This window comes from Lissotriton helveticus, chromosome 3_2, assembly GCF_964261635.1.
Source record: "Lissotriton helveticus chromosome 3_2, aLisHel1.1, whole genome shotgun sequence".
NCBI classification, from domain to species: domain Eukaryota; kingdom Metazoa; phylum Chordata; class Amphibia; order Caudata; family Salamandridae; genus Lissotriton; species Lissotriton helveticus.
This window is the reverse complement of record NC_136062.1, coordinates 266,976,138-267,048,226: the sequence shown is the minus strand read 5'-3', so window position 1 is coordinate 267,048,226 and position 72,089 is coordinate 266,976,138.

The following is a 72,089-nucleotide window of genomic DNA, read 5'->3' as shown; positions in this document are numbered from 1 at the left end:
CACTTTTTCTACCTCTGTGGAGAAACACTAGTGAGTGACAGGGGGATCTTCCCCTAGGTCCTGACGAAGAGGCCCCGCGCCTCGAAACATGTTGACCCACATAGGAGAGAGAGCTCATTAATCTGCTCCATCTCTCCGCTTCACTTTTCTTTTAATAATACCAGCCAGTGTTTAATAAAATTTCTTTTTTCCACTAGGCCAGGTATTTTTTAACGACTCACACTTATATCACTCCTGACCCCACTGACACTCACTCCCAACACATAGCACCTCCACCTAAAGGTGCTCCGGCGTATCCGCTTGTCGCAGCACTGCCCCGCCCCGCAACGGGACGGGAAGACCCCGATGATGAAGCATGACACCAAGGGCCCTTTTGGTGTGTGAGGGGTATTTTAACAAAGAAGGTGTATTCCAATGACATCCGGATATACACCCACCCAATGTGAGGTGGCCCTTTTTGATTAACCTGAATCCCTGATAAGAGGAGGACGTGCCCACCTCGGTGCCCATCGGCATCACCTCTTCACTCCCCCTTTTTGATTTCCTTAGTCTTTAGATAGCGTGCAGCTGTTGGAGTCTTTTTCTCTCGAGCATATCGAGACACCAGTAGTTCTGGACCTACACATAGCACCCCATTAGGCTGCCTTGTGTTTATTTATTTATTCTTCACGCACATCACAGCTAACACTCACACATAGTCACCACACACTCGTTCTAAGTAGCCATCCATCATGGAGGATGCAGGAGGCCTCACCTTTGACTATGAGGAAGTCGATAGAATCCTAGCCAGGCTTCGCCCTTTTGAAGGACTAAGTAACACCGAACCATGCATGAATGATAGTGACTGGGATGAATTGGCTGTGCTAAGGAGAACACAGATCAAAACGGCCCTACACGGTCTATTCATGTCGGAATATCTGAAATCCAAGACATCCCCGTCTGGGTTAATAGTTAAAAATGAACCTTTCATCTTTACCCACGACCTCGAATTTAAAAGAGACTGGTCCCTGATTAGCTGGCGATGCACCAGGGATTGGTTGGTTCTCATTGTAAAGACAGCGACAAAGTTAACCCAAGAACTCAAAATCGAAATTTCAAAATTGGAAGTAAAAATCAAGAGTTACCTATCCCCTACTGCCCTGAAAAAACGACTCGAGGAACTGAACCAAGAAATGACCGAGTTCGAACTCACTCTGAAAAAAAGTAAATCTAAAAAACATAAAAAAGATACAGAGGAGTTCGCACATGAGCGGATTTACCCGTATATCAAGAAAGACTATGTGTCAAAAAGTCAAAATAGCGATCAAGACACCAACTTTTCTGATACCAGCTCGAATAGCTCTAACTCGAGCAGAAATAGCAATCAAGGTGCAAACAGAGGGAAACCCTCCTTTAGAGGGCAATTCACAAGGAGTGGAAGAGGGTGGATACCATACCAGGCACCCCCAGGGTACATGCAATACCAACCGGCACCACCCTTTATGGGTCACCCCTTCCAACCTTGGGACCCACAGGTTCCCCAGTTTAACTATTATGGGCAGCAGCCTTTTTTAGGCCAGCGCCGAGGCCCCAGAAGGGGAAGAAATCGAAAAGGAACCCAGGTTCATTGGAACCAACCACCGGAGACCGCACCAGGTGTATCAACCCGGAGCCAAACAGCCTCCACCAGTCGGGGCACCTAGTAGTGAACTTGTCGGATCAAGAGTTAACGGAGGCCCAAGAGAACGTTCTGTCTAAAGGTCTAGGCTTTGTCCCTACGAACAAAATGGACAAATTTAAAATCTGTCAGGAGATGAAAGAGTTCATGCGGAAACTCAAACTCCGAGCGTTCTTTCAGGACTCTACCAAGGAGGGCACCGAGCAGTCAGATACAGGGTTAAAGAAAAAGTCGACTTTCACCCTGTTAGACTCCACCATTCCTGTAGAACTGTTGACCTTCGAGAAAGCAGTGATGGAAGATCTTGAGAAGTTACCCATCGGTGACAAGATCTCCTTTCGGAATACTTCTAGGCAGGAACAGGCTGCACTGCAGGAACTTGCGAATAACCAGACTATCGTGATCAAACCAGCCGACAAGGGTGGGGCCACAGTTATACAGGCCTACAGTAACTATGACAGGGAATGCAGGAAACTGTTGAATGATGGACGTAATTATCAGGTGCTAAGAGAAGATCCAACTGAGGAAGTGAGGATCTCGATCCTGATAATGATCGAGGAAGCCAGAGCTCATGATTGGCTGACTAGAAAAGAGAGTGAATTTCTAATCCAAGACAAACCGAAAGTACCGTACTTCTACACTATACCCAAGATTCACAAGGACGCCCCTTACCCACCTGGGCGTCCTATAGTGTCTGGCATAAACTCAATCTTGGAACCACTATCTAAGTTTGCTGACGCATTCCTCCGGTCAATTGTTCAAACCACGGATACCTATCTTAGGGACACCAAGGCAGTCCTCCAAGTGATCAAAGAAGTTTCCTTTGACCCGGAACATGATCTCCTTGTGGGTCTTGACGTGGAGAGCCTTTATACAAGTCTTCGACATAGAGAAACCTTGGAAATAATAGAGGAAGTACTATTCTCCACACCATGGGATTACCACACCCCCAGACAAGTGGTCCTTGAATGCATCTCTCTGTCTCTCACGAAAAACTTCTTTCAATATGAGGACACTTACTACCTCCAAAGACACGGAACCAGCATGGGGAGCACTTGTGCCCCCAGTCTGGCAGGTCTATACGTGCACCACCTGGAATCCACAAAAATTCTGGATCAGAGCAATCCCTACAGGCATCATGTACTTACATGGAAAAGGTACATAGATGACATATTTGTCATCTGGAGGGGCGACCGAGACTCCGTTACCCGGTTCATGAACTGGCTGAACCAACAGGATCAGTTCCTAAAATTCACTCACACGGCTTCCAACGAAAATCTGGTGTTTCTAGATCTAAACATCTACCCCAAAGAAGGTAAACTTGCAACATGCACTCACTTTAAACCCACAGCCAAGAACAGTCTGCTCCTGTACAGTAGCTTCCACCCACGCCATTTACGTGAGAACCTTCCATATGGACAGTTTCTCCGCCTACGGCGTAATTGTAGCAACATTGATGACTTTAAGACACAAGCGGCGGATTTGGAGTGCAAACTCCTGAACAGGCAGTACCCTACGAACATTGTTCGTAAAGGCCTCAAACGTGCACATAACAACAACAGGGAAGCGCTTTTGGAGGACACCGAAGCGAAGGAACCTGATCCACGCCCCATCTGCGTAACAACTTACAACACAAACTCCAACCAGATTACTAAGATCGTGAACAAACATTGGAGAGTGTTATCCTGTGGCAAACTTAATTTTCCTAAACCTATGTTTTCACATAGAAGAGGAATGAACCTGAAGGATCTTGAGGATAATGATATTTTGCCTGACCAAATAATGTCCACTACATATACCCTATGTTACATTCATGTGCATGTCACCCATGCATATTTCTCGTAGTGGCCTGAATCACTAGGCCTCTGCAAACATGTCCTGCAAGTCAAGTCATCAAAGTCTCCCAAACGTTAAGCTAAAATAAAGGCCCATGTATTTTGCATTCTGCATTGTGCATTTTTAAATAAATATCGCACTGAGCCCTTTATTTTATTGTGGTTGAACCACTTTCTGAACGTCTGCCAAGACAGTGTTATGAATAACAGTTATCTGTTTTGCTGTACAGAGTGGCATCCCTGCCCGGTGAGGAAATGTAAACAGAACCCGTTCGCGACAGATAAGGCCTAGCTCTCTGTCTCAGCCCCCATGCAATGAACGGAGAAATATATGCTTTTCTGATTCTTAGTGGTGAACAACCTTTTGCTTCAGACAATACATCCCCTATCATATCAGATTGTACAAGATGTGCTTTTCGCCCTGACACAAGAGATGTCTCTGCTAGGCCGAAAGTCAGCTCTCCTCCCAGTTACACGTCAATTGCACGCCATGCTCAAAGTTGCACAATTAGGTCAGAGTTCCAGCTGGTCATGCAAACTCCTCCCCTAAGTACCCACCCACCTATGACATCTACCTATCATCTACCTATGACTTATCAAGTGTACGCCCACATGCTCTTATCTCTTTCTTTCTTGCTCTGCCTGGAGCGCTCCTCCCTATGTACAAGGAGTAAAATGTATATATGCTGTTCATTGTTATTAAATGTTAGATTACTCTTCCTGAACCTCAGTGGTGATGGAACATATTCTCCCTTTGACTCGAGTTATTGGAATAAAGCCCAATTTAACTTGGACACCACGGATCCTGTCTCTCATTTGATGCATGATATTTTGTTAATGCCTAGAAATTCTGCCAGGGTAATATTTTATTTACCACATTAATTGGCGCCCGAACAGGAACATGTCCCTTTCCCCACTCGCCAGAGTTTGTAGGTCTAGTCTTTGCCCCCTTCCACAGCCGTGACGGACTTTAAAGTGTACACGCCATTGGGATTACCCGCTATTCCCTCAGGCCCAGGAGGAGGACGGACTGCGACCAGGCATCCATGTGAGGCGGTGAGGAAAGCAGATCGTCTCAACCCAGAGCCCAGCCCATGAGAGAGCAAGGTCCGAGGTCTCCAGAGGTCCACCTGTTCCAAGGCGCATGCGTAGAAGTCCGAGGCCTTCAAGTTTCAAGATTCTGCTTCCCGGTGAGTACCACTATGGGGAATGCATCAAGATTAAAGACGTGTCCATGGTAAACGTGGGTGCGGTAAAGACGTGTCTCATTCACGTGAGACCGGTAAAGTACGGGCCCACGGTTAAACGTGGGAACGGTCAAGACGTGTCTCATTTCTGAGACCGGTATGGTTGTACTGTATTTCAGTGCATAAAGTTTTTCAAGTACATGTTTAGCTCTCTGTATCAGTTTAGGTTGTAACTGTTTTAGTGTTTAATATTTGTTTGTGTGTGAATGATTGTTGATTGTTTCAGTCTATTTTTGTGAATATTGGTTTCAAACATGCCACTGTTTTCAAAGTTACGTCAGATAGGGACCAGAAAAGGTATACTAGAAGAACCAGTTAACATCCCGCCTAGAGACACACCTGGTCATTATATGTATAATAAGCATGGATTAGACGCCATTTTGTTTTTAGATTTATGGGTAGACTACACCAAGGACCTGGAGGAAAAGTATAGATGGCCAATCTCGGGTACATGGGATCCTGAATGTATTATGAGGGTGGAGGAAGCGCTATGGAAAAAGAAGTCAAGACCCTCTCAGAAAGATGCCATCGAATTGTGGCGCAAAGAGTCACATAGGAGAACAGAGAAAGAATTGAATAAAGCAGATAGAACTAGACAAGCTGGGGAAAAAGCCAGAGAAAAGGAACTGCGGGAGGAGGGGGAACGTGTCAAAACAGAACAGACTGATAGGGAAAGAAACGCCGTTATTAATGGTATTTATCCCGTTCTGTCAGAAGAACTAGCTAAAGTGACCACCTCAGAAAGATCCAGTAGGTCTCGAACGCCACCATCTGTACCATATAGAGTACATAGAATAAAGCCGACAGCATCTGAAGCATTCATTTCCTCGTATCTAGACGATTCCCTCCCGGACTACGTTAATGCAGGTTTTCCTCCACCCCCAGCAGCAGATCAGCTCCAGCAACTTCAGCAGCAGCTAGCAAAAGATGACGTAGGTCCCGGGGCAGTGGGAGGGGTGCCTACTGTAGATGCAGCCATTCCATTTTGTGTATATGATACAGAACCAGGAAAGGGTTCAATGGTCGTGATTTCACGTAGACTAAGACAAGCTGTTGCATATCTAGAGACATTACCAGACATGAAAGATCACCTAGATAGCATGTATCGTTTTATTAGAACGGGGGAGGGACCAGATAGTATAGCACAAGCCATGGCACAGAGAAAAGTAGGGGTTAAGAACCATGTCTTACGTTTTATTATTAACTGCCTGATCAGGGAACAGGACGAAGGGGACGGAGATGTAAAAGCAGGATTGATAGAATGGAGTGATCACATAGATGCCGGTAGACATGAGAAACAGGGACAGATAGATGCCATGTACAAGAAAATACGAAAGGAAATAATAGAAAGGCACAGAAAAGAGTCTGAGGAGAATGGTGAGTTATCAACAGAAGAAGTAGATGAGCCAAAAGACAAAATGAATTATGTAGGAAAAGCGCGACAGTTTGACAGACCCAAGTGCCTTGATTACCGTAAACAAGGGCCAGCTATAAAAGAAAGGTATTCCCTTGAAGCATTATTCCAGGCTACTGAGAAAGCACTGAAACAATGGATAGGGAGTGAGAGACCTCCCACACAACACGAAATAGAGTTGGCCCGGTCAGCCACCCAGTGGGTGTTCAATGCCAATATATATAGCAGTGATATAGTGGCTCAGACTTTCTTAAGCCTTCCACCGAACGAACAGCGTTTGGCTGGTATTTACATGGTTCAACACTTGATAACGATGTATAAAAGTCAGCATTCTGATCCTGGTCACTTGGTTGCCCAGACGGTACCGGCGACTTCAGACAAACAGACAGCATTCACATGCCTTCCAACACTGCGTTACTACAGTATGTGGACGATATCCTGATTACAGCACGTTCAGAAAAAGAATGTGAAAATGCGTCACTGACAGTCTTACATTTTCTGGCTGACAAGGGGCAGAAGGTGTCCCCTTCGAAGTTGCAATTCTGTGAAAAGCAAGTAGTGTACCTAGGACACTTGCTTTCCAAAGAGGGGAGACAGCTAACACAAGCACATATACAGCTCATTGCTAACCTTTCACAGCCCAAGACACAAAAGGAAGTACGTGCCTTTATTGGCCTCACTTCATACTGTAGGCAATGGATTCCCCAGTATGCCTTTCTAGCCAAACCACTCATACAGTTAACTACACAGGAGGCAGGGGGGACTGTCCTCCCTTGGACACAAGAACACACCTTGGCATTCGAGGAATTAAAAAGAGCTTTATGTCAAGCGCCAGTGTTAGCGACTCCATGTTACAGCAAACCTTTTATGCTTTTTGTAACTGAAAGAGAAGGAACAGCGTTATCTGTCCTCACACAAGATCAAGCAGGAAAACACAAGCCTTGTGCTTATTTTTCTAGCACGCTAGACCCAGTGGCCCAGGCTCTGCCTGCATGCCTGAAATCAGTTGCAGCAACAGCCCTAGCCATAAGACAAAGTGATTCAATAGTATTGGGCCACCCTCTGACAGTACAGGTTCCACATGCAGTGGAGGTTCTCTTAAACAGAACTCAGACACAACACTTGACTGTAGCAAGACTGACAGGATATGAACTGACATTATTTCAACCACACATAGAGATCAGACGTTGTAATATTCTGAATCCTGCAACACTTTTGCCCTCAAGTACAGTAAATGCACCATCACATGACTGTGTGGAACTAATGAATATAGTGACGAAACCAAGACAAGACCTGACAGATATTGCACTTTCAGACCCAGACTTAACGCTCTATGTAGATGGATCATGCATGAGAACGAGTGCAGGAGAGTTAGTAGCGGCCTATGCTGTGACCACTGATAAAGAAGTCATAGAGACACAGAAAATAGACACATTGTCAGCACAAGCAGCAGAGCTCATCGCTCTGACACAAGCCTGCATAAGAGCTAAGCACTTGAAAGTAAACATTTATACTGATTCGCAATATGCCTTTGGCGTTGTTCATGATTTCGGGGTCTTATGGAGGGAGAGAGGTTTCCTGACCTCCCATGGGACCAAGATTCAGCATGGCCAGCTTATTCAAGCCCTGTTAGAAGCCATACATTTACCTACAGCCATTTCTATCCTGAAGTGCAAAGCTCACACCAAAGTTACAGACACCATTTCCCAGGGTAATGACCTGGCAGATCGAACAGCTAGACTTACAGCCCAGACACCAACAGACACGACAAGGACAGAGGTACCATTACTGACAACATGTATGACAGTCAGGGATCCCACTCAAGACGTGCTCGACATACAGACACATGCCACTGCAGATGAGATAAAGAAATGGACTGAACAAGGAGGGGTCCAGACTGACCAAGGTTGGATGACTAAGGGAAAAGGCACATGGTTTCTACCAGATTCTATGGTACAAGTAATCATCAACACAGCACACAGTCCAGTACACTTGGGAGAAAAAGCAATGTTAGACAGCTTACAGAACATCTGGTTTAACAAGCACATGCGTGCCGCAGCGAAGCAGAAAGTACGAACATGTATGATCTGTTGTCAGTTCAATCCAGGTAAAGGCATCCCGGTGGAACAAGGCGGATTTCATCCTCCTGACCACCCTTTTGAGGTTCTCCAGATGGATTATATCCAAATGGACAGATGTAGAGGTTACAAGTATGTCTTGGTGGTAGTGTGTGCACTATCTAGATGGACAGAAGCTTATCCAGTTCCAGATTATACTGCTGTAACAACAGCCAGACAGTTAGTGCGCGAGTATTTCCCCAGGTATGGATTACCTCGGGTGATCTATTCAGATAACGGCCAGCCATTCTCCTCTGAATTAATGAAACAAGTGTCCCTTCTGTTAGGTTACACATGGAAGTTCCATTGTGTCAGACACCCAGAAGCAGCAGGCCTTGTAGAGAGACATAATCAAACCCTCAAGACAAAATTAGCAAAGGTCTGTGCAGAGAAAGGCGTGGATTGGATGGTAGCCTTGCCGGTTGCCCTTTTTTACATGCGTATGGTAGCACATTCCAGAACAGGCCTATCTCCGTATGAAGTGGTCTTCGGTAGACCGCCAAATATGTGGGGTACGCCTATGCCCAGAAAGATAACTGATGTTGACAGTAACATGCTGACAGATTACCTGGCTTCCTTGATGTCTGCACTACTCTCTTGTCGTTCACAGGTTGCTGCCGCCTTCCCTGACAACACCCAGGTCAAGGAACACGCCATAGTCCCAGGGGACTATGTGTGCATCCGGAATTTTGATCGTTCCAGCCCCCTCGAGCCGCGCTGGAAGACCCCGAAGTTGGTGCTTCTTACCACGAGGACCGCACTGAAAGTGGAGGGACGCAAGGGCTGGATCCTTGCCCATCACGTTAAGCGCTATTTTGGACAATGTGGAACATTCGAAAAGAACATAGACTTTAATGACACAACAGACTTTGTGCCGCCTTTGCTTGAAAAGACCCCTCAGCAAGAGTATAGGTCTAAACTTAGATCTAGTAAGTCAGACGTAGTTTAATTGTTTAAGCCCACCCGGTGGTGAATCGGTTAGACCAGTTTCTGACATGTATAAGATCACATATGAGAATAGCAAGATGAGAGATAGAAAGGAATAATACTGCAAGACATTACGCAGCAGATGGATTGTTACCTTGATCATTATTTTATTCTGTGCATTGTTATAATCGGTGTTAGTTTATTGCTACATGTTTTCTTTTTCATTTCCTCACATATACATTCATCCAGTATGCATACGTGACCAGCCAGACCAGCAATGCAACTGAGTGCTTGGTATGTGGCCAACTACCCCCTTATCAGAAAACAAAGGGAGTTCTGCCGAAATAGATTTAGGAAAACACGCCCATTGGATAACATGGCAAATCGCGCCTCCGCACAAGACATGCTTTTTCCTCCACTTCCACAGCTCAGAATCTTTTCAAATGTGGCATCACAGTAGTCCAAGCGATGCCCTACATCCTCACCAAAAAGCAGCCGAATCCCTCCACTGGAACGGGTACGAATTTCCGCTCAAAAACATGCCCCCCCCGAAAACGCCAAACAACGCCAAAATCCCTCAACACCTTGTTAAGCAGCATGTTAAAACAAAACATCTTCAAAACGTTTTCTCCAAGCACTTGAAAGAGATCCAGCTCTCTCCTGCCTAACGTAATGACAACATACTCTGCACAAACCATGACCACATGGCGCTATTCACAAGCCATATTTACAAGAAACTCAGCAAGTTATAATAATGACATGCTCTTTGTAGGGGCTAGCTATCGCTGCGGAGCAATAAATGTAAGGGACACTGACACAACTATGAACTTGGTTGGACAGGAAGTCCCGAGCGACTTCCTCCCGTTTATTTATACCCTTCCGGTCACGCCTGACCTGAAGGTGTTACAATGTGTGCAAGTGGTTCCGGGGCTCAGCCGAGACCCTCGGACCACTAGAACGCTACATCCCTTCCCAAGTTAGTCCTTGTTTGCTGTGTTCATACATTGTTCACGAGTAGCACATATATTCTGCTAGTCTCTGACTGGGCTTAGGGTTAGGTCGGAGATGGTACATCTGTCTTCCTCTCGCTGGCGTTGCTGTTCGCACAGGCAAGTGCACTGGTGATACTGGTGCCGGTAGATTCGGTTCCCCTTCATGTGATGTTGTCCTGGGTTGTTCTTCACACCGTCCCGCTGGCTGGTCATCATTGTGGCTTTCAACGTTTTCTTCAGCCTCTGCTGATTCCGCTGGGATGCGTTTAAACCAGGATATATTGCGGGTCACCTCCTCTCCATCTCTGTGTGCGGTAACTGCAGTGCCTTTGGTGTCCTTGATGACCCATGGTTCGGGCTCGTATGGTGTCCTGAACTTGCCCCCGGGTCTTCGTGTCCGCAGTAGCACCGTATCTCCCGGTGCTAGGTCTCTACTCTGTGCTCTCCTCCTTTTGTCGATCCGTTCATTGTTCAGTCTTCTCCTCCGCTGAGTCTCACTGGACTTGTACGGTTCTGGTGCCCAGCCTTCTGTCATCGGGAGACTGTCTTGCCGATTCCCTGCAAACATCAACGACCACGGTGTTCTCTGTGTTGTGCTGTGTGGCGTGCTTCGATATTCTCCTAGGAACTGTTGTAGTGCTGATTCTGGGTTGATTTCCTCAATATTTGCTATCCTTAATGCTTTGTTGATGGTTCGCATGAACCTTTCGGCCTCACCGTTGGCTTGCGGCCACTGTGGTGTTATGCGGTGATGTCTGATCCCTAGTGTACTCATAAAGTCACGGAATTCACTCCCCTGGAAAGGAGGCCCATTGTCCGTCTTAAGGATCTGGGGACGACCAAACATGGCGAATATTTTGCTCAATATAGGCTGAACATTTCTGAAACTGGTGGATTCAGCTAACTCCACGATGGGATGTTTGGAAAATGAGTCTATGAGAACAACCGTTGTTCTCCCATCTGGGAAACTCCCAAAATCCATGCTAACCCAAGACCAGGGTGTAGGGGCATGTTCCTCTGTGATGACAGGCGCTGGGTTTTCAGGAGTGCTGGTGAGTTGGCACAGTCTGCAGTTCTTTACTAGGGTGTCAATGCTGTCCTCCATCCCTGGGAACCACACTTTCTCTCTCATTCGGCTCTTCATCCGCCGCGTTCCTTGGTGTCCTGCATGCGCTAACATGGTGGCTTGTTCTTGCAAGCTGAGTGGTAGTACTATGCGGCATCCCCTGAGAATCAGTCCGTTCTTTGCCATGCTTAGTTCGTTGTGAACTTTCCATATTTGGCCTATCCTAGAACGCTCATTCTCTGACCAGTCATTGTTGTCCCTTAAGAATCCATTCCATGTTCCTGTTCGTATGGTGTTTGCCACCTTTTGTAACACTTTGTCTTGAAGATAATGTTCAATTATCACTGGAATGGACATGGCCTGCGGGCATGCGCTCTGAGCCAGGAGATTGATTTCTTCTTCAAACAGGGTCTCTTGTTCTTCAGGGACCATTCCATCTGCAGCTGGGTGACGGGACAGAAAATCAGCTGGTTTTTTTTTCACCAGGCCTGTAGATTAGGTCCATTTGATACTGTTGTATTTGAATTGCCCACCTCTCTATCCTAGGTGGTGGATGTGGAGCGGTTCCTCTGAACAGTGGAATCAGTGGCTGGTGGTCAGTGACTAATCGAAATGGACATCCTGCCACATATAAATGAAAATGGTTGCAGGCCCATTTCACTGCCAGCGCTTCTCTTTCAATTTGTGAGTACCGGGACTCTGTGGCTGTTAGCGCTTTGCTGGCAAACGCCAACGGGGTCCACACACCTGGCTCTGCTTCCTGCGTCAATAATGCTCCTAGCCCCACCGGGCTAGCGTCGACTAGGATCTCCGTTTTTCTGGAGGTGTCAAAATATGCAAGCGTTGTTGTGTCTAACAGAGCTGCCTTAATTTTTGTGAATGCGTTCTCTTCTTCTGTACTCCATTTCCAAAGTGCATCCTTCTTCGTCAGGTTCCGAAGCGGCTCTGCTATGGTGGCTAGGCCAGGGATGAACCGGGCACAATACTGCGCCATCCCTAGAAAACTCCTCACCTCTGACGCTGTGGATGGGGCTGGTGCATGTTTTATAGCGTGCGACTTGCGGGGATCCACTTTTACTCTGTTGTTGTCGAATACGTATCCAAAGAATTCCACTGATTTTTGGAAAAACTTGCACTTTTCCTGATGGAGTGTGACACCGTGCTCCGATAGTCGTTTGAGTGTTGCGCGTAGTCGCTGGTGGTGTTCCTCACTTGTTTTTGAGTGGATGAGAATATCATCGCTGACGTTCAATACGCCTTGCAATCCCGATAAGATCTCTTTAACAGTGTTTTGAAAAATCTCGGCAGCTGACGAGATGCCAAAATTCAGGCGTTTGTAGCGTCGCAGGCCCAGGTGCGTGGAAAATGTTGTGATATAACGGCTTTCCTCCGCTAGCCGGAGCTGATGATATCCGGCATTGAGATCGAGCTTAGAAAACCATTGTTCTCCGTTGAGGTCAGCTAGAATGCCATCGACTGTCGGTGTAATATGCCTCTCTCGTTTGATGGCCTTGTTCGGCATGCGCATGTCTATGCATATGCGTATCTTCCCAGGCTGACGAGGTTTTTCGGCGATCACCATTGGCGAAACCCATGGGGTTGGACCAGTGACTTTTTCTATTACGTCTTGTTTTTCTAGGTTTTCTAGCTCCTTTTCTACTGCTGCTCTGAGATGGAAGGGTATTCTTCTATGCCTGAGGGCGATGGGTTGTATTGTTTTATCGATATGTAACTTTATTGGCGGTCTTTTGATCATGCCCAACCCTTTGAACAGCGATGGAAATTGCTGTAGTAACTCGTCAACTTGGATGCTTTTGACGGCATTCGCGAATGCAATTAGGTGTAGGTCTTCGGCCGTGTGGCTTCCAACTAGGAGGTCGGCTTCTTTGTCCACCACGTGGAATGTTGTGGTGACTTCGTGTTCTTCCGCTTTTACCTGTACTACCATCTTGCCTCGCAACGGGAGTGGCTCTTTCCCGCCGTATGTGAATATTCGGACCTTGGATGGAACCAGTTTTGGTTTAGGATCTAAAGCTTTATAGTGCTGGATGCCCATGACATTCACTGTAGCGCCTGTGTCTATCACCCCGGTTGTCGGGGACCCATCTATGAGTATGTTGCACTTGGGTTGCGGCCGTCGTCTTTGTTTCAGCTCATTTGTGAATGAAACGAAGTAGCACTCACCATCTTCATCTTCCGAGGAATCATCAAGCCTGTCACACCTTTGGTATGTCGATTTCACGCTTCGTGGTGATTGTTCAATTTCCAGCTGGCGGATCGCCCCAGATAGTGACTTCCTCCTGAACGATCCTCTTCCTCGGCCTCTTCCTCGGCATACGCTGGAGAAATGATTCGGGATCCCGCAGTTTGAGCAGGTCTTCCCGCGTGCTGGGCAACTCCCTGCCTCATGTGCTTCACGCCCACAGTAGCCACATTGTGGTTGTCTCTGCGTTCTGGTTGGCCATCTGCCTCTTCCACCTCGGCTGGATTTGCTAATTGCATCAACCCTTTCTTCCTGGATTCTCGATCCATTGTTCGCGTTGGCGTTCAAGACTGCTTCCATTGCTGAAGAGCGTACATCCGACAACTCATACGATCTTGCTAGTAGGAGGATTTCCTCTAAGGTGATCTTTGGTTGGCGGAGGATCAGCGTCCTTAGGGGTTTGTTTCTGCACCCTTGTATGAGCTGGGCTGTGACTTCTTTATTCGAATCATCCTCGGCGCACGTGCTGACCAGTTCACGTAAACGGGCGTGAAATGCATCCATGCTTTCTCCTTCCCTTTGCCTGGACTGCCTAAACTTGAATCTCTCATAATGTGGGTTAAGTTGAGGATCAAAGTGTGCATTTAGAGCTTGCACTGCGGCATCGTAGTTGTTCGATTCTCCAGTGTTCGGGAGGTGTGCAAATACTTTATATATTTCTTCACCACCAAAATGAAGCAGTAGTGAACGCTTCACTTCTTCATCTTTTTCCCTGGTGGCTATAAAATAGTTATTTAGTCTCCCTAGCCCACCTAGGTGCCGCCGTCGACGGGTCTGCCAGTCCACTGAATGGTGGTAATGCTTGCACTTGCGCATGCGATGAGTGTTGGGTTGGTATCGGCGCTGGTACGTGTTGTTGGGGTGGAGGCTGCACTGCTGCATTTTGTGGAAGAACAGCATTACCTGCATTACCAGAAGGGCCTCCTCTCACATTTTCCTCTGGTAGGTCAGACATTGTGGGTGCCGATGGTCCCTTTTAGCTTTAGTGTGATGCCTTTCAAATGATTGTTGATGCTTTGCCAATGCTTGTTGGATTGTTTGTAGGTTTTGCTAGTGCCTGTTGGCATTAATGTGTCCCTCTGTTGTGTTTTTTTTTTTCCAAAATATGGCTGCCAACAGTCTGTTTTGCTTCTCACTTTATTGTTTTTGCCAATGCTTTTTTTTTTTTTTTTTAAAGTTTAATTTTTTTTTTTCTCCTCTAGTAATGTGCTTTGGGCAGCTGGGGTTTCTTTACACTTAAAATCGGCTTCGCCGATGCTTTTCCCCGATTGCTGTTGAAAGCGCTGCTCTGCGCTCGTGTTCCTGTCAGTTTCTGCGTACTTGGGGTCTAGTCAGGCGCCGGACCTTGCTTCTGCGCATGCGCGTGCTCTGCGCGGCTCCTGAGGCGTTTCTGAGCCTCACCCTCGTTTTCTCCTCCGCCCGGTGCCTAACGCAGCTCCTGCTCACGCTGCTTACCGGGATGTCTTCCTCTCGCTGCCTTCTTCCTTCGTGGGCTGAGGAGCGCCACACAGTCTCGGGTGGGGACAGGTTCGACGCCCTCAGGGAGGACTTCGCGGGCCACTCGTCGTTCCGGACTCACCACAGACGTCGCCTGCAGGTAGGGATATGTACGATCCCGCCCTCGTCCGCCAAAATGTAGGGGCTAGCTATCGCTGCGGAGCAATAAATGTAAGGGACACTGACACAACTATGAACTTGGTTGGACAGGAAGTCCCGAGCGACTTCCTCCCGTTTATTTATACCCTTCCGGTCACGCCTGACCTGAAGGTGTTACAATGTGTGCAAGTGGTTCCGGGGCTCAGCCGAGACCCTCGGACCACTAGAACGCTACACTCTTCATAAACCATATTTACAAGGAGCTATTTACAGGGAACTTCACTCTCAGAAGGACTTTCTTCTTTCAAAACGTTACGCCATACCTATTTCATTTGCGGTCAGACAGCTTATGTACATCTGCCCTTAGACTAGGGTGGAACTTGTTATATAGCAGACAGAAACAGCATGGGAGCAATATACAGATTTCAACAAAGGTTTCTTTTTCTTTGTTGGCCCCGCCCAAAATAGTAAACTGATACGCAAATTAACAAGAACCCTTGAAGCAGTAGTGAATGTGACTGCATCTGCCCTGGCGACTTGATCCAGGAGCAGTTTGCCATGATACTATCACTGTCTGCAGTGTGGCCTGGCGATTTGCAGCCTTTGTGCCACTGCTTGCGTTCCCCATCCATATGTACAAAGGATAAAGATGAAGAAATGATTCTGTATGATCAGCTATACGGTCTCATGAATATAGATGTATCCTGGAGGGTTATGTAGGTGACAAGGAGGGAATGAGGATAATGATATTTGCCTGACCAAATAATGTCCACTACATATACCCTATGTTACATTCATGTGCATGTCACCCATGCATATTTCTCGTAGTGGCCTGAATCACTAGGCCTCTGCAAACATGTCCTGCAAGTCAAGTCATCAAAGTCTCCCAAACGTTAAGCTAAAATAAAGGCCCATGTATTTTGCATTCTGCATTGTGCATTTTTAAATAAATATCGTACTGAGCCCTTTATTTTATTGTGGTTGAACCACTTTCTGAACTTCTGCCAAGACAGTGTTATGAATAACAGTTATCTGTTTTGCTGTACAGAGTGGCATCCCTGCCCGGTGAGGAAATGTAAACAGAACCCGTTCGCGACAGATAAGGCCTAGCTCTCTGTCTCAGCCCCCATGCAATGAACGGAGAAATATATGCTTTTCTGATTCTTAGTGGTGAACAACCTTTTGCTTCAGACAATACATCCCCTATCATATCAGATTGTACAAGATGTGCTTTTCGCCCTGACACAAGAGATGTCTCTGCTAGGCTGAAAGTCAGCTCTCCTCCCAGTTACACGTCAATTGCACGCCATGCTCAAAGTTGCACAATTAGGGCAGAGTTCCAGCTGGTCATGCAAACTCCTCCCCTAAGTACCCACCCACCTATGACATCTACCTATCATCTACCTATGACTCATCAAGTGTACGCACACATGCTCTTATCTCTTTCTTTCTTGCTCTGCCTGGAGCGCTCCTCCCTATGTACAAGGAGTAAAATGTATATATGCTGTTCATTGTTATAAAATGTTAGATTACTCTTCCTGAACCTCAGTGGTGATGGAACATATTCTCCCTTTGACTCGAGTTATTGGAATAAAGCCCATTTTAACTTGGACACCACGGATCCTGTCTCTCAGTTGATGCATGATATTTTGTTAATGCCTAGAAATTCTGCCAGGGTAATATTTTATTTACCACAATCTTCTGGTCCATACCAGACCAAAAACAACTGGTGTAATTGAACCCTCTAGAGTCATAGGGGTCAGTGGACACCACCCATGTGGTACTTGTGTATCTTGCCAATACACGCAGAAGAGCAGAAGTATCACATTTTCCAACCAGTCTACATGGGAACAGCGAGCCTTCACTAATTGCAATAGCCGCAATGTGGTGTACCTAATCACATGTCCCTGCAACAAGGAGTATGTGGGCATGACCAGCAGACCCGTGAAGATTCGAATGGGTGAACATCGCAGCAATGTACGCTGCAATAGGACAACAACAAAAATGTCAGCACACTTCGCCACCGTAGGACACAATGTCCACGACCTGAAATGGACAGTCATCGAGGCTTTTTCCAACGATAGAGACCTTCTATCGAAAGAACAACGCTGGGTGTACCGCTTGGGGACACACCGCACAGGCCTGAATGATGACATTCCGTGGGCCCAACTGAATACCTAGGGCCTGCTGGGTGAGATACAGCTACTGACACCTGTGTTTTCAAAATAATGTTTTTTGAAAATAATGTTTTTCAGTATAATGCTTTTCAGTATAATTCTCCCTAGGTCCTACCTCTTCCAGTCCTCCCTGAACTGGAATGTATATTTATGTGAAAACAACAGCAAGCAATTGGCTCCTGTGTCTCATTATCAAATTCTTCCTAGGTTCTACCTCTCCCAGGCCTCCAATAACTGACAATGTATATTTATATAAATAACAACAGTATGGATGTGGCTCAGCAATCAGCAACCTGTACCGACTATCCTAATATTATTCCGGCCATAATATGACTTTACTTGGTAGTATTGCCGGTTCCCAAGTCCTCAGTCGCGTGTCTCCCTTGAACACTACCACCGGGGAAGATGTGCGCATGCGCGCCGGCCACAGCGTCGGTTCTACTCGCATGCGCGCAGAACGAGCAATCCGGCGCATGCGCCGTGCAACAGAAGAATGCACTGTGCATCACTGCGCGGTTGCGGGCAGATTTAATCCGTCCCTTAGTCTACCAAGCAAGGAGCTGCAAGGGACTTAAGTGATAAGTCTAAGCCTGTGAGGATCCGGGCACCCGATCTAATAACCTAAGACCGGAACTGCATCAAAGGGAGCGGGGGGTGGGTCTACCTACCACTCAAATATGGCCGCCCGCTTTACTATCCTTTTGGGCCTTTGTTAATTCGGCGGGCTTTCCGCACTTAATTGAACAATTATCCAATTACTCTACTATATAAAACTCGCCGCCCTCAGCCTCCCTCACATCCACGGAAGCCGCAGACGAAGGAGGAAGCACGAGCGTGCGAGGGGCTCAGTAAGTACGGCACAGCCGTTTTCAATAGGATGAACCTTGTATCCCAGCCATATCCTTACCTGGTGATACTTGGAATACAACTGATGGGACAGAATTACAATTTACCCCCTCTTCTTCCCCTCTGCAGTTGGGACCCCACCATACCCTTCTGTCTTAAGCTGGCTCATGAGGCATTGACTCCTCCATTGATAAGTATCCATTTGAATACCTCCACCCCTGGCTATTCACATCCCCTATGTGTTACATATTCTGTGTGTGACTGTGTGTTTTCTGAGGATATGCTTCAATATCCTTCACTGCTTACGCATGATCCCATACTCCAAACTGGTATATATGTGTGTGTGTCTCTTTTTCCCTTACAGGTGGCTTAGAGTTAAGCGCACTTTGGGATCGGCACAATTTTAATTCGTTTTTCTTATCTTGCAGGCATACTACATTATTAGTGTGGTAGCATAAATGTGTTGTAATTATTAATTGTAGTTACACACATAGTCAATTCTTTTTTTCACTTTTTTGTATATACACTTTTTCTACCTCTGTGGAGAAACACTAGTGAGTGACAGGGGGATCTTCCCCTAGGTCCTGACGAAGAGGCCCCGCGCCTCGAAACATGTTGACCCACATAGGAGAGAGAGCTCATTAATCTGCTCCATCTCTCCGCTTCACTTTTCTTTTAATAATACCAGCCAGTGTTTAATAAAATTTATTTTTTCCACTAGGCCAGGTATTTTTTAACGACTCACACTTATATCACTCCTGACCCCACTGACACTCACTCCCAACACATAGCACCTCCACCTAAAGGTGCTCCGGCGTATCCGCTTGTCGCAGCACTGCCCCGCCCCGCAGCGGGACGGGAAGACCCCGATGATGAAGCATGACACCAAGGGCCCTTTTGTTGTGTGAGGGGTATTTTAACAAAGAAGGTGTATTCCAATGACATCCGGATATACACCCACCCAATGTGAGGTGGCCCTTTTTGATTAACCTGAATCCCTGATAAGAGGAGGACGTGCCCACCTCGGTGCCCATCGGCATCACCTCTTCACTCCCCCTTTTTGATTTCCTTAGTCTTTAGACAGCGTGCAGCTGTGGGAGTCTTTTTCTTTCGAGCATATCGAGACACCAGTAGTTCTGGACCTACACATAGCACCCCATTAGGCTGCCTTGTGTTTATTTATTTATTCTTCACGCACAACACAGCTAACACTCACACATAGTCACCACACACTCGTTCTAAGTAGCCATCCATCATGGAGGATGCAGGAGGCCTCACCTTTGACGATGAGGAAGTCGATAGAATCCTAGCCACGCTTCGCCCTTTTGAAGGACTAAGTAACACCGAACCATGCATGAATGATAGTGACTGGGATGAATTGGCTGTGCTAAGGAGAACACAGATCAAAACGGCCCTACACGGTCTATTCATGTCGGAATATCTGAAATCCAAGACAGCCCCGTCTGGGTTAATAGTTAAAAATGAACCTTTCATCTTTACCCACGACCTCGAATTTAAAAGAGACTGGTCCCTGATTAGCTGGCGATGCACCAGGGATTGGTTGGTTCTCATTGTAAAGACAGCGACAAAGTTAACCCAAGAACTCAAAATCGAAATTTCAAAATTGGAAGTAAAAATCAAGAGTTACCTATCCCCTACTGCCCTGAAAAAACGACTCGAGGAACTGAACCAAGAAATGACCGAGTTCGAACTCACTCTGAAAAAAAGTAAATCTAAAAAACATAAAAAAGATACAGAGGAGTTCACACATGAGCGGATTTACCCGTATATCAAGAAAGACTATGTGTCAAAAATTCAAAATAGCGATCAAGACACCAACTTTTCTGATACCAGCTCGAATAGCTCTAACTCGAGCAGAAATAGCAATCAAGGTGCAAACAGAGGGAAACCCTCCTTTAGAGGGCAATTCCCAAGGAGTGGAAGAGGGTGGATACCATACCAGGCACCCCCAGGGTACATGCAATACCAACCGGCACCACCCTTTATGGGTCACCCCTTCCAACCTTGGGACCCACAGGTTCCCCAGTTTAACTATTATGGGCAGCAGCCTTTTTTAGGCCAGCGCCGAGGCCCCAGAAGGGGAAGAAATCGAAAAGGAACCCAGGTTCATTGGAACCAACCACCGGAGACCGCACCAGGTGTATCAACCCGGAGCCAAACAGCCTCCACCAGTCGGGGCACCTAGTAGTGAACTTGTCGGATCAAGAGTTAACGGAGGCCCAAGAGAACGTTCTGTCTAAAGGTCTAGGCTTTGTCCCTACGAACAAAATGGACAAATTTAAAATCTGTCAGGAGATGAAAGAGTTCATGCGGAAACTCAAACTCCGAGCATTCTTTCAGGACTCTACCAAGGAGGGCACCGAGCAGTCAGATACAGGGTTAAAAAAAAAGTCGACTTTCACCCCGTTAGACTCCACCATTCCTGTAGAACTGTTGACCTTCGAGAAAGCAGTGATGGAAGATCTTGAGAAGTTACCCATCGGTGACAAGATCTCCTTTCGGAATACTTCTAGGCAGGAACAGGCTGCACTGCAGGAACTTGCGAATAACCAGACTATCGTGATCAAACCAGCCGACAAGGGTGGGGCTACAGTTGTACAGGCCTACAGTAACTATGACAGGGAATGCAGGAAACTGTTGAATGATGGACGTAATTATCAGGTGCTAAGAGAAGATCCAACTGAGGAAGTGAGGATCTCGATCCTGATAATGATCGAGGAAGCCAGAGCTCATGATTGGCTGACTAGAAAAGAGAGTGAATTTCTAATCCAAGACAAACCGAAAGTACCGTACTTCTACACTATACCCAAGATTCACAAGGACGCCCCTTACCCACCTGGGCGTCCTATAGTGTCTGGCATAAACTCAATCTTGGAACCACTATCTAAGTTTGCTGACGCATTCCTCCGGCCAATTGTTCAAACCACGGATACCTATCTTAGGGACACCAAGGCAGTCCTCCAAGTGATCAAAGAAGTTTCCTTTGACCCGGAACATGATCTCCTTGTGGGTCTTGACGTGGAGAGCCTTTATACAAGCATTCCACATAGAGAAACCTTGGAAATAATAGAGGAAGTACTATTCTCCACACCATGGGATTACCACACCCCCAGACAAGTGGTCCTTGAATGCATCTCTCTGTCTCTCACGAAAAACTTCTTTCAATATGAGGACACTTACTACCTCCAAAGACACGGAACCAGCATGGGGAGCACTTGTGCCCCCAGTCTGGCAGGTCTATACGTGCACCACCTGGAATCCACAGAAATTCTGGATCAGAGCAATCCCTACAGGCATCATGTACTTACATGGAAAAGGTACATAGATGACATATTTGTCATCTGGAGGGGCGACCGAGACTCCGTTACCCGGTTCATGAACTGGCTGAACCAACAGCATCAGTTCCTAAAATTCACTCACACGGCTTCCAACGAAAATCTGGTGTTTCTAGATCTAAACATCTACCCCAAAGAAGGTAAACTTGCAACATGCACTCACTTTAAACCCACAGCCAAGAACAGTCTGCTCCTGTACAGTAGCTTCCACCCACGCCATTTACGTGAGAACCTTCCATATGGACAGTTTCTCCGCCTACGGCGTAATTGTAGCAACATTGATGACTTTAAGACACAAGCGGCGGATTTGGAGTGCAAACTCCTGAACAGGCAGTACCCTACGAACATTGTTCGTAAAGGCCTCAAACGTGCACGTAACAACAACAGGGAAGCGCTTTTGGAGGACACCGAAGCGAAGGAACCTGATCCACGCCCCATCTGCGTAACAACTTACAACACAAACTCCAACCAGATCACTAAGATCGTGAAGAAACATTGGAGAGTGTTATCCTGTGGCAAACTGAATTTTCCTAAACCTATGTTTTCACATAGAAGAGGAATGAACCTGAAGGATCTTCTGGTCCATACCAGACCAAAAGCAACTGGTGTAATTGAACCCTCTAGAGTCATAGGGGTCAGTGGACACCACCCATGTGGTACTTGTGTATCTTGCCAATACACGCAGAAGAGCAGAAGTATCACATTTTCCAACCAGTCTACATGGGAACAGCGAGCCTTCACTAATTGCAATAGCCGCAATGTGGTGTACCTAATCACATGTCCCTGCAACAAGGAGTATGTGGGCATGACCAGCAGACCCGTGAAGATTCGAATGGGTGAACACCGCAGCAATGTACGCTGCAATAGGACAACAACAAAAATGTCAGCACACTTCGCCACCGTAGGACACAATGTCCACGACCTGAAATGGACAGTCATCGAGGCTTTTTCCAACGATAGAGACCTTCTATCGAAAGAACAACGCTGGGTGTACCGCTTGGGGACACACCGCACAGGCCTGAATGATGACATTCCGTGGGCCCAACTGAATACCTAGGGCCTGCTGGGTGAGATACAGCTACTGACACCTGTGTTTTCAAAATAATGTTTTTTGAAAATAATGTTTTTTCAGTATAATGCTTTTCAGTATAATTCTCCCTAGGTCCTACCTCTTCCAGTCCTCCCTGAACTGGAATGTATATTTATGTGAAAACAACAGCAAGCAATTGGCTCCTGTGTCTCTTTATCAAATTCTTCCTAGGTTCTACCTCTCCCAGGCCTCCAATAACTGACAATGTATATTTATATAAATAACAACAGTATGGATGTGGCTCAGCAATCAGCAACCTGTACCGACTATCCAAATATTATTCCGGCCATAATATGACTTTACTTGGTAGTATTTCCGGTTCCCAAGTCCTCAGTCGCGTGTCTCTCTTGAACACTACCACCGGGGAAGATGTGCGCATGCGCGCCGGCCACAGCGTCGGTTCTACGCGCATGCGCGCAGAACGAGCAATCCGGCGCATGCGTCGTGCAACAGAAGAATGCACTGTGCATCACTGCGCGGTTGCAGGCAGATTTAATCCGTCCCTTAGTCTACCAAGCAAGGAGCTGCAACGGACTTAAGTGATAAGTCTAAGCCTGTGAGGATCCGGGCACCCGATCTAATAACCTAAGACCGGAACTGCATCAAAGGGAGCGGGGGGTGGGTCTACCTACCACTCAAATATGGCCGCCCGCTTTACTATCCTTTTGGGCCTTTGTTAATTCGGCGGGCTTTCCGCACTTAATTGAACAATTATCCAATTACTCTACTATATAAAACTCGCCGCCCTCAGCCTCCCTCACATCCACGGAAGCCGCAGACGAAGGAGGAAGCACGAGCGTGCGAGGGGCTCAGTAAGTACGGCACAGCCGTTTTCTATAGGATGAACCTTGTATCCCAGCCATACCCTTACCTGGTGATACTTGGAATACAACTGATGGGACAGAATTACAATTTACCCCCTCTTCTTCCCCTCTGCAGTTGTGACCCCACCATACCCTTCTGTCTTAAGCTGGCTCATGAGGCATTGACTCCTCCATTGATAAGTATGCATTTGAATACCTCCACCCCTGGCTATTCACATCCCCTATGTGTTACATATTCTGTGTGTGACTGTGTGTTTTCTGAGGATATGCTTCAATATCCTTCACTGCTTACGCATGATCCCATACTCCAAACTGGTATATATGTGTGTGTGTCTCTTTTTCCCTTACAGGTGACTTAGAGTTAAGCGCACTTTGGGATCGGCGCAATTTTTATTAGTTTTTCTTATCTTGCAGGCATACTACATTATTAGTGTGGTAGCATAAATGTGTTGTAATTATTAATTGTAGTTACACACATAGTCAATTCTTTTTTTCACTTTTTTGTATATACACTTTTTCTACCTCTGTGGAGAAACACTAGTGAGTGACAGGGGGATCTTCCCCTAGGTCCTGACGAAGAGGCCCCGCGCCTCGAAACATGTTGACCCACATAGGAGAGAGAGCTCATTAATCTGCTCCATCTCTCCGCTTCACTTTTCTTTTAATAATACCAGCCAGTGTTTAATAAAATTTCTTTTTTCCACTAGGCCAGGTATTTTTTAACGACTCACACTTATATCACTCCTGACCCCACTGACACTCACTCCCAACACATAGCACCTCCACCTAAAGGTGCTCCGGCGTATCCGCTTGTCGCAGCACTGCCCCGCCCCGCAGCGGGACGGGAAGACCCCGATGATGAAGCATGACACCAAGGGCCCTTTTGGTGTGTGAGGGGTATTTTAACAAAGAAGGTGTATTCCAATGACATCCGGATATACACCCACCCAATGTGAGGTGGCCCTTTTTGATTAACCTGTTTCAGTAGCTATCACAGGAGTACTCCAATGTAGCGTACAACTAACTGCCTTGATGACGTTTACACCCTCATGCTTGAGAGGTGCACGTTTATCGAGTGAATATGAATATTGTGCTGTTCATGTAATGTGTCCCTGATCTATAGCAGGTAATAAGATCAAGACGTTTACACCCTCGTGTGGGAGAGGTGCACGTCCCTTTCCCTTCCTTTTCGAAGTACTGAGCCTTTAGACAAGGCCCGTTATGATGACCAAATGCGATAACTGTGTGATCCCTGATCTATAGCATGTACAATGACCAAGACGTTTACACCCTCGTGTGGGAGAGGTGCACGTTTCTTCTTTTTTTAAATACTGAGCCTTTAAACAATGCCCGTTATGATGACCAAATGCGATAACTATGTGATTGAGATAGCTCTTCATATAATGGTCGCCCGGTATTAACAGTATAGACCTTGGCTTGGTCTGGATTGATCGAGATGGATGTGGATGCGCACTGATGTTCCGCTGGCACGTTTGGGGGGGAGGGGGGCAGAGTTAAGGGTGGGAGGGGTAGTTTCAGGGGGGGGGAGAGGGTAAGGCGAGGTTTAGCAGATTGAACGGGGGAAGATTGTTGGACGGCAATGCAGAAGTATATTTACTGATCCCGCTAGGAACTTTGCGTGGGGGCAAGACAAGGTGAGCTGGAAAGTAGCATTGCCATTTCAAGGACACCCAGATGCTACGGAGGCATACTATATCTCCTTACACGAGCTTTCATTACCGGTTGCGCCGCTCGACCTCCGGGGTGTGAGCTAAACGGCTGTGTGGAACAAGTACAGAAAACTAATGGATATATCGGGCACCGAGGGGATTGATACTAATGCCTTGTTTGTACCACCTAATTTGCTGCAATAAAAATATATTTACAACAAAAAAAAACAGTATAGACCTTGGCTTTTTCACTACGTCGTATGTGAGAGATGTAATTCTCAAGTAATGGGCTTTATGTGTCTACTAAATAAGGCCTGTCGGTATTACCAAATAGTTTGACATAATGGCTCCATGTACCACGGTCCTTCAGACAGAGTGACCAAGTAGTTGTTGTTTCGCTTTGACCGGACACCCCGTTACTATTTGTATAGACCAATCGCCTTAACTTTATTAAATACCAGCAATTGTTAACACTGCCCACACTGCTCCGAGTCATGTAACAATTTTTACAAATTACTTTAATTTTAGTAAATGCTAGCCATTGTTAAAACTGTCTCGAATTGCGTTATAGTATCTCCTCACTTTCGATTAATCACGTGGTCAAACGCGGAAGTAATTTAATTTCGCGTGCATTCAGTAACGAACACTGTGGAGTTGTGAGACCGCGGCTGCGGCACCTACAATATGTAAGTAACAACTTCGGTTAATTGTTATTTTTACTGTTCGGGAGCGTCTCCGAGCACAATCCCTAGTAACATCGGTACATTTAACCTCCCCAGATACCTCGGATTCGGACTTAAAATGAAGCGCATTAATGCCACGGTTCTGAGGCGGCTATACTCGATGCTCCTGCCTATCCATTGCAAGTCCCTGGAATGACTTTGTTCTTACTAATGTTAACACACGACCTAGTTTGCGTTCATTTGTGTATTATGACCATCCTCCCTTTGCTCCCTTAGTGGAAGCCACTCGTAGGTTGACCTGTGTTAAGGCCCGGAACCGTCAAGGGGATTTTTGATTCCTTATGTGACGACCTGACAAATGTAAGTCTTTTTCGAATAACCGGAATACATACCAAGTAGTGGTTTTGTTGGAATTTTTCCTAAAACCCTTTTCCCTGCTGTTTCTCCACTCATGAAGGTCACGCTGAAGTTCTTATTTATTTCCACTCCCGTTGCATCAGCGGACCAACTCCAGCTCTAAGCCTAATACCACATGTGAGTTATATATTCTGATACAGTTCTCGTGTACTAGTGTAGATGACTCCGGTCACCTATGGATTATTGATTTTTGGTACCATTCTACTCCTCTCTAGTTGGTCCTTCCACTTGTCACAGACCACATTGAAGGTGGTCCTCCAGATTCTTGAACATCGGAGCCGGCTGGCCCGATTCACCATGGTAAATAACAGTCCTTTTTATTAGTGCACTTATTAAATTTAAATTCACTCTTTATCAGAAATATTAAATTTCACTCTTACTTTGTAGAATTACTTGGCCCCGCCATCCCTCTCTCTGTCCTGATGAAGACCCCGTTTAAGGGCTCAAGTGAACCTCCCATGTAGGGGTCGAAACGTCGACGGCTCTACCTGTTTTTCATCCGGCACTATCCATGATTTAACATATTTACAATTGTGACCGTAGAATGATTTCTGTATTAGTTTAACTGTATTCTTGGTGTGAATAAGTTACAGCCTGTTTTCTATTAATTATGACTATTCTGTTTTGAATATGAAATTGTGTTCTTGTCTGTGAATCACTTCTATTTCTTTTCAATCCACACCTTATTCTTCTTCCTCTCCCTTGTTTGTGGGGCTTTTTGAATTTTTAGTCGAACTATTTGAATGAATTCAATAGCATATTGTGATTAATTGACAATTTTGCTTGATTACATAAAATGAGATAAAATTGCAATTATAAAGGTTTCTATCTACTAATTGCGTACCCCCTCTTGATACGCTATACCTCCGGCACCCCTCTATATATGTATCAATTAGCACCCAGGTCCCAGTGACGGTTTGGGTAATACCCCTCTTTGGTAATAATATCCTCCCCCAGGATGGGCAGGGCCCATGAAAGAGAAGCTTCAAAGGCTTGCCGCCTTTGTTAGCTAACCCTGCCTCCTGATTCTCCTAGCAACTGGCTCCTACTGGTTCTATCCCCCACTTTTGGAGAGTGAATCCACAGAAAAACCAAAATAGGAGGAGAGATGTGCCCACCTTTGCCAACTGCACTCCTCAGCTGAAGGTGGTGAAGCGAAGCACAACTCTCAGTCCTTGCCATCTTGAAGATGGGGGGACCAGCCAACCAGAGAGTCTTATTCCCCCTCCCACTGGATGGTGGCATAATAGGGGGTGTACCCACCCCAAGGAAGGGACCCATTGGTAACGACCTGTACCTACCTGAAACACCCCTAAATTTAATATTATGGGGTGACTTCAAACCTTGCCTCCTTAGACAAGCAAGAAAGACCGAAGACCCATGCTGAAGGAAGAAGAGGATACCAACTCCCTTGGCCCCAGCCCCACTGGCATGTCCCAACTTTCTCCAGAGGATTCCCGGCGTGTCCAGCAGCTCCCAGCAGACCTGGCCTGCCTTCCCTACAAAGACTGTCTCCAGTGATCATCAGACTTGCTCAAGAACCGGACTGGCTGCAGCCAAATCGGCCCCTGACGCACACGACCCGATTTTGAGTGGCCCAACACCACGAGGAGGTCCCCCAGCAAACCTGACCTGGAATCTGGTGATCCCTGACCTACCCCAAGCCACCCGACTATGCCTGCAGCCTCTACTTCGAGGGTCCCCCCGACTGCAACCGGAGCTGCTAAACCCGATACCTAAAGACAGCCCGGCACCCAATGCCCACTGGCCTTGGGTGGCCCAACCGACGGTATCCAGGCATCCACCTGCATTACAACTTACCTCTCCAATCGGTGGTCGCCTTCAGGAAGCCTCCCTACCAGAATCTGCATTCTTTGTTCCAACCGGAGATCTCCCATTGAAAACAGGGCACCCAAAGCCAACCTTGCACCCGGTCGCCCCTCTGCTGCTGTAGGTGCACCTTGTGTGGTAAGTTGGATCCCCCTTGCCCTGAGCTTAACCCTAGGAGCTTTGCTCCCTCAACCCAGTGGCTTGCCAGAGAGCAGCCACCAACCGACTGCCCCATAGGCTAACATTAGGCCTCAGCACTGTGAACCTGGCCGCTCTAGTGCAGCTGAGGGTGCTCTTTGAGTGTATCCTTTTAGGATGCTGGCTCTGTATATACTATACCAAAGTGAGCTATAGTGTGCACAGTCCAGTGGAACCCCAAAGGTAGGCAGAGGTAAAGTAGATAACACCTCACTCTCTATTTGTGGTAGTGTGGTTGAGCAGTAAGGCTGTATCAGAGGGTAGTGTTAAGCATTTGCTGTACACACTCAATCAGCAAATGATATCACACACTCAGACTGAACTTCAGACCAATTGGTTTTGTATAAAAATATTCTTTTAGTTCTTTTATTTTCTAGAACTAAGCAAGCCTGGCACAGGTAAGCAATAAATATTTTACAGTAGTAATCAATTTGTAAACTGTTTGAATTGCAATTGTATATGCACTTTGATTAAGTAGCGCTACTAGTAATGCAATTCTTTTGATACTGTACATATACTTTATATTGGCTTTTTAGTAGAGTGTCGAGTAGATTACTTTACAGATTACTTTTTACACAGTGCAAGGGGAGTATACCTGGATACTGCCCTGGGACATTTCCTGTAAACAGGTAAGGAACAGGGTTTTTGTTTAGTTACAGTTTTAAAGGGTGTAGGAAGGTAGATCCCTGACTATGGTTGCCCCCAACTTTTTGCCTGGTGTTTTGCTGGTTTTCTGACTTAGTTGACCTGGGGCCCTGCTATTCAGGACCCCAGGCCTACTGCTCTCTCTGTAAAATGGATTCCATGTACCTTAGGTACATATCTAATTGGATACTGAGTCACCTTATCAGTCCCTGTACAGTGTACCTTAGGTACCCAGGGCATAGGTGTACCCAGGGCCTACCAGGGCCTGCAGCATGTATTATGCCACCCCTGGCTGGCCATCCAAATCTGACACAACTGGCTGCACGACAGCTGGGGCAAGGTGGTGTAATCACCCTTTGCTTTAGATATAGTATACCTATATCTAACCCTAAAATGGACACATATATTCCTATCAGTCACTCCTATGGCAGGCCTTAACAATCCTGAAGGCAGAGTGCTTGGAATAATGTGAGATGGTGCTCTGGCATGAGCTGAGCCCGTTTGCAGCTTGAGGAACCAAGTCCTAATAGCTGTTCCATGATAACGCATACCATATACTCTTAAGTGCATTATAATCCTCGCGGTTATATGCCAACTCTGGTATCGCTTTATCAAAACATGTCGAGTAAGGTGTCACACGAATTGGAATACTAACCCCTCGCCAATTCTGGCGACGGGGTTAGCATTCCACCCTTCTAGAGGGACACGACATGTTGGTAACCTGTAACCCCGGTTAAAGTCAGACATAGCCTCAGCTCCACAAGATGGATGCTGCCACCGAGACACAAGTCTGCCCTCCTGCTGCTGGGAGTCCTCCCAGCGTGGGAGGCAAGGACAAAGGGTTTCCTGCCAGGGGCGGTGCCAGCACCGTCCCAGACAGGATTTTGTGTATTCTAGGTAGGCAGGGCTTTAGAGGAAGGTGACTGCAAGTGGCACCCCGGTGCTCACTGTGCATATGCCGGCTAGAACCAGTTCCAGGGGCACACCAGCCCCTGAGCTGGGGAAAGCCCGGCATGGGAGAGGGGTGTAACCACCCCCCTTCCTAGTCCCACCCATAGGGCAGGACTTAGTTGCGTGCTAGCCCCCTTTTGCAGGATAAAGGTAGGAGCAGGCCCCCTTCCAAATTAGATCAATCTTTGAATCCTGAACCGACTTTCTACGAGAGGAACTCAAGACTCTTCCTAAGATTTCTCCCTTGTGACTAAGGAGTAGTCACCCTGCAGCAGCAGGCACCAACCAAGCATCGCGGTCTGCTGTAAGTCTCTCCTCCGGATCAAGACTGCCCAGCTCGACGAGAACCGGCTTCCCTGGCACCTCTGACCTCAACCTACATCTTCAGCCCAGCTGAGACCCGTGGGTGCGACGAGACCTCGAGGGACCGGCCATCATCAAGACTGCACGACGCTTGTCCAGCACGACCACCGAGTGACCCTCGACTGAGTGCTTTGGGGTAAGAGAAGCCCCGACCCTGAGCAGCTCCAGCACCGAAGTTCAGCCCCCCTGCATTCACGAGATCTGCGTGGGGCCCTTCTACTCCTTGCTGCTCACCGCGTTGTCCAGGTCACTTGCCCGTTGGCTAGTGACCCTTTTACGACGCTTCACGACGACAAACACCACTGGTCTGGTTGCTCCAGACTAGCCCTTGCTCCCCTCCAACAGAGGAGCACCCTGGACCCTCCTGGTCCACTCCAGACTCCATTTTAAGTCCACCGCGTGGGCTTGCGTTTGCCAAGACTTGTTGCCCCAATCCTGGGTCCAGCGACGTCGACAGCAGACACCTTCGTGGGACAGCTCGCACCTCCATCCTGGTCGCCGACAACGCCTCCTGGTCCGAGAGACTGCAGAGCCCAGCAGCGCCCACTCACCTGGTCGAGGTGACTTCGTCCGGTGCCACCCTGGTGCCCACCTAAATCACTGGCTAGTGATTCAGAACTTGGTCCCCTCTGCTTACAGGTCTTCTTCTTCCCTGATCCAGGCTTGGATCACCACGAACTTCTTCACTGGCCGCCTGCCAGCAACTTCTTTCTTCAGGCTCCTGGTTCGTCAACGAGGGTTTCCGACGCCACTTGAACCCTATGCAGCCACAGCCCCTGGGCTAGGTAAACCGAGTACTCTGGTGCTCCAGCGTAGTCCAAGGCTCTAAGTGTCCGGATCCACTTTCGTTTTTGACCTACCTAGTCGGCTTCGCCCGAGAACAGTAACTTTGTCTTTACTAGCCTCCATAGACTTTTTCCCGCCTTACGCGTGAGAGTTCCCACTCTGCACACGACGTCCCTAGGCCTCCTGCTTGCAATCTAAAGGTTCAGTAGTCCAGTCCTAGCGATTCTAAAGCCTATGAGAATAGTACTTACCTGCTAGTAATTTCGCATCCCACTTTTTGTGTATATGGTTTTTCGTGCCCCTCGGGCATTTGTGTAAATTGTGCGACTTGAAGTATTTTCTTAAGAGTTTTGTTGTGTGCTTAGCTCCCTGTCTCATAAAGAGCCAGGGTAGTCTTGTTAGAAATAAATATACGTTTATTTTCATAACAACTTGTGTGGCGTCCTTTCACTTGGTGTTCAAGGGGTATATGTGATGGTAAAACAGCTGGCTTAACACGCCCTCTAGAGTCTTAGCCTTAGACTGCTCGTATCCATGCTACTAGGATAGCTGGTCTATAAGTCTGACTTACAACCAATCATCAATAAGGGTTGTCTGGACTGATACATAGTGATCACTAGAATAGTGAGCACTGCATATCAGGCCAACTTCTCACAAAGGGTTTCATAGATTTTTCAACTCCTCACTTGCACCCTCAGCGGCATTAGGGCTGAGGCCCAATGTTATCCCAATGAGGGATAGTGGGCCACTGGGTTGTGGGAGCAAAGCTCCTGGACTTCAGCTCTGGGCAAATGGAGGTTTAAGCCAGCACAAAAGGTACACCCTCAGCGGCACCGGGGCGGCCAGGGACAGAGTGCTGTTTTGGCATCAGGCGACCCGTAGCTTTTAATGGGGAGTCTCCGGTTTGCAAACACTGCAGACTTGGAGAAGAAGGTCTTCTGGGTGTGACCACCACTTGGAGAGGTAAGTTGGGATGTTGGGGGTTGGTTAGTCACTGTAGGTTGGCCCACCTAAGGCCGATGGGCATCTGTGCAGGGATGGCTTTTGGGGTCTATCTTCTTACAAGGTCCTGGTCGCGGTCGGGGGACCTTCCGGTTTGAGGGTTCAGGCGTCTGCTTGAAGCAGGTCAGGAGTCACCAGATCTCGGGTTAGGATCACCAGGGAGACCCCTTGGTGTTGGGCCACTCGAACTCTATCCATGGGCGTCTGGTGCAGATTTTCCGTCCCTGTCCGAGCTGGAGTCTGTTGGTGAACAAATCCGGTGTTCACTGGAGTCTTTTTCTTTTGAAGGCAGCGCAGGTCCTTTGGGTTCTTGAGGCTGCTAGCAGCAGAACACCCACGAGTTTCACTTCTGCAGGTTCGAGGTGGGGACAGGTTAGTAGGGCTGGGGCCAAGTCGGGAGGGCCGGGGCCAAGCCGAAAGGGCCGGGGCCAAGCCAGTAGGGCTAGGGCCAAGCCAGTAGGGCTAGGGCCAAGTCAGTAGGTGTCCTCTTGTTAGCTTTGGCACGGCTGTTCAGTCCTTCTTTTCTTCTTCTGGTTTCTTGTCTGAGGAAGCAAAGTTCAGGGTTGCCCCTAAATACTATAATCTGAGACACGTTAGTGATAGATTCCTTACCTTAGAATATCCCCAGGTGTCAGACTGGATCCGGAAACTTTTGCGTAGCAATACCCCTGCGCGTCAGTTGGCGTCGTCCGCGGCTCTGCGTCCGTCGTCGGCGTCGTTAGCGCCGGAATGACGTCGCCGGAGTACTTAGACGCCGCCCTCGCGCACTGACGTCAGTTCTTCTTTTTTCCGCGCCAGCTAGCGCAGATCCGGAGAAGCTCTACCCCTTAGTCACTTTTTGACTAAACTTTTTTGATCTTTTGCTCTGTTTTTCTCGATTCGCTCGACTCCTACGGTGCCGGTAGGGATGCCCGGGTTCAAACCCTGCTCCAAGTGCAACCGACTGATGTTGGTTACCGACCCCCACCGCCGGTGACTTCAGTAGATAGGCCTCGACCACGTTGGCCGAACCTGCTCCGACTGCCGGGCCCTGACGTCTAAGGCTAGAAGGGAGCGGTCCTGCAAGCGGCTTGAGCTCCGGCAGTCGGCCCCGAACTGTTCAAGGTCCCGGTCCCACAGGAGGTCGAGGGACCAGTCGTGGGGTCAGAGCCCTCGTAGTTCCGAGAGTCGGCATCGGTCTTCGGGATCAAGGTCCTCAGGTAAGCATGAGAGGTCGGAAAGGCGTCATCGTTCTTCCGACCCACCCCGACGCTCGCGCGATGCGACCGGGAGTTCGGGTGATACCACACACACGGCTCTGTCGGAGTCGCGGGCGTCGCAACCTGCCCCATACCTTCCGGTCCCTGGGCACGATGCGACACCAGAGAAGGTCGAGCGGTACCTCATGGCCATGAGGTCTCTCCCTCCTCCGCCGGGCTCTGTGGCGCCTTCTGGCCCAGTGGTCCCGGCTAGGGGGCCTAGTGGGTCGGGTGCTTTGGCTCCGACGCCGTCAGGTGCTTTGGCCCCGGCGCCGCCGGCGACTTTGACCCCCAGCGCCGCCGGCGACTTCGGTCCCGACGCCGCAGGCCCCCACTGGATCCGGTTCCGGATCCGGGTCGTCGCTGGTCGACCTCACGACCTCACCGACGCCGGCTCCTAGGGTGTTGCCCTCGGCGACGCCGTCCCCAATCCTACCCTTGATTCGGTTCCAGCGCCGGAGCGGTGCCGCAGGGCGCTGCTCTCGACGTCGTATGGAGACTTTTACTTCCGCGAACAGGCCCCATCTGTTGAACCTGAATTTCAGGTGATGGGTGACGAGGGAGATTGGGAGGGGTCTGTGGACCCTCTGGCACAGGAGTGCCAGTCTCGCCAGACACTGGTTTTGTCTCCCCTCCAACCGTGGCTACGGAGGAGGGGGCTGCCTACAGTGTAGTGTTGACGTGGGCGGCCAAGGCATTGGGCCTAGAGCTCCCCGTTGCGGCCGTGAGGACTAACCTCCTCACTGAGGTCCTTAAACCGCAGGCAAGCTCGACTGAGCCTCTGCTGCCATTTAATGAGGCCTTGTGTGACGTTCTTTTGGGCACTTGGTCCAAGCCCGCTACAGGTCAGCCTGTAGATAGGAATGTGGCCAGATGCTACCGCCCGGCTCCGGGCGACCCTTGCTTCTTGTCCACCCACCCCACCCCCGAGAGCCTGGTTATCCAGGCCTCTACTTCCCAGACCGCATTCCCGACGGCTCCGCCCGATCGGGAATCCAAGAGGTATGAACAATTTGGTAAGAAGGTGTTCTCGTCCCTGAGTTTGGGACTGTGGTCAGTCAATACCGCATGCCTCTTGGGCCGCTACACCCACACTCTGTGGGACACGGTCGCGGACGTGCTGCCACAATGTCCGGAGGGGGCCCGGACTAAACTCGCCCAAGCCCTTGCGGAGGGTCGAGATACGGCACGCTATTCCATCCGGTGTGGGCTGGATACCACGGACTCACTGGGCAGAGCGATGGCAATGGCGGTGGCTGATGTCCAGGCCACCCTTCTGGACATGCCGTTTGATGGCCGTCGCCTTTGGCGACAAGGCAGACCATGCGCTTGAGCGTTTTAAGGACTCCAGGGCTACGGCCAAGTCCTTGGGCCTCTCGGCCCCACGGCAGCAAACGGGTGCCTTTCGCTCCTTTCGTGGCCAAGGAAGGGGCGACCGCACACGTACTGCCAGCCACGCACCGCAGACTAATACACAGGGCGGTGGCGGCGGTCGGGGACAACGGCGAGGCCAGTCCACACCTCCCCCTGCAGCATCCGCCTCAAAACCCTCCTAGTCCGTGCTTTCAGGGCCATGTGTCGCCAGTGGGGGGCAGGGTTCGCCATCACCACTTCCACTGGCGCACTGTCACGTCAGACATGTGGGTGCTGCAAATCGTCCGAAGGGGCTACTCCCTCCCCTTCGAGACGACCCCTCCAGCCATGCCAACGCAATACCACCGCGTGTCGGGGGATCACTTGCAACTTCTACAAGAGGAAGTTACGGCCCTCTTGGCCAAGGGGGCCATCGAGCGCATTCCTGGGCCACGGTGTGGTTGTTACTCCCACTACTTTCTGGTACCCAAGAAGGGCAAAGGGGGCCTACGCCCTATCTTGGACCTACGGAACGTCAACGGCTTCCTCCGGAAGGAGAAGTTCAAGATGCTGACATTGGCTCAGGTCTTAGCTGCCCTAGACCCTGGAGACTGGATGGTAGCGTTGGACTTTCAGGATGCTTATTTTCACATCCCCGTCCTGCCGTCCCACCGGCGTTACCTGCGGTTCACGGTAGGCCACAAGCACTTTCAGTTTACCGTGCTCCCCTTGGGCCTTACCAGCACCCCACGGGTGTTCACGAAAGTGATGGCGGTGGTCGCAGCTCATCTGCGCAGGTTAGGGGTTTCAGTCTTCCCCTACCTCGACGACTGGTTGTTGAAGGCGGGCTCGCCCCAGACAGTCGTCAGCCACCTCCAGACTACGGCCGACCTCCTGCACCTGCTGGGGTTCTCCATCAATGTGCCGAAGTCACACCTGTGTCCCTCTCAGAAGCTCCTCTTCATCGGAGCGGTTCTAGACTCGTCGCAGTTTTGGGTTTATCCTCCCGAACAGCGGGTTCGGGATATTCAGGCTCTGGTTCCGATCTTTCAGCCTTTATCCAGAGTCTCGGTCAGGTTGACGCTGCGGCTTCCTGGGCTGATGGCCTCCTGCATCCTTCTGGTGCATCATGCCCGGTGGCGGATGCAGGCTTTGCAGTGGGAACTGGAGTTTCAGTGGGCCCAGCATCAGGGCAACTTGTCCGACCATGTCTTGATCTGGGAGGGCACTGCAAGAAAGTTGCAGTGGTGGCTCACGGACCGCGATTGGGTCAGCAGAAGATCCCTCTCCCTACCCCAACCGGAGCACGTAGTTGTGACGGACACGTCCCTCCAGGGCTGGGGGGGCCACATGGGAGAGGCGGAGATCAGAGGCCTCTGGTCTCCGGAGGAGTCCCAGCTCCACATCAACCTTCTGGAGCTGCGGGCAATCCGTCTTGCACTGAAGGCATTCCTCCCCTCTGTCCGGGGGAGTGTAGTGCAGGTGTTCACGGACAACACCACCGCCATTTGGTACTGCAACAAACAGGGCGGGGTGGGGTCGTGGACCCTATGCCAGGAGGCTCTGCGCCTCTGGCAGTGGCTGGAACATCAGGGAGTGACCCTGGTGGTTCAACACCTGGCAGGTTCTCTGAGCACCAGGGCGGACAAATTCAGCCGTCGGTGCATGATGGATCACGAATGGCGTCTGAACTCGGACGTGGCGCAAGGTCTCTTTCAGCAGTGGGGAGAGCCTTGGTTAGATCTATTCGCCACAGAAGAGAACGCGCAATGTCATCAGTTCTGCGCGTTGGAATTTCCAAGGCGGCACTCGCTCGGAGATGTTTTTCGTCGCGAGTGGAGCTGCAGTCTATTGTACGCCTTTCCGCCTATACCACTTCTGCCCAGAGTGCTGAAGAAGATCAGGCGCGACCAGGCCCAGGTTATCCTTGTGGCTCTGGACTGGGCACGAAGATATTGGTATCCAGAGCTACTCAGCTTGTCTGTCGATCCCCCGATTTGTCTGCCTCTTCGGGAGGACCTTCTGTCGCAGCAGCAGGGGACGGTCCTCCACCCGAACCTGTCCAGTCTCCACCTACAAGCTTGGAGATTGAGCGGCGACAGTTGAGGCCATTTGACTTGCCTCCTGAAGTCTGTAATGTCATTCTGGCAGCCAGGCGTCCCTCCACAAAGTCGGTATATATTCCTGCAGGTGGAACAGATTTGTGGCATGGTGCACAGCAAAGGCTGTGGATCCACTCTCTGCCCCCCTTTCTGAGGTTCTCTTCTTCCTTCTTTCTCTTGCCAAGCAGGGCTCTGCTCTGGGCACTATCAAGGGATACCTTTCTGCCCTTTCCGCCTTCTTAAGGCTACCTGAACAGCCATCTTTGTTCAAGTCCCCAATTGTAAATAGGTTTTTGAAGGGCATCACACACATGTTCCCTCCTGTTCCATTCGTGATGCCTCAGTGGGACTTGAACCTTGTACTTACTTATCTGATGTGCACTCCCTTTGAGCCACTTCATAACTGTCCTCTCCGTCTTCTTACTCTGAAGACTGCTTTCCTGGTTGCCATCACCTCTGCCAGGAGAGTGAGTGAGCTCCAGGCTCTTTCTTCCAAACCTCCTTTCCTTTCTGTCCATCCGGACAAGGTTGTGTTGCGGACAAGACCCTCTTTCCTGCCCTAGTAGTCACAGCCTTCCACATCGGGCAGTCCATCACCTTGCCCACCTTCTTAGCGCCTCCGCATCCCTCAAAAGAGGAAGAGAGGCTCCACCGTCAGGACCCAAAACGTGCGATCTCTTACCATCTGGATCGCACACGCCAGTTCCGGGTGGATGGCCAACTCTTTGTTGGTTACGTGGGCGCTAAGAAAGGACGGGCGGTGCACAAGCGGACCATCTCTCGGTGGATCGTATTGTGCATGCAGGTGTGTTACTCTTTGGCTAAAAAGGTACCTCCTGTTGGGCTGAGGGCCCACTCCACTTGAGCCACTGCGACTACTACTGCCCTGGGCCAAGGAGTCCCCTTGCAGGACATTTGTCAGGCAGCTACGTGGGCCTCGCTGCACACGTTCGCAAGACACTACTGCCTGGACAGCAAAGTCCGGAGGGATGGCTTCTTTGGCTGTTCCGTCCTCCAGGATTTTCTGGTGTGATTATTGGTTCGCAGACCCACCACCGGGGTTGGTATTGCTGGGGTATCTATTCTAAGGTAAGGAATCTATCACTAACGTATCTCTTTCAGATGCACAAGTTACTACTTGTGTAACGATATATCTTTAAGAGACATTAGTTAGTGATAGATTCCTTACCGACTCACCCATCCTCCCAGTTCTGCGAAATGATTTCTAGGGTTGAGGTCATCCCCTTTCAGGGCCCTAGTTTCATGGCACCAGTGTTGGTTCTATCATGGCTCTGCGTATCTGGCAAGGAAAAGCTGTGTATAAGAACTGTCGTCAGCGCGCGAGGGCGGCATCTAAGTACTCCGGCGACGTCATTCCGGTGCTAACGCCGACGACGGACGCGGAGCCTCCTACGACGCTACCGACGCGCAGGGGTATTGCTACGCAAAAGTTTCCCGATCCAGTCTGACACCTGGGGATATTCTAAGGTAAGGAATCTATCACTTACTAATGTCTCTAACAGATATATTGTTACACAAGTAGTAACTTGTGCTTTAGGGGCATTACAGGTAGGTTAAAGGTTGGGACCAATGGGTCCCTTCCCTAGCGTGGGTACACCCCCTATTATGCCACCCTCCTGTGGGAGGGGGCATTAGCCTCACCCTGGTTGGCTGGGCCCCCCCATCTGCAAGATGGCGAGGACTCGGAGTAGTGCTTCACCTCGCCTCGCCACCTAAGGGGTGGAGTTGGCAGAGGTGGGCACACCTCTCTTCCTCATTTTTTTTCCTGACTGTTCTAGCACCCAAAGTGGGGGTTAGAAGTAGTGGGGACCACTTGCTGAAAGCAGCAAGTGGCCTGAGGAAGCTCACAAAGGCGGCAAGCTTCATGGACCTTACCCATCCTGGGAGAGGAGACTTGGCACATCGTCCCAGGATGTGCAGTGTTTCAGGCCCCCGAGAACAGCAGGCTCTTGACCCAGGGGTCCAGAAACATGTCTGGTGGTGGCAGCTGAAAGCAGCCACTCAGCCTGGACACTAGTGGTTGGTTGTTTTTCAGGGGACATCTCGAAATGCCCTCTATGTGCATTTTTCTTTAAATACCTCACTGGCATCAGTGTGGGTTTAATGTGCTGAGAAGTTTGATACCAAACTTCTCAGTTTTCAGTGTATCCAGGGAAACCTACCAAATCCACACATTTTTGAAATTTAGAGACTCGGGGGAGTCCAGGAAGGTATGACTTGCGTGGATCCCCCAACATTTCTCTACCCAGAGTGCCCTGCAAACCTCAAATTTAGCTGAAAAAAAAAACATGTTCCACATATTTCTGGGTGGAATCACCGTGCCGGCACAAATGTCCTACCCCACAGCGTTCCCCTCAGTTTCCCAAGTAAATTGATACCTAACTTGTGTGGGTGGGGCAAGGGCCTGTGACTGGGAAGAGCCCAAAACATAAGGAATAAGGGTATAGCACAGAGAATTCTAAGCACAATTTTATTTTTTTAAATAAGTTTTTAGCAAATTCTGCATTGGACACTGTAGGAAAACGAGGCAGCATCTGTGAGGCCTGCACAAATAACATGACTACATTTAGCCTTCCCTGGGAACCAAACACTCAATTGTAGCGCCAGACTCTCAAAGGGTAGTGTTGCAGAGCAGTCTGAGGCTTACTCAAGGGAGGTGGTGTGGGCTAGTAATTGCCATTTGCAGGTGCGCAAAAATAACAATAATTGATTATCCAGTCTGTACTTTGCTTTATAAAAGTGAGAGTACATTTATTAAACACACACACTACTCAATACCATGCACCAATGTACAAATATACATAAGCTGTTGGAATTACTTTGTTACATTGCATAACATCTCCACCCCTCCCGCAGGGAGGATGGGGTCTAGTACCACCACTCCCATGTATGCACATCATCTTGCCCCCAAGGTAGTTAGTTGATCATAACCTGGAGCATGGGTCCTGTGCACTGGCACCTTACCAGTGGCAACTCACCCCATTACCTCAACCAGCATTAAAAATGGGTACACCTGCCTTGGTGACACATAACCCGGACTGAGCATCTCCTACTGACCATAAAGTATGCACCTCTACATTTTAAGGGCTAATAGTCTGGGTTGTTCCTTCACCTAACAGCAGCAGCAGCAAGAACACATGTTTAAGCATCAATTTAGAATAACAGTACTCATCACTTTGTGTATCATTGGAATACATTGCTATTACAGCCCCTAAAGGCATCACAGATGAAATCACAGGATTACGCATATACAGCCAGACACCCTAGCAGGAATGTCTGGTAACATAATCCTACTTTGCTTATGACATTATCTTACACCAGCACTTTACATTAGACATGTGACCTTCAGTCCCTCTAAAAGATATAACCATTAGTAAATGTATTTCTGGGGAAATTACATCTCTTAATCTCCAGGGAATGCCTTTCTCCAGACGTCCCCAACTCAGCCCTTCACTCTGAGTAGCACTTCTCCGCACACCCTCAGCTGTAGAACAAATGTTCCAGCCTAGAAAGTCTTTAAATGTTGACTGAGCCCTTGAGGGGTTATTCTTTTCAAGTCCCCATGTGACATGGGGAGGGACTTCCATTTTTCGTGCAGGGGGAAACTGCGTTCTCCGGCAGCTCCCCCTACACCTTGGCACATATGGAGTGGTGACCCCACTCTCCGGGGGCCACCACAAGCAAAAAAAAACGCTGGGTTTCCCTTGCAGGCCGGTCCAGGCCTGCAAAGCATCATGGGTGCTCCCGCATAATTGATGAGCGGCTCTCCCGCTGCTCCGGGGAGAGCCGCGATGTGGGGCTCTGGCCACTTCTGGGCCTCGGTGGAGGGCTCGGTCCCATCCCGACCTCCAGGTGAGTTAGACGTCTCGGGGAGCCCACCCCCGGCCGCTTATGCTCCTTTTCGGGGGCTGGTCCCACCTAGGCCCCTTTCTGTATCCTCTTCCTTTTCCCGGGAAAACATGCCACATGCCAATTCCGTTGGATGGCAGCCCGGGGAGCCCACCCCGGCTGCCCCCGCCGGTTCCCCGCTCAGCCAGCACCCTCGCATGCTGCAGCGGGAGCTGGCCCCTGGCGGGCAGACACGAATGCTAGCCCGGCTCCCGCTGGCCTCGGGGAAGTGCAGCGGCACTTCCCCCCCCTCCTCCTCCTGTAGTTTAGGGCCTGGGGATGGGGTCCCGGGCCCCCTCCATTACTTAGGGGCCCGGGGATGTGGTCCTGGGACCCTAGCGCATAATTTCACGGGGTGCACAACTGCGCACCCCGACTTCCATGGGGCCCGGAGTTGGGGTCCTGGGCCCCTCTCCCTGCAGACCTTCACAGGGAGCGTGATGGCGCTCCCCGACTTGTTCTTCGGTGGGGGCCAGGGTGGGCTCCTGGCACCCCACAAGGCACCTTAATGGGGAGCGCATTGCGCTCCCCGTCTTACCTCTTCACAGGGAGAAGGGGCGCGACGGAGCTCTCCCGCCTCCATCTTCGGTGGGGGCCAGGGTGGGCTCCTGGCCCCCCCCCCCGCAGGGCACCTTCACGGGGAGCGCGACGGCGCTCCCCAGCTTCCCTTCACCTTGGGGGCAGCCCTCGGGACCTGACCCACCCCGGGGGCATCTCTGAGACAGGTGGCGGAGCCCCACGCGCTTCGTTGTCGGTCTTCTTAGGGGTCAAAGGTCGCCTACCTTCCGGGGCCATATCTCAGCCCCTTGGGGTCCGATCTGCCCTATTGTCGCGTCTTCTTGCTCCCGGTGGTGCCTCCCTGCCACTGGGAGCACTCTCCTTGGCCCTCTGGGTCTCCAAGAGGGTGCATTCTGCAGGGAGCAGTCTTCAGTGGCTCCCTCTGCCAGTCTTTCGCCTGGCTCTCCTCCTGGGCCTCTCTTCTCCCTGCGCAGAGGCCCCTGTTTCTGCACACTGGTCCTGGGCTCTTCTTCTGGCACTGTTAGGGCCCTGGGGGGCAGTCAGGGGGGTCCTCCTTCCAACTGCCCATTGCCAGGCTCTAGCACCTTCCGCCTCCGCAGACCACACCCCAGAGAGAGCTTCTCTTCCTGTGCAAGCACTTTCTAAAAGTTGAGTAGTGGGCTGGCAGAACGTCTCTGTTGGTCCTATCAGACAGTGACACATCACTTTCCTGCCCCTGTACCTTCCTTCTTGTCCAGCCTCTGGGTTTGTTCAAAATGACATCGTCCAGGGTTTCTGGCCACATGGTCTCTGAAACAAAACCACTTCCCTCCTTGGTTCAGCCTGGTGCCTGGCACATAGTGATAGCTGCTGATGGATGAGCCTGTAGCCCCACCCATCTTCTCTTCATGGAGAGGAGGCCTTAGCTTGTGGAAGAAAGGTTGTCAATCCATCCAGCTGAGGTCAGCCCTCAGTCTGGCCCTGGTTATGACGGACTCGGAGAAATGTGACATTTCTGGATGACCCAAAAGCAGTACAAATATGACTTTGGACTCTGCAGAATACTCCTTTTCACATCCGCAATAGTGGACTTTAGTGCGTGTCTGGAATCTGTAGGCCTTATGAAAGTTAAGTTAGCACATGGGCTCCACATCCCCATAGGGGAATAATGAAGTGAAAAACAGTAAAACACACTGACTTTGCCTGGCATGTTCCTTCCCAGTGTATAAAGCCTATTCCATGTCACCACCTCATTCTGCTCAAGTCCTGCCACACCCTTCATCTTATAGCTGCTCCTGGACTGCACACGCTAGGAATCTCCCCTGTGCAGCCCCTACATGTGTGCACACGCATGTACATATGTGTCTGCATGTAACCAGCCCGGAGTCCCTTACTCCAGCTGCTGCCAGTGGCCTGGTCAAGCCAGGGGGACACCAGTAAAATCCCCATGCAGTCTCATACTTTTATTAGATTTTAATATCCATAGCGAGATAAAAGATAGCATGGAGGTTCAATCCTTCCTGACTGATGTATCTCTGCTGGGACTGAAACAGTGTAATAGTGGGCCCACGCATTTGGCGGGTCATACTTTAGACTTGGTTCTTTCCAATTTTCCGGGTATTAAGTGCTATGTGCCCAAACAGATTAACTGGACAGATCATTTTATTCTAGAGTTTTCAATGCCGAAAATTGATATATTTTCTAATCGCCCTTCACAGATCCCGGTTCGGCGAAGGCAATGGCATAAAATATCTGATGAAACCTTTAAGAAGGTCTATGTTGCCCTGAAAATTCAAACCACTGAAGACATTGATTCTGCCCTATTCAAATATGAATCTGCCACTCGCACTGCAGTGGAGCAGATTGCCCCACTTAAAATATGTAAAAGCCGTCCTGCAAGAAAACAGGAAATCTGTTTTTTTGAAGAACTGCGGTGCCTTAAGCGTACCGCCAGGAAATCTGAGAAAGTTTGGAGAAAGTCGCACTTGGAGGTGGATAAAACCAATTACCAGATGGCAATAAACATCTACCATAAAGCCATCCGATTTGCATGCAAGACCTATGTTACCTCACAATTGGAGGCGGCAGGTAACGATCCGAAAGTGCTATTTCAAATTGTAAACACCTTTCTAAAACCAGTGGCATGTGAAAGTGCGGACATGTCGTCCCAACAACTATGTGACGACATCTCAAGTTTTTTCACCGATAAGATTGACGCTATCTGTGAGAAAATTGAGGCATCTATTCCACCTATAAATAGTCATGATATTCACATGCCGGTGCAAGCAGTTGCTGCCAATTCTGATTTATTTCTCAACTTTCCTAATATCACTCTGCCAGGGGTAGAGATGTTGATCGATAACATCAAAAGTGGGAGCCCTTCCGATCTACTACCAGCAAGATTAATGGGAGCGGTGGGGAGAGTACTTGGTCCGGATATTCAGAGCCTGGTGAACCTCTCGTTAAAAACGGGACATGTCCCACGAGAGTGGAAAAAGGCTCTAGTTAGACCTATTCGGAAGAACATCACCATCCCATGGACCAACATGTCCAATCTTAGACCCATCTCCCTGCTGCCTTTTCTGGGTAAAATCATTGAGAAGCATACTAATAAGCATTTGTCCAACTTCCTGGAACAATCGGGAAGCCTTGATACTTCACAGTCAGGTTTCAGGCCAAAATATAGTACTGAAACGGCCCTGCTGTCGATAACTGATGACCTCCGTATGTACCAGGACAGGGGTATTTCCGTTGTCCTGGTGCTACTGGATTTATCGGCAGCGTTCGATACCATTTCTCATAAGATCTTGATCGAACGGCTGACTGTGAATGGACGGGGTGGCAAGGCGCTGGACTGGATAAAGAGCTTTCTCTCCGACCCTACCCAATGTGTCACCATGGGTGATTTCCGGTCGGATGAGGTTAAGACCACCAAGGGGGTGCCACAGGGCTCGTGCTTGAGCCCAACTCTTTTTAACACCTATGTGGCACCCCTGGCAGATATAACAAGAGCTTTTGGTTTCTGTCCAGTGTCCTATGCTGACGATACCCAGCTGCTTTTTCCATTTAAATCGCTGACCCCGGAGATTATACAATCTTTCTCCGAGGGGATGAAAGCAGTATCCCAGTGGATGTCTTCCAACTTTTTTCAGTGCAATGTTGGTAAGACTGAGCTGATGCTTTTCGGTGAGGCCAAGATACTATGGTCCCCTGACTGGTGGCCATTAGATCTGGGACCAGTTCCCGAACCAAAACAAGTAATCAAGAACCTTGGGGTATGTCTGGAGCCGGAGCTGACTATGAAACAACATGGAAATACTACGGTGGGGTCCTGTTTCCATGTGATAGGACTCCTCCGTAGGATATTCCCGCTCCTTCCGGACTCCATTAGAAGGACTCTGGTTCAGGCTCTAGTGATCAGCCGACTTGATTAATGTAATGGTCTCCTGGTGTCTGCAAATGAAGAGGTGCTGGACCGACTGCAGGTGGTACAAAACACAGCAGCCAGGCTAGTCCTCAATGCTCCCCCCAGATCTTCCTCTAAACCTCTGTTGGAAAAACTTCATTGGTTATCCATTCGCCAAAGAGTGAAATTTAAGACATGCTGCATTGTACATAAAGGATTACATGATTTAGGACCTGTCTATTTGGCTAATAAATTTGTTCCATATGTTCCCACTCATACCCTTAGGTCAAGTGAGCAGCTGCTGCTAAGGGTACCCAAGATCAGCAGGACCAGACTGGGTGGCAAGGCTTTGTCAGTGGTGGGTCCTATTTTGTGGAACAGCCTTCCTCTCCAACTAAGACAGTCTTCCGACCATTTTGCTTTCAGAAAGCAACTGAAAACCTTCTTGTTTAGGTCTAATTAGTTAGGCTATGAGATACTTAAATATCAGCTAATTTGTGCGTTCTGGTGTTGTATTATTACCATTGTCCTGGCCTATGCTTCTGTTGTCTTTCAGCGCGGAGATACTTCTCCGGGAGTTTATTCAAGCGCTATATAAACCCGCAAATAAATACTTCCTGAGTTCACTGTGGGTGAGTCCCAACTTATGAGGCTCCCCCACAGTAAAAGCTCCACAATTAGGTGCTTAAAAAGCAAGTAAATCGGGCAGCCTAGAGTGGCAGAACCACATTCTAACAGACACCCACACAAGTGAGGTATAATTGTACTTGGGACTCTAAGGAGAACGCTGTGGGGTAGGACATTTGTGCCGTCATGGTGATTCCACACAAAAGTATGTGGAAAATGTGTTTTTTTCAGCTAAATTTGAGGTTTGCAGGGGATTCTGGGTAGGGATCCACACAAACGATACCTCATTGGACTCCCCAAGGGTTGTCTAGTTTTCAGAAATGTGTGGGTTATGGTAGGTTTCTCATGATGGCGGCAAGCCCAGGGCCAAAAAAAACAGCCCCCCCCCCCAAAAATAAAAACAGGTAGTTTTGTTCTAGGTAATTTTGAAGTCTTCACAGTACGATTTGGGTCATTTCCTGAGGCAGCCACTATGCCTACCCACACAAATGAGGTACTATTTTTATCGAGAGACCTGGGGGAACACTGGGTGGTAGGAAATTTGTGTCAGCCGATGATCCTACAACTTCCCCACACAGAAATGTGAGAAATAATGATTTTTTTAAACAGAATTTGAGGTTTGCAGGGTATTCAGGGTAGGGAAATGTTGGGGGACCAACGCAAGCCATACCTTGCTGGACTCCTTCCAGTGTCTAGTATTTATAAAGGTGTGGGTTTTGTAGGTTTCCCTAAATGGCCGCCGAGCCCGGGGCCAAAAACCCAGGTGACGCCCCTTGCGAAACCAGGTTGTTTTGTGATAGTGTCAGGACCCCCTTGTAAGCTCCTGTGTCTATTTGAAAACAGCCCTAAAAAGAAGACTTGACATGAGTAAATACCCACACTGGTGGAGGCTGAATCCGGTGTGGAATGCAGCTTTACAATCCATTTTGCGGAAGATGCAAGTTCCGCTTGGCCGATGCAGCAAAAGAAAGTAGTTCATTTCCTGGTTGGGTTCTCGGTCTAGTTGATTTGACTCGAGATTCCCAAGCAGGAACAATGCACCTGCGCAAGCTATGCACGGCGCACTTCAACCGTTTTCAGTCAGGAGCAGTAGCGTATTTTAGAGCTCTGACTGGACTTCTTTTCAGTGTTAGGTTTTGGATATTTTTAGCAACTGTTCCGCTTGTGTACACCACAACGCTTCTTTACTATAGCTCAAGCGTCAAGATAACCTTTGGTGAAATATTTTCCTTCTCTCAGAATTGCCGTCAGTGTTCAGGAGCGGTTTCCAGCATTAGTGAAGAGCCTGTGAGACCTGACCCCAGGTCACCCCCCACGCCGCACGGCTCCTCGTAACTGAACGAGTCTCTGCCCTCTGCCCCGCCGCTGCCGAGGGTTCACCGCTGGTATCCGGTAACTGGGTCTCCCTCTCGGTACTTGCTGTACTTTGCTGTATTTCCCCTCTGTACTTGCTGTGGACTGTATACTGTATATTGTAATGTATTTTTTATCGTATTGTCAGGCGCTCCTCGCGCCCCTGCCTTGTGCCCTTGTGCCGCTACCCGCTTCCCGCCACTGCTCCCCTGCGGCCCGCCCCCTTTTTTCTTCTGTTTCCCCTGCCCTCGCCCATTGGCCGCCCCGCTCCCGCCTCCCAGCTGCTCCTCCCTCCCACTTCACCTCTTATGGAGGCCGCGCAGCGGGCGCGCCGCTGGCGCGCCGATGGTGCGCCAAAGGCAAGCCTGTCTGCACCTGTCCACGCCTGGACTGCGCCCAGCACCAGACCCCCTGGCCCACGCCGGCGCCAAGGCGCCCGACTGAGATACGACACCACCACCCTCAATGCACTCAACACCGGACGACCATCCGCCTGCTACCGAGCAACCCCGAAGCGAAACCCATGGACCCTTCACCTGCCAAACCTGCAAATTCACCTGCCTCCCAAACTACACCCAGCACGTCGAACCCAGCAACAACAACATCAACCATCTCAAGTGCATCCTCCTCAACACCCGCTCCGTCCACAAACACGCCATCGAACTCTGGGACCTTCTCGACACAACGGCACCAGACGTCGCCTTCCTCACGGAAACCTGGATGAACGCCTCCTCGGCCCCCGACATCGCCATAGCCATCCCGGACGGCTGCAAGATCACCCGGAAGGACCACATCAACCAAACCGGAGGAGGAATCGCCATCATCTACAGGAACACCATCAACGTCACGACCAACGCGAGGACACACTCTCCACCGCTGAACACCTACACTTCCAGATCCGCACCGACCCCAAAACCACACTCAGAGGAACCCTCGTCTACAGACCCCTGGGCCCGTGCACACAATTCAGCGATACCATCGCCAACTTTGACAGCCCGCATGCACTAACCTCACCAGAATACATCCTCCTAGGGGACCTGAACTTCCACCTAGAGAACAACAACGACAGCAACACTACCACCCTGCTCGACAACCTCGCCAACCTCGGACTCAAACAACTGGTGAACACCCCCACCCACTACGCCAGCCACATGCTGGACCCCATCTTCTCTGCCAGCAACCACGTCTCCTTCAGCCACTCTACCGGACTACACTGGACCGACCACAGCTGCATCCATTTCACCTACAAGAAGACCACAACACACCACCGCTCGCTACAGATCCCCCGCAGATGCTGGAGCAAAGTCACAACAGACCAGCTCACCACATCACTGAGACAGAACCCACCAGCTGACACCCCCGACACCAACGACGCAGCCCACAATCTCACACAGTGGATCACCAACTGCGTCGACAACCTCGCGCCGCTGAAGAACCCCCCAGGCAAGAACACCAACAGAAAAACGACATGGTTCACCGACGCCCTGAAAGACTCAAAGAAATCATGCCGCACACTCTAAAAAACCTGGCGCCACGAATGGACGACAGAAAACATGACAGCCCTCAAGAACGCCACTCGCGAACACCACCAGCTGATTCGCACCACCAAAAGGACATCAATCAAAGAGCGGCTGGACAACAACACCCACAACAGCAAGGAACTCTTCAGCATCGTAAAAGAGCTCTCCGAGCCCAACGCCAGCAACAACGACATCACACCATCACAAGACCTCTGCAACTCCCTAGCCACGTTCTTCTACCGCAAAATCGCAGACATACACAACAGCTTTGACACCCAGACTCCGCCTCCAGTCACCAAACCAACGACCCCCACCACCACCCTAAGCGACTGGACCCCCATCAGCACAGAAGACACCACCCACGTCATGAACACCATCCACTCCGGCTCTCCCTCAGACCCATGCCCCCACTACAACTACAACAAAGCAGACGCCATCATCGCTCCCCACCTCTGGAACGTCATAAACAACTACTTCGCATCAGCCACCTTCCCAGAGAGCTGGACGCACGCAGAGATCAACACCCTTCTGAAAAAACCCACAGCGGACCCTAAGGACCTCAAGAACTTCCGCCCCATCTCTCTTCTCCCCTTCCCGGCTAAAGTCATCGAGAAGACCGTCAACAAACAGCTGACTGCATTCCTCGAGGCAAACAACTCGCTCGACCCATCCCAGTCCGGATTTCAAGCCAACCACAGCACCGAGACAGCCCTCATCGCAGCCACCGACGACATCAGGACCCTGATGGACAACGGGGAGACAACCACCCTCATCCTCCTAGACCTCTCAGCCGCCTTTGATACCAGCTGCCACAGCACCCTAACAACCCGCCTCTACAACACTAGGATCCAAGGAAAAGCACTAGACTGGATCAGCTCGTTCCTCTCCAACAGAACCCAGAGAGTCCGCCTCCCACCGTTCCGATCCGCGGCCACCAAGATCATCTGCGGCGTACCCCAAGGCTCCTCGCTCAGCCCAACCCTCTTCAATATCTACATCTACATGAGCCTCGCCGCCATCGCACGCAAACACAACCTCAACATCATCTCCTACGCCGACGACACCCAGCTGATACTCTCCCTCACCAAAGACCCAACCACCGCCAAAACCAACCTCCAGGAAGGAATGAAGGAAGTCGCAGAATGGATGAAGCTCAGCCGGTTGAAACTGAACTCAGGCAAAACGGAGGTCCTCATCCTCGGACAATCCCCATCCGCCTGGGACGACTCCTGGTGGCCCACTGCGCTGGGCACCGCACCGGCACTCACGGACCACGCACGCAACCTGGGATTCATCCTGGACTACTCGCTCACTATGACCAAACAAGTCAATGCCATCTCATCCTCCTGCTTCAACACCCTACGCATGCTCCGAAAGATCTTCCGGTGGATTCCCACAGAAACCAGAAAGACGGTCACGCAGGCCCTCGTCACCAGCCGACTGGACTATGGGAACGCACTATACGCAGGAACCACAGCCAAACTTCAGAAACGACTGCAGCGAATACATAACGCCTCGGCACAACTCATCCTCGACGTCCCTCGCCACAGCCACCTATCGGCCCACCTGAAAAACCTGCACTGGCTCCCCGTTAGAAAGAGGATCACGTTCAGGCTCCTCACCCACGCACACAAAGCACTCCACGACATGGGCCCCAAATACCTCAACAACCACCTCTCGTTCTACTCTCTTACCCGCCAACTCCAATCCGCCAGCCTCGCCCTCGCAACCGTCCCACGGATCCGCAGAGCCACCGCCGGAGGACGATCATTCTCCTACCTAGCCGCCGAGACATGGAACTCCCTCCCCGCTCACCTACGACTGATCCAGGACCATCTCACCTTGAGGAAACACCTCAAGACCTGGCTATTCGAGCAGTAGCGGCACCCCTCCTCTTCCTCAGCGCCTTAAGACCCTCGCGGGTGAGTAGCGCTCTCTATAAATGTATTGATTGATTGATTGATTGAGATCTTTTAAACCCGATAATGGTGTGAGAGAGCTTCTGTGAAGAGAAGCTATCTCCATTCGTCAAGTAAGAAAATGTAAACCTTTTTCATGCACGCTTTTCAGCATTCAGTCAGCACGTCAGCGAGCAGCATCTTTGAGACCTGTCAGCAGCCTAACTCCACTTGTTAGCAAGTAGTTCTGGACTTATCTATTATGGACTAAGGGGCACATGCATCATCAGAAATTGCATTCGCAAACAGTGCGAATCGCTAAAATTGCCAGTTTGCGAATGCAATTTCTGATTTTGGAATGCATCATTTTTTTTCCAAAATAGGAATCGCAATTGGCTGTGCGATTCCTTATTTATTCGCAAACGGCTTTGCGAGTTTTTTTAAAAATCGCAATTTTAAAGAATCCTTAAAAAAATTGCAAAAACTGGAATGCATGAAAATTCGCTATTGGCGATTTTCATAGAAATCGCAATTAAGAATTCCTAAAACTAGAAGAAGTGTGAGCAGGTGGTATTTTTTTTTTTCTTTCAAAACATGTGCAAATGATTGGGCAACTATAAAAGGGGTTCCACAGTCCCTCAGGAACTCTTCCAGGATGGCAGCAGTCATTGTGCTGGCACGTAGGTGGCGTTTGAGAGCAGCAGGGAGGAGGAGAAGAATACTCAATAAAAGAATATTTAGATTGCGCATCACTTTGCTTGGGCAGACACAGGCAGACATATATGATACGTATAGGCTTAATGCAGACTCAATTTTAGAGCTGATAGCAGAATTAGACCCCATATTGCATAGGCAAACGCGTAGGACTCAAGCCATACCCACCCATGTACAGGTGTTATGTTGTCTTCATCTTCTAGCCTCTGGCACCTTTCAAGGTGTCATTGCTGTTGCGGGGGGGGGGGTTCACAGAGTGCATTGTCTAGATTTTTTATGACTTTCTCAATGCAATGCTCCATAGGATAAACCATCACATAAAGTTTCCTACCACTCAGCAGGAGTTGCTTCAGACAAAATTAGACTTTTACAACATGGCACATTTCCCACATTTAATAGGATGTGTTGATGGAACACATGTTCCCATTTGTCCCCCTTCTGCAAATGAGTATATTTTAGAAACAGGAAAAATTATCATTCTTTAAATATTCAAGCAATCTGCAATGCAAAAGGAATCATCACTGACTTAGTTGCCAGTTACCCAGGGAGTGCCCATGACTCGTACATTTTTAAACATAGTGCCATCCATGCTCGCCTGCTTTCTGGAGAATTTGGAGATGGATATTTACTAAGTAAATGTAATTAATCAATGTGAAATGTATTTTACTATTATGCTTTGGCATTAAATTGGTACTCATTTCCAACTTTTACCTTAAAACATAGGAGATAGTGCATATGGTGTGAGGTCATACATACTCACACCTTCCCTGACTCCAACAACCCACAAAGAACAGCAGTACAACCATGCCCATATCTCAACCCGCAGTATCATAGAGAGGACTTTTGGTGTTATGAAGTCTAGGTTCCGCATACTGCATAAGACTGGTGGAGCATTGCAATATCGTCCGGATATTTTCTGCATAATAGTTGCAACATGTGCTATCCTGCACAACCTAGCTATTAGGAGAGGCCTTGAACTTGATATGGAGGATGTGCTACCAAATAATGACAACCAGCCTCAACAACCCCATGCAAGATTACATGGACCTGACGCAGCAGAAGGGAGGAGAAGAAGGGCAGAAATTACTCAACATTATTTTTAAGAAAAGGTGAGATTAATGTCATTTTTTATTCGAATTATTTTTTAATTTATTGTTCAAATCAAAGGAAGAGCTTGGTACTTCAAAAACATTACTGCATGTAATTTGAAAAGAAAACATAAACTTTTAGCAAACTTTAATCAGTCAAGGTCCACTTTTAAGCATTTTAAGAAATCATGAACATACTGACAAATTATTACAGGTAATCATTTCTTCCTTCCGCGCAAACCTAAAGCTTTGGTTTTCACATTCTCGGAAATTATAGGTTTTCTTGTGTTTATGTCTTGGCCTCTTGCGCTACGGCATTCAGACACTTCTTTTGGTTTAATTTTGACACTGCTTCCATCACAATCAATGTTTAAACCCCCTTCAACAGATTTATTAAGGTTTTCTTTAGGTTGCATCTCAATAGCAGCACTTTTCATAGACATCATACCTTCACAAAGCTCCCCACAACATTGTCTAATGTCCTTCTGAATGGAAATTGTATGTTTAATAAGTCGTGCATTGCTGGTAGTCACTCTATTCAAAGCCCTGGCATATGTGTGCATGCTCATCATTGTTCTCATGTGTCTATTGCAATTTGCAATCTTCTGTCCTTCCATGCCATGACAAATAGTCTCCAATGCATTTGCTATGCGGTCAAAATTGTCACATGACGCCTTATGTGCACCTTCAATCACTTTTGTTAATGTAGTCAAACTTTTACTCATTGCACTGATGTCTTCACTGATATGACTCAGTTTGCCCTTCATAATCCTCATATCCTTCCCTTGCAGACGCTGCACTTTCAATAACTTTATTTCTACATCACTTGCATGGGCGTTATCTTCTATGGAGTTACTTTGATTTGAAGACCTTGGCCTTCTTCTGAAGAACTTTTGAAGCTTTCTGCGACGACTTGACTGTTTATTTGAAGTGCCAGTGATTCCTGCATTATGCTGTTCAAGTTCTGGGACATTATGTTCTTCTTCAGTGTCTGAATTCTGAAGCTTACGCACTCTCTTTCTACCTTGCAATATGTGCACAGTTGGTGAAGATGTATCAGAGTTTTGATCTAATGTGTTCTGTAAATCCATGTTGGTGTCTTCAAAATTTTTTTTTTCTGTTTCCTTATCAACATCTATAAATGATAAAGTGCATTCAGTATATAAATGTATTGAAATGACATGTTTGAAAAAGCACTGCAATGCACATTTGTTTGTTAATAAACATGCTAAATGCATGCATTTGAACTATCTCATTAGTGATGTGTTATTTTTTTTAATAAAAAAATGATTTTTTAAGACATTTTACTAATCATGTTAGAAAAACTACAAGTCCCATGATGCACTGCTTCCTTCATGATAATGCCTTTTAAACCACCATATGCCAAAGCAAAGTGTACAATTCTTTAGGGGTTTGAACATGAGCAGTAATAAAATGTGTAATTGCATCCTGCAACCTCATGTACTTACAATGTAAAATATATTACAGACAAAAATCTTACCTTGTGAAGTGCCAGAATGCTCAGAGGTGTCTATTTGAATCACTCCAATGACTGCTTCTGTCACAAGGGTCCCCTCAACCAAATCCTCCAGGGGGGTAGTTGGTCTGTCCCTGGGAGTGCCTCCACCAGTTCTGTTGGCACTTTTGATCCTTGTCGCAATCCTTTCTTTTGCGCGAGAGCGTAAGTCATACCACCGTTTTTGCAGGTTGGTGATATCTCAGTGGGCAACCCCCACAGCATTTACTTTTGCTTGTATAGCCAGCCAAAGTTTTATTTTGACTGCTTCTGGAACCTTCAATTTTTTTTGCAAATATTTTTTTATTGCAGCAAAATCAGGGAAGCATACAGTATATTCAAACCTCTCTCCTTGGTTCTCAGTTGATGTGCCGCCCCCTCATCCCAGTATCACACAGCCATTCAGCTCACACCCCGGAGGTTGAGCGGCAATATCACGGTGGGAATAGAAATTGCGCTGGAGCATTCTGCATATGTCCATAGCCACCAATCGGGTGAGGAATGGCCGGGCTGCTTTTGGTCCTAACATTCCCTTCTCCCTGTCCCAAGTCCAGGTAAACCAGGAGTCACTTTTCACCCATCTTGAACAACCCCCCCCCCCTCCCCCGCAACACCCTCATCCCCATCTACCCCTCCACCCTCGTCCAGGACTACCCCTATCCGCCCTCCCGCCCCCGCCCAGGCCCCCGACCCCCCAGGCGTGCCAGAGTATCACCTAATCAAATTCTCAACCCCACCAACAAGACCAGATCCGGAACATAGCACCAGGATTTACCATCGACCATTCGTAAGTCCTCACATTGGAACGCAAAGGTAGGGAAGCAGCAAATCGGGTCTAAGCCGTCCCCCCGTCAGGTGGGCGCTCCGCCGGTGCCGGACTATGTACCGGGGAGTCCTCCTCTTCCATGTCCAGGAGCGTGAGACCTAGGACCATCCCCTCCCACACCCTGGCTCTCTCCAGTGCTGTGTCGTTGCCTATCCTGAGCGCGGCCCGCAGGTGAAGCTCAGCCTCACATCTAGCCCATTTATGCAGCTCAGCCCTCCAGCGCCCTACCACGGGGCCCCGGGACGCCTTCCATTGGGACGTGATGGCCCGTTTCGCCAGGATGAGCCCCAAGTCCAGAAACTTGCTAGTGACTTTGTTTTTTGATGTGTGTGGGAACCAGTGTAATATGCAATGCGCCATGGTGAGTTGCAGGTCCCTCTCCGTCACCTCCCTTAGAACCTCCACTACTTCCTCCCAAAAGGGCCCCAGCTCAGGACAGGACCAGAACATGTGTTGGAAGTCGGCGGGATCTGCCGGGCAACGCGGACAGGACGCCGGGTGGGCCGGGAAGTACTTATGCAATTTGTCAGGGGTCAGGTAGGCCCTATGCAGGACATAAAAGTGCACCAGCTGGAACCTCGCGTTGCGCGTGCCATTCCGGGTCCCCACCAGTATGCCCTTCCATGCCTCCTCGGGGATCTCAGTCGCCAAATCAGCCTCCCATTTCGCCTTCAAGGCCATCAGTGGAGCGACGGATTCCGAGACCATGCGACGAGACAGGCACGTGACAGCCCTGACCGTCCCCGTCATCATCACGAGGTACTGGCAGCCCAGGGACAATGGTGGCTCCGACATGCCCGTTCCCCAGTGTTTGCAGATCGCCGCCGTTAGAGCCGCATGAAGGAGGAAGTCCCCGCCCGCCAGCTCAAAACGGTCCTGGAGGAGATCGAAGGGCAACATCGCCCCGTTTTCGTACAGATCACCCATGGATGACAGCCCCTGCTGATTCCATCCGTCCAGCCCGCGCCACGAGCCCCCGTGCGGAAGTGCCCCGCAGAGTCTAAGAGGGATCTCAGGTGCGTACGGAAGGACGGGCGGTGCACAAGCGGACCATCTCTTGGTGGATCGTATTGTGCATGCAGGTGTGTTACTCTTTGGCTAAAAAGGTACCTCCTGTTGGGCTGAGGGCCCACTCCACTTGAGCCACTGCGACTACTACTGCCCTGGGCCAAGGAGTCCCCTTGCAGGACATTTGTCAGGCAGCTACGTGGGCCTCGCTGCACACGTTCGCAAGACACTACTGCCTGGACAGCAAAGTCCGGAGGGATGGCTTCTTTGGCTGTTCCGTCCTCCAGGATTTTCTGGTGTGATTATTGGTTCGCAGACCCACCACCGGGGTTGGTATTGCTGGGGTATCTATTCTAAGGTAAGGAATCTATCACTAACGTATCTCTTTCAGATGCACAAGTTACTACTTGTGTAACGATATATCTTTAAGAGACATTAGTTAGTGATAGATTCCTTACCGACTCACCCATCCTCCCAGTTCTGCGAAATGATTTCTAGGGTTAAGGTCATCCCCTTTCAGGGCCCTAGTTTCATGGCACCAGTGTTGGTTCTATCATGGCTCTGCGTATCTGGCAAGGAAAAGCTGTGTATAAGAACTGTCGTCAGCGCGCGAGGGCGGCATCTAAGTACTCCGGCGACGTCATTCCGGTGCTAACGCCGACGACGGACGCGGAGCCTCCTACGACGCTACCGACGCGCAGGGGTATTGCTACGCAAAAGTTTCCCGATCCAGTCTGACACCTGGGGATATTCTAAGGTAAGGAATCTATCACTTACTAATGTCTCTAACAGATATATTGTTACACAAGTAGTAACTTGTGCTTTAGGGGCATTACAGGTAGGTTAAAGGTTGGGACCAATGGGTCCCTTCCCTAGCGTGGGTACACCCCCTATTATGCCACCCTCCTGTGGGAGGGGGCATTAGCCTCACCCTGGTTGGCTGGGCCCCCCCCATCTGCAAGATGGCGAGGACTCGGAGTAGTGCTTCACCTCGCCTCGCCACCTAAGGGGTGGAGTTGGCAGAGGTGGGCACACCTCTCTTCCTCATTTTTTTTCCTGACTGTTCTAGCACCCAAAGTGGGGGTTAGAAGTAGTGGGGACCACTTGCTGAAAGCAGCAAGTGGCCTGAGGAAGCTCACAAAGGCGGCAAGCTTCATGGACCTTACCCATCCTGGGAGAGGAGACTTGGCACATCGTCCCAGGATGTGCAGTGTTTCAGGCCCCCGAGAACAGCAGGCTCTTGACCCAGGGGTCCAGAAACATGTCTGGTGGTGGCAGCTGAAAGCAGCCACTCAGCCTGGACACTAGTGGTTGGTTGTTTTTCAGGGGACATCTCGAAATGCCCTCTATGTGCATTTTTCTTTAAATACCTCACTGGCATCAGTGTGGGTTTAATGTGCTGAGAAGTTTGATACCAAACTTCTCAGTTTTCAGTGTATCCAGGGAAACCTACCAAATCCACACATTTTTGAAATTTAGAGACTCGGGGGAGTCCAGGAAGGTATGACTTGCGTGGATCCCCCAACATTTCTCTACCCAGAGTGCCCTGCAAACCTCAAATTTAGCTGAAAAAAAAAACATGTTCCACATATTTCTGGGTGGAATCACCGTGCCGGCACAAATGTCCTACCCCACAGCGTTCCCCTCAGTTTCCCAAGTAAATTGATACCTAACTTGTGTGGGTGGGGCAAGGGCCTGTGACTGGGAAGAGCCCAAAACATAAGGAATAAGGGTATAGCACAGAGAATTCTAAGCACAATTTTATTTTTTTAAATAAGTTTTTAGCAAATTCTGCATTGGACACTGTAGGAAAACGAGGCAGCATCTGTGAGGCCTGCACAAATAACATGACTACATTTAGCCTTCCCTGGGAACCAAACACTCAATTGTAGCGCCAGACTCTCAAAGGGTAGTGTTGCAGAGCAGTCTGAGGCTTACTCAAGGGAGGTGGTGTGGGCTAGTAATTGCCATTTGCAGGTGCGCAAAAATAACAATAATTGATTATCCAGTCTGTACTTTGCTTTATAAAAGTGAGAGTACATTTATTAAACACACACACTACTCAATACCATGCACCAATGTACAAATATACATAAGCTGTTGGAATTACTTTGTTACATTGCATAACATCTCCACCCCTCCCGCAGGGAGGATGGGGTCTAGTACCACCACTCCCATGTATGCACATCATCTTGCCCCCAAGGTAGTTAGTTGATCATAACCTGGAGCATGGGTCCTGTGCACTGGCACCTTACCAGTGGCAACTCACCCCATTACCTCAACCAGCATTAAAAATGGGTACACCTGCCTTGGTGACACATAACCCGGACTGAGCATCTCCTACTGACCATAAAGTATGCACCTCTACATTTTAAGGGCTAATAGTCTGGGTTGTTCCTTCACCTAACAGCAGCAGCAGCAAGAACACATGTTTAAGCATCAATTTAGAATAACAGTACTCATCACTTTGTGTATCATTGGAATACATTGCTATTACAGCCCCTAAAGGCATCACAGATGAAATCACAGGATTACGCATATACAGCCAGACACCCTAGCAGGAATGTCTGGTAACATAATCCTACTTTGCTTATGACATTATCTTACACCAGCACTTTACATTACACATGTGACCTTCAGTCCCTCTAAAAGATATAACCATTAGTAAATGTATTTCTGGGGAAATTACATCTCTTAATCTCCAGGGAATGCCTTTCTCCAGACGTCCCCAACTCAGCCCTTCACTCTGAGTAGCACTTCTCCGCACACCCTCAGCTGTAGAACAAATGTTCCAGCCTAGAAAGTCTTTAAATGTTGACTGAGCCCTTGAGGGGTTATTCTTTTCAAGTCCCCATGTGACATGGGGAGGGACTTCCATTTTTCGTGCAGGGGGAAACTGCGTTCTCCGGCAGCTCCCCCTACACCTTGGCACATATGGAGTGGTGACCCCACTCTCCGGGGGCCACCACAAGCAAAAAAAAACGCTGGGTTTCCCTTGCAGGCCGGTCCAGGCCTGCAAAGCATCATGGGTGCTCCCGCATAATTGATGAGCGGCTCTCCCGCTGCTCCGGGGAGAGCCGCGATGTGGGGCTCTGGCCACTTCTGGGCCTCGGTGGAGGGCTCGGTCCCATCCCGACCTCCAGGTGAGTTAGACGTCTCGGGGAGCCCACCCCCGGCCGCTTATGCTCCTTTTCGGGGGCTGGTCCCACCTAGGCCCCTTTCTGTATCCTCTTCCTTTTCCCGGGAAAACATGCCACATGCCAATTCCGTTGGATGGCAGCCCGGGGAGCCCACCCCGGCTGCCCCCGCCGGTTCCCCGCTCAGCCAGCACCCTCGCATGCTGCAGCGGGAGCTGGCCCCTGGCGGGCAGACACGAATGCTAGCCCGGCTCCCGCTGGCCTCGGGGAAGTGCAGCGGCACTTCCCCCCCCTCCTCCTCCTGTAGTTTAGGGCCTGGGGATGGGGTCCCGGGCCCCCTCCATTACTTAGGGGCCCGGGGATGTGGTCCTGGGACCCTAGCGCATAATTTCACGGGGTGCACAACTGCGCACCCCGACTTCCATGGGGCCCGGAGTTGGGGTCCTGGGCCCCTCTCCCTGCAGACCTTCACAGGGAGCGTGATGGCGCTCCCCGACTTGTTCTTCGGTGGGGGCCAGGGTGGGCTCCTGGCACCCCACAAGGCACCTTAACGGGGAGCGCATTGCGCTCCCCGTCTTACCTCTTCACAGGGAGAAGGGGCGCGACGGAGCTCTCCCGCCTCCATCTTCGGTGGGGGCCAGGGTGGGCTCCTGGCCCCCCCCCCCCCGCAGGGCACCTTCACGGGGAGCGCAACGGCGCTCCCCAGCTTCCCTTCACCTTGGGGGCAGCCCTCGGGACCTGACCCACCCCGGGGGCATCTCTGAGACAGGTGGCGGAGCCCCACGCGCTTCGTTGTCGGTCTTCTTAGGGGTCAAAGGTCGCCTACCTTCCGGGGCCATATCTCAGCCCCTTGGGGTCCGATCTGCCCTATTGTCGCGTCTTCTTGCTCCCGGTGGTGCCCCCCTGCCACTGGGAGCACTCTCCTTGGCCCTCTGGGTCTCCAAGAGGGTGCATTCTGCAGGGAGCAGTCTTCAGTGGCTCCCTCTGCCAGTCTTTCGCCTGGCTCTCCTCCTGGGCCTCTCTTCTCCCTGCGCAGAGGCCCCTGTTTCTGCACACTGGTCCTGGGCTCTTCTTCTGGCACTGTTAGGGCCCTGGGGGGCAGTCAGGGGGGTCCTCCTTCCAACTGCCCATTGCCAGGCTCTAGCACCTTCCGCCTCCGCAGACCACACCCCAGAGAGAGCTTCTCTTCCTGTGCAAGCACTTTCTAAAAGTTGAGTAGTGGGCTGGCAGAACGTCTCTGTTGGTCCTATCAGACAGTGACACATCACTTTCCTGCCCCTGTACCTTCCTTCTTGTCCAGCCTCTGGGTTTGTTCAAAATGACATCGTCCAGGGTTTCTGGCCACATGGTCTCTGAAACAAAACCACTACCCTCCTTGGTTCAGCCTGGTGCCTGGCACATAGTGATAGCTGCTGATGGATGAGCCTGTAGCCCCACCCATCTTCTCTTCATGGAGAGGAGGCCTTAGCTTGTGGAAGAAAGGTTGTCAATCCATCCAGCTGAGGTCAGCCCTCAGTCTGGCCCTGGTTATGACGGACTCGGAGAAATGTGACATTTCTGGATGACCCAAAAGCAGTACAAATATGACTTTGGACTCTGCAGAATACTCCTTTTCACATCCGCAATAGTGGACTTTAGTGCGTGTCTGGAATCTGTAGGCCTTATGAAAGTTAAGTTAGCACATGGGCTCCACATCCCCATAGGGGAATAATGAAGTGAAAAACAGTAAAACACACTGACTTTGCCTGGCATGTTCCTTCCCAGTGTATAAAGCCTATTCCATGTCACCACCTCATTCTGCTCAAGTCCTGCCACACCCTTCATCTTATAGCTGCTCCTGGACTGCACACGCTAGGAATCTCCCCTGTGCAGCCCCTACATGTGTGCACACGCATGTACATATGTGTCTGCATGTAACCAGCCCGGAGTCCCTTACTCCAGCTGCTGCCAGTGGCCTGGTCAAGCCAGGGGGACACCAGTAAAATCCCCATGCAGTCTCATACTTTTATTAGATTTTAATATCCATAGCGAGATAAAAGATAGCATGGAGGTTCAATCCTTCCTGACTGATGTATCTCTGCTGGGACTGAAACAGTGTAATAGTGGGCCCACGCATTTGGCGGGTCATACTTTAGACTTGGTTCTTTCCAATTTTCCGGGTATTAAGTGCTATGTGCCCAAACAGATTAACTGGACAGATCATTTTATTCTAGAGTTTTCAATGCCGAAAATTGATATATTTTCTAATCGCCCTTCACAGATCCCGGTTCGGCGAAGGCAATGGCATAAAATATCTGATGAAACCTTTAAGAAGGTCTATGTTGCCCTGAAAATTCAAACCACTGAAGACATTGATTCTGCCCTATTCAAATATGAATCTGCCACTCGCACTGCAGTGGAGCAGATTGCCCCACTTAAAATATGTAAAAGCCGTCCTGCAAGAAAACAGGAAATCTGTTTTTTTGAAGAACTGCGGTGCCTTAAGCGTACCGCCAGGAAATCTGAGAAAGTTTGGAGAAAGTCGCACTTGGAGGTGGATAAAACCAATTACCAGATGGCAATAAACATCTACCATAAAGCCATCCGATTTGCATGCAAGACCTATGTTACCTCACAATTGGAGGCGGCAGGTAACGATCCGAAAGTGCTATTTCAAATTGTAAACACCTTTCTAAAACCAGTGGCATGTGAAAGTGCGGACATGTCGTCCCAACAACTATGTGACGACATCTCAAGTTTTTTCACCGATAAGATTGACGCTATCTGTGAGAAAATTGAGGCATCTATTCCACCTATAAATAGTCATGATATTCACATGCCGGTGCAAGCAGTTGCTGCCAATTCTGATTTATTTCTCAACTTTCCTAATATCACTCTGCCAGGGGTAGAGATGTTGATCGATAACATCAAAAGTGGGAGCCCTTCCGATCTACTACCAGCAAGATTAATGGGAGCGGTGGGGAGAGTACTTGGTCCGGATATTCAGAGCCTGGTGAACCTCTCGTTAAAAACGGGACATGTCCCACGAGAGTGGAAAAAGGCTCTAGTTAGACCTATTCGGAAGAACATCACCATCCCATGGACCAACATGTCCAATCTTAGACCCATCTCCCTGCTGCCTTTTCTGGGTAAAATCATTGAGAAGCATACTAATAAGCATTTGTCCAACTTCCTGGAACAATCGGGAAGCCTTGATACTTCACAGTCAGGTTTCAGGCCAAAATATAGTACTGAAACGGCCCTGCTGTCGATAACTGATGACCTCCGTATGTACCAGGACAGGGGTATTTCCGTTGTCCTGGTGCTACTGGATTTATCGGCAGCGTTCGATACCATTTCTCATAAGATCTTGATCGAACGGCTGACTGTGAATGGACGGGGTGGCAAGGCGCTGGACTGGATAAAGAGCTTTCTCTCCGACCCTACCCAATGTGTCACCATGGGTGATTTCCGGTCGGATGAGGTTAAGACCACCAAGGGGGTGCCACAGGGCTCGTGCTTGAGCCCAACTCTTTTTAACACCTATGTGGCACCCCTGGCAGATATAACAAGAGCTTTTGGTTTCTGTCCAGTGTCCTATGCTGACGATACCCAGCTGCTTTTTCCATTTAAATCGCTGACCCCGGAGATTATACAATCTTTCTCCGAGGGGATGAAAGCAGTATCCCAGTGGATGTCTTCCAACTTTTTTCAGTGCAATGTTGGTAAGACTGAGCTGATGCTTTTCGGTGAGGCCAAGATACTATGGTCCCCTGACTGGTGGCCATTAGATCTGGGACCAGTTCCCGAACCAAAACAAGTAATCAAGAACCTTGGGGTATGTCTGGAGCCGGAGCTGACTATGAAACAACATGGAAATAATACGGTGGGGTCCTGTTTCCATGTGATAGGACTCCTCCGTAGGATATTCCCGCTCCTTCCGGACTCCATTAGAAGGACTCTGGTTCAGGCTCTAGTGATCAGCCGACTTGATTACTGTAATGGTCTCCTGGTGTCTGCAAATGAAGAGGTGCTGGACCGACTGCAGGTGGTACAAAACACAGCAGCCAGGCTAGTCCTCAATGCTCCCCCCAGATCTTCCTCTAAACCTCTGTTGGAAAAACTTCATTGGTTATCCATTCGCCAAAGAGTGAAATTTAAGACATGCTGCATTGTACATAAAGGATTACATGATTTAGGACCTGTCTATTTGGCTAATAAATTTGTTCCATATGTTCCCACTCATACCCTTAGGTCAAGTGAGCAGCTGCTGCTAAGGGTACCCAAGATCAGCAGGACCAGACTGGGTGGCAAGGCTTTGTCAGTGGTGGGTCCTATTTTGTGGAACAGCCTTCCTCTCCAACTAAGACAGTCTTCCGACCATTTTGCTTTCAGAAAGCAACTGAAAACCTTCTTGTTTAGGTCTAATTAGTTAGGCTATGAGATACTTAAATATCAGCTAATTTGTGCGTTCTGGTGTTGTATTATTACCATTGTCCTGGCCTATGCTTCTGTTGTCTTTCAGCGCGGAGATACTTCTCCGGGAGTTTATTCAAGCGCTATATAAACCCGCAAATAAATACTTCCTGAGTTCACTGTGGGTGAGTCCCAACTTATGAGGCTCCCCCACAGTAAAAGCTCCACAATTAGGTGCTTAAAAAGCAAGTAAATCGGGCAGCCTAGAGTGTCAGAACCACATTCTAACAGACACCCACACAAGTGAGGTATAATTGTACTTGGGACTCTAAGGAGAACGCTGTGGGGTAGGACATTTGTGCCGTCATGGTGATTCCACACAAAAGTATGTGGAAAATGTGTTTTTTTCAGCTAAATTTGAGGTTTGCAGGGGATTCTGGGTAGGGATCCACACAAACGATACCTCATTGGACTCCCCAAGGGGTGTCTAGTTTTCAGAAATGTGTGGGTTATGGTAGGTTTCTCATGATGGCGGCAAGCCCAGGGCCAAAAAAAACAGCCCCCCCCCCCAAAATAAAAACAGGTAGTTTTGTTCTAGGTAATTTTGAAGTCTTCACAGTACGATTTGGGTCATTTCCTGAGGCAGCCACTATGCCTACCCACACAAATGAGGTACTATTTTTATCGAGAGACCTGGGGGAACACTGGGTGGTAGGAAATTTGTGTCAGCCGATGATCCTACAACTTCCCCACACAGAAATGTGAGAAATAATGATTTTTTTAAACAGAATTTGAGGTTTGCAGGGTATTCAGGGTAGGGAAATGTTGGGGGACCAACGCAAGCCATACCTTGCTGGACTCCTTCCAGTGTCTAGTATTTATAAAGGTGTGGGTTTTGTAGGTTTCCCTAAATGGCCGCCGAGCCCGGGGCCAAAAACCCAGGTGACGCCCCTTGCGAAACCAGGTTGTTTTGTGATAGTGTCAGGACCCCCTTGTAAGCTCCTGTGTCTATTTGAAAACAGCCCTAAAAAGAAGACTTGACATGAGTAAATACCCACACTGGTGGAGGCTGAATCCGGTGTGGAATGCAGCTTTACAATCCATTTTGCGGAAGATGCAAGTTCCGCTTGGCCGATGCAGCAAAAGAAAGTAGTTCATTTCCTGGTTGGGTTCTCGGTCTAGTTGATTTGACTCGAGATTCCCAAGCAGGAACAATGCACCTGCGCAAGCTATGCACGGCGCACTTCAACCGTTTTCAGTCAGGAGCAGTAGCGTATTTTAGAGCTCTGACTGGACTTCTTTTCAGTGTTAGGTTTTGGATATTTTTAGCAACTGTTCCGCTTGTGTACACCACAACGCTTCTTTACTATAGCTCAAGCGTCAAGATAACCTTTGGTGAAATATTTTCCTTCTCTCAGAATTGCCGTCAGTGTTCAGGAGCGGTTTCCAGCATTAGTGAAGAGCCTGTGAGACCTGACCCCAGGTCACCCCCCATGCCGCACGGCTCCTCGTAACTGAACGAGTCTCTGCCCTCTGCCCCGCCGCTGCCGAGGGTTCACCGCTGGTATCCGGTAACTGGGTCTCCCTCTCGGTACTTGCTGTACTTTGCTGTATTTCCCCTCTGTACTTGCTGTGGACTGTATACTGTATATTGTAATGTATTTTTTATCGTATTGTCAGGCGCTCCTCGCGCCCCTGCCTTGTGCCCTTGTGCCGCTACCCGCTTCCCGCCACTGCTCCCCTGCGGCCCGCCCCCTTTTTTCTTCTGTTTCCCCTGCCCTCGCCCATTGGCCGCCCCGCTCCCGCCTCCCAGCTGCTCCTCCCTCCCACTTCACCTCTTATGGAGGCCGCGCCGCTGGCGCGCCGATGGTGCGCCAAAGGCAAGCCTGTCTGCACCTGTCCACGCCTGGACTGCGCCCAGCACCAGACCCCCTGGCCCACGCCGGCGCCAAGGCGCCCGACTGAGATACGACACCACCACCCTCAATGCACTCAACACCGGACGACCATCCGCCTGCTACCGAGCAACCCCGAAGCGAAACCCATGGACCCTTCACCTGCCAAACCTGCAAATTCACCTGCCTCCCAAACTACACCCAGCACGTCGAACCCAGCAACAACAACATCAACCATCTCAAGTGCATCCTCCTCAACACCCGCTCCGTCCACAAACACGCCATCGAACTCTGGGACCTTCTCGACACAACGGCACCAGACGTCGCCTTCCTCACGGAAACCTGGATGAACGCCTCCTCGGCCCCCGACATCGCCATAGCCATCCCGGACGGCTGCAAGATCACCCGGAAGGACCACATCAACCAAACCGGAGGAGGAATCGCCATCATCTACAGGAACACCATCAACGTCACGACCAACGCGAGGACACACTCTCCACCGCTGAACACCTACACTTCCAGATCCGCACCGACCCCAAAACCACACTCAGAGGAACCCTCGTCTACAGACCCCTGGGCCCGTGCACACAATTCAGCGATACCATCGCCAACTTTGACAGCCCGCATGCACTAACCTCACCAGAATACATCCTCCTAGGGGACCTGAACTTCCACCTAGAGAACAACAACGACAGCAACACTACCACCCTGCTCGCCAACCTCGCCAACCTCGGACTCAAACAACTGGTGAACACCCCCACCCACTACGCCAGCCACATGCTGGACCCCATCTTCTCTGCCAGCAACCACGTCTCCTTCAGCCACTCTACCGGACTACACTGGACCGACCACAGCTGCATCCATTTCACCTACAAGAAGACCACAACACACCACCGCTCGCTACAGATCCCCCGCAGATGCTGGAGCAAAGTCACAACAGACCAGCTCACCACATCACTGAGACAGAACCCACCAGCTGACACCCCCGACACCAACGACGCAGCCCACAATCTCACACAGTGGATCACCAACTGCGTCGACAACCTCGCGCCGCTGAAGAACCCCCCAGGCAAGAACACCAACAGAATAATGACATGGTTCACCGACGCCCTGAAAGACTCAAAGAAATCATGCCGCACACTCTAAAAAACCTGGCGCCACGAATGGACGACAGAAAACATGACAGCCCTCAAGAACGCCACTCGCGAACACCACCAGCTGATTCGCACCACCAAAAGGACATCAATCAAAGAGCGGCTGGACAACAACACCCACAACAGCAAGGAACTCTTCAGCATCGTAAAAGAGCTCTCCGACCCCAACGCCAGCAACAACGACATCACACCATCACAAGACCTCTGCAACTCCCTAGCCACGTTCTTCTACCGCAAAATCGCAGACATACACAACAGCTTTGACACCCAGACTCCGCCTCCAGTCACCAAACCAACGACCCCCACCACCACCCTAAGCGACTGGACCCCCATCAGCACAGAAGACACCACCCACGTCATGAACACCATCCACTCCGGCTCTCCCTCAGACCCATGCCCCCACCACAACTACAACAAAGCAGACGCCATCATCGCTCCCAACCTCTGGAACGTCATAAACAACTACTTCGCATCAGCCACCTTCCCAGAGAGCTGGAAGCACGCAGAGATCAACACCCTTCTGAAAAAACCCACAGCGGACCCTAAGGACCTCAAGAACTTCCGCCCCATCTCTCTTCTCCCCTTCCCGGCTAAAGTCATCGAGAAGACCGTCAACAAACAGCTGACTGCATTCCTCGAGGCAAACAACTCGCTCGACCCATCCCAGTCCGGATTTCAAGCCAACCACAGCACCGAGACAGCCCTCATCGCAGCCACCGACGACATCAGGACCCTGATGGACAACGGGGAGACAACCACCCTCATCCTCCTAGACCTCTCAGCCGCCTTTGATACCAGCTGCCACAGCACCCTAACAACCCGCCTCTACAACACTAGGATCCAAGGAAAAGCACTAGACTGGATCAGCTCGTTCCTCTCCAACAGAACCCAGAGAGTCCGCCTCCCACCGTTCCGATCCGCGGCCACCAAGATCATCTGCGGCGTACCCCAAGGCTCCTCGCTCAGCCCAACCCTCTTCAATATCTACATCTACATGAGCCTCGCCGCCATCGCACGCAAACACAACCTCAACATCATCTCCTACGCCGACGACACCCAGCTGATACTCTCCCTCACCAAAGACCCAACCACCGCCAAAACCAACCTCCAGGAAGGAATGAAGGAAGTCGCAGAATGGATGAAGCTCAGCCGGTTGAAACTGAACTCAGGCAAAACGGAGGTCCTCATCCTCGGACAATCCCCATCCGCCTGGGACGACTCCTGGTGGCCCACTGCGCTGGGCACCGCACCGGCACTCACGGACCACGCACGCAACCTGGGATTCATCCTGGACTACTCGCTCACTATGACCAAACAAGTCAATGCCATCTCATCCTCCTGCTTCAACACCCTACGCATGCTCCGAAAGATCTTCCGGTGGATTCCCACAGAAACCAGAAAGACGGTCACGCAGGCCCTCGTCACCAGCCGACTGGACTATGGGAACGCACTATACGCAGGAACCACAGCCAAACTTCAGAAACGACTGCAGCGAATACATAACGCCTCGGCACAACTCATCCTCGACGTCCCTCGCCACAGCCACCTATCGGCCCACCTGAAAAACCTGCACTGGCTCCCCGTTAGCAAGAGGATCACGTTCAGGCTCCTCACCCACGCACACAAAGCACTCCACGACATGGGCCCCAAATACCTCAACAACCACCTCTCGTTCTACTCTCTTACCCGCCAACTCCAATCCGCCAGCCTCGCCCTCGCAACCGTCCCACGGATCCGCAGAGCCACCGCCGGAGGACGATCATTCTCCTACCTAGCCGCCGAGACATGGAACTCCCTCCCCGCTCACCTACGACTGATCCAGGACCATCTCACCTTGAGGAAACACCTCAAGACCTGGCTATTCGAGCAGTAGCGGCACCCCTCCTCTTCCTCAGCGCCTTAAGACCCTCGCGGGTGAGTAGCGCTCTCTATAAATGTATTGATTGATTGATTGATTGAGATCTTTTAAACCCGATAATGGTGTGAGAGAGCTTCTGTGAAGAGAAGCTATCTCCATTCGTCAAGTAAGAAAATGTAAACCTTTTTCATGCACGCTTTTCAGCATTCAGTCAGCACGTCAGCGAGCAGCATCTTTGAGACCTGTCAGCAGCCTAACTCCACTTGTTAGCAAGTAGTTCTGGACTTATCTATTATGGACTAAGGGGCACATGCATCATCAGAAATTGCATTCGCAAACAGTGCGAATCGCTAAAATTGCCAGTTTGCGAATGCAATTTCTGATTTTGGAATGCATCATTTTTTTTCCAAAATAGGAATCGCAATTGGCTGTGCGATTCCTTATTTATTCGCAAACGGCTTTGCGAGTTTTTTAAAAATCGCAATTTTAAAGAATCCTTAAAAAAATTGCAAAAACTGGAATGCATGAAAATTCGCTATTGGCGATTTTCATAGAAATCGCAATTAAGAATTCCTAAAACTAGAAGAAGTGTGAGCAGGTGGTATTTTTTTTTTTCTTTCAAAACATGTGCAAATGATTGGGCAACTATAAAAGGGGTTCCACAGTCCCTCAGGAACTCTTCCAGGATGGCAGCAGTCATTGTGCTGGCACGTAGGTGGCGTTTGAGAGCAGCAGGGAGGAGGAGAAGAATACTCAATAAAAGAATATTTAGATTGCGCATCACTTTGCTTGGGCAGACACAGGCAGACATATATGATACGTATAGGCTTAATGCAGACTCAATTTTAGAGCTGATAGCAGAATTAGACCCCATATTGCATAGGCAAACGCGTAGGACTCAAGCCATACCCACCCATGTACAGGTGTTATGTTGTCTTCATCTTCTAGCCTCTGGCACCTTTCAAGGTGTCATTGCTGTTGCGGGGGGGGGGTTCACAGAGTGCATTGTCTAGATTTTTAATGACTTTCTCAATGCAATGCTCCATAGGATAAACCATCACATAAAGTTTCCTACCACTCAGCAGGAGTTGCTTCAGACAAAATTAGACTTTTACAACATGGCACATTTCCCACATTTAATAGGATGTGTTGATGGAACACATGTTCCCATTTGTCCCCCTTCTGCAAATGAGTATATTTTAGAAACAGGAAAAATTATCATTCTTTAAATATTCAAGCAATCTGCAATGCAAAAGGAATCATCACTGACTTAGTTGCCAGTTACCCAGGGAGTGCCCATGACTCGTACATTTTTAAACATAGTGCCATCCATGCTCGCCTGCTTTCTGGAGAATTTGGAGATGGATATTTACTAAGTAAATGTAATTAATCAATGTGAAATGTATTTTACTATTATGCTTTGGCATTAAATTGGTACTCATTTCCAACTTTTACCTTAAAACATAGGAGATAGTGCATATGGTGTGAGGTCATACATACTCACACCTTCCCTGACTCCAACAACCCACAAAGAACAGCAGTACAACCATGCCCATATCTCAACCCGCAGTATCATAGAGAGGACTTTTGGTGTTATGAAGTCTAGGTTCCGCATACTGCATAAGACTGGTGGAGCATTGCAATATCGTCCGGATATTTTCTGCATAATAGTTGCAACATGTGCTATCCTGCACAACCTAGCTATTAGGAGAGGCCTTGAACTTGATATGGAGGATGTGCTACCAAATAATGACAACCAGCCTCAACAACCCCATGCAAGATTACATGGACCTGACGCAGCAGAAGGGAGGAGAAGAAGGGCAGAAATTACTCAACATTATTTTTAAGAAAAGGTGAGATTAATGTCATTTTTTATTCGAATTTTTTTTAATTTATTGTTCAAATCAAAGGAAGAGCTTGGTACTTCAAAAACATTACTGCATGTAATTTGAAAAGAAAACATAAACTTTTAGCAAACTTTAATCAGTCAAGGTCCACTTTTAAGCATTTTAAGAAATCATGAACATACTGACAAATTATTACAGGTAATCATTTCTTCCTTCCGCGCAAACCTAAAGCTTTGGTTTTCACATTCTCGGAAATTATAGGTTTTCTTGTGTTTATGTCTTGGCCTCTTGCGCTACGGCATTCAGACACTTCTTTTGGTTTAATTTTGACACTGCTTCCATCACAATCAATGTTTAAACCCCCTTCAACAGATTTATTAAGGTTTTCTTTAGGTTGCATCTCAATAGCAGCACTTTTCATAGACATCATACCTTCACAAAGCTCCCCACAACATTGTCTAATGTCCTTCTGAATGGAAATTGTATGTTTAATAAGTCGTGCATTGCTGGTAGTCACTCTATTCAAAGCCCTGGCATATGTGTGCATGCTCATCATTGTTCTCATGTGTCTATTGCAATTTGCAATCTTCTGTCCTTCCATGCCATGACAAATAGTCTCCAATGCATTTGCTATGCGGTCAAAATTGTCACATGACGCCTTATGTGCACCTTCAATCACTTTTGTTAATGTAGTCAAACTTTTACTCATTGCACTGATGTCTTCACTGATATGACTCAGTTTGCCCTTCATAATCCTCATATCCTTCCCTTGCAGACGCTGCACTTTCAATAACTTTATTTCTACATCACTTGCATGGGCGTTATCTTCTATGGAGTTACTTTGATTTGAAGACCTTGGCCTTCTTCTGAAGAACTTTTGAAGCTTTCTGCGACGACTTGACTGTTTATTTGAAGTGCCAGTGATTCCTGCATTATGCTGTTCAAGTTCTGGGACATTATGTTCTTCTTCAGTGTCTGAATTCTGAAGCTTACGCACTCTCTTTCTACCTTGCAATATGTGCACAGTTGGTGAAGATGTATCAGAGTTTTGATCTAATGTGTTCTGTAAATCCATGTTGGTGTCTTCAAATTTTTTTTTTCTGTTTCCTTATCAACATCTATAAATGATAAAGTGCATTCAGTATATAAATGTATTGAAATGACATGTTTGAAAAAGCACTGCAATGCACATTTGTTTGTTAATAAACATGCTAAATGCATGCATTTGAACTATCTCATTAGTGATGTGTTATTTTTTTGAATTAAAAAATGATTTTTTTAAGACATTTTACTAATCATGTTAGAAAAACTACAAGTCCCATGATGCACTGCTTCCTTCATGATAATGCCTTTTAAACCACCATATGCCAAAGCAAAGTGTACAATTCTTTAGGGGTTTGAACATGAGCAGTAATAAAATGTGTAATTGCATCCTGCAACCTCATGTACTTACAATGTAAAATATATTACAGACAAAAATCTTACCTTGTGAAGTGCCAGAATGCTCAGAGGTGTCTATTTGAATCACTCCAATGACTGCTTCTGTCACAAGGGTCCCCTCAACCAAATCCTCCAGGGGGGTAGTTGGTCTGTCCCTGGGAGTGCCTCCACCAGTTCTGTTGGCACTTTTGATCCTTGTCGCAATCCTTTCTTTTGCGCGAGAGCGTAAGTCATACCACCGTTTTTGCAGGTTGGTGATATCTCAGTGGGCAACCCCCACAGCATTTACTTTTGCTTGTATAGCCAGCCAAAGTTTTATTTTGACTGCTTCTGGAACCTTCAATTTTTTTTGCAAATATTTTTTTATTGCAGCAAAATCAGGGAAGCATACAGTATATTCAAACCTCTCTCCTTGGTTCTCAGTTGATGTGCCGCCCCCTCATCCCAGTATCACACAGCCATTCAGCTCACACCCCGGAGGTTGAGCGGCAATATCACGGTGGGAATAGAAATTGCGCTGGAGCATTCTGCATATGTCCATAGCCACCAATCGGGTGAGGAATGGCCGGGCTGCTTTTGGTCCTAACATTCCCTTCTCCCTGTCCCAAGTCCAGGTAAACCAGGAGTCACTTTTCACCCATCTTGAACAAACCCCCCCCTCCCCCGCAACACCCTCATCCCCATCTACCCCTCCACCCTCGTCCAGGACTACCCCTATCCGCCCTCCCGCCCCCGCCCAGGCCCCCGACCCCCCAGGCGTGCCAGAGTATCACCTAATCAAATTCTCAACCCCACCAACAAGACCAGATCCGGAACATAGCACCAGGATTTACCATCGACCATTCGTAAGTCCTCACATTGGAACGCAAAGGTAGGGAAGCAGCAAATCGGGTCTAAGCCGTCCCCCCGTCAGGTGGGCGCTCCGCCGGTGCCGGACTATGTACCGGGGAGTCCTCCTCTTCCATGTCCAGGAGCGTGAGACCTAGGACCATCCCCTCCCACACCCTGGCTCTCTCCAGTGCTGTGTCGTTGCCTATCCTGAGCGCGGCCCGCAGGTGAAGCTCAGCCTCACATCTAGCCCATTTATGCAGCTCAGCCCTCCAGCGCCCTACCACGGGGCCCCGGGACGCCTTCCATTGGGACGTGATGGCCCGTTTCGCCAGGATGAGCCCCAAGTCCAGAAACTTGCTAGTGACTTTGTTTTTTGATGTGTGTGGGAACCAGTGTAATATGCAATGCGCCATGGTGAGTTGCAGGTCCCTCTCCGTCACCTCCCTTAGAACCTCCACTACTTCCTCCCAAAAGGGCCCCAGCTCAGGACAGGACCAGAACATGTGTTGGAAGTCGGCGGGATC